Genomic DNA, 72,089 nt, shown 5'->3' with positions numbered 1-72,089 from the left:
ACCTGTGTGTAACACTTTGTAGGAATATGAAATGGCATAATCACATAGGTTCAGTTGTGGGTAAAGCAGGTTGTAGACCTTGCCCTAGACTATTGCTACAGTGTGTGGGACTTGTACCAGATAAGACTAGCAGGAGACATTGAATGTATACAAAGAAAGGCAGCATGGTCACAGGTTTGCTTAATCCATGGGAGAGTGTCACAGAGATACTGAAGGAACTGAAATGGCAGACTGTTGAAGACAGGTGTAAACTATCCCAAGAAAGTGTATTAGCAAAGTTTCAAGAACTGTCTTTAAATGATTACTCTAGGGATATACCACAACCCCCCCCCCCCCCCCCCCCCCACATATTGCTCTCACAGGGGTCGTGAAGATAAGATTAGGATGATTACTGCTCACACAGAGGCATTCAGACAAATTCAGACAATCATTCTTCCACGCTCCATACATGAATGAAACAGCAAGAAACCCTGATAACTGGTACAATGGGACTTACCCTGTACCATGCACCTCCTGGTGGATTGCAGATTACAAACGTAGATGTGAACTGACAGTCTCTTACATGTGCATGAGGGAAACATCTAATCACCTTTATTTTACCAAGACAAAAATTATGATTTACTAAAGTTTCAAACCTTGACAGGAAATAATGGATTAGGCTGTCCATAAATTATAAACTAACATTATTGTGATGATGGAAAGTCTCATATAAAGACGTGAAACAAATACTAACAAAGAGATAGAGGGGCTGGCCAGAACAGCCAATAGATACACAAAACATAACAGAAAATTTACGTATCGTAGCTTTTGGAACTTTGTTCCTTCATCAGGGAGGAGAGAGGGGAAAGAAGGGGAAGAAGAGAAAGTGGATTCAGTTACTCACAACCCAGGTTATGAAGCAACAGGGTAGAGGTAAACAGGGAGGGTAGCAAAGATGGAGGCATGGGTGTATACTCTACAGTATGTCAACATGTTGCCTTGACCTGTTTGATCACCAGGTCTGGCTCCAATTCAGTGCACACGGGACATCATCGAACAACTCCAGTGTCTCCCAAAAACAGCATTAACCATCCCTGTTTCGATGACAATGTGAAACAGGCATGGAACTTCATCCCACAAACTCATATCCAGCACAATGCATGCATGTTTGCATGCTTACATTTGGGCAGTTACACTGGATTTCAATGTATTAGTGTATCACATTTGCAATGGTGTATCTCGCACTTATATTATCCTGTGATCTTGCAACATTAATCACTTAAATAAGTTACTTAGACATATATGTTCCTGAAATTTCATTACTCTACGTTAATTACTTTTTGGTGTTGCAAATTTTTTTTTTTGCAGTGTACATGATGACTACAATAATACATTATAATGTTTCTCCAGTGGTTTCAACATTAACTTTTTAACAGAAAAGATTTTGCTTACAGTTCATTTTTTAGTTAACATTTCTAAACTTTTTAACAATCCATATTAAAGCTAGCAATAGTAACTATATTAATAATTGCTGCTGTAAACAGTTACACATATGGACATCAGTTTTGAATAATGGGTTTTGAGTGTAAATAATGTTTTATGTAAGTGTTTGTATTGATACTTAAAATTAAATGTCATGTAATGAATGTGCAGATACTCATATAAAAAGTTTTGTTGGATCAAGTTATTTACGAACGCGATGTACTGTGTTCTTCCATTAGAGAATGAGACTGTATTGTTTATCGGTTTCATTACAAAATGCTAATAAGCTTTTAGTTAGAAAACCTTCTATAACTAGAATTATTAATATGAGAAAAATAGGAACAGTGAAAGAATGGAAGATCAGTTGCAGAAACAAGAGTAGCTCTGAGTTGCAAGAGTGGTTGCTTTTCCCACACATGTAATTAACTGGCATTATCGCCACTATTAACTTACCATGGTTTCACATCTCATCTGTTCATTGTTCCCCATGTCCTGCCCTTCTGTTCCCCCTTCCTATTAGATCATATATGCCTCTGTTACTGTAATCGGTATGTAAACAATAATTATCACATGACCTTTTTTTGTTACAGGTTGTAATATTTGACATTGCAGCTTTTGAAAATGGAGCAGGATGTTGTGCCCTCTCTCCTATTGGAGTGTTTCTCTGTGATCAGAATTGGAGGCAGACAATTCACTTGAACGTCTCGACGCGCAGGTCACCGAAGTGGCGTCAAATCGAAAGACCTGCACCAGGCGAACGGTCTACCCGACGGGAGGCCCTAGCCACACGACATTTCCATTTTTACTTGAACGTCCATTGCTGTTGTTGATGTCTTTGAATCATGTTGGTTCTTTGTGATTAATAAAAAAATTATACAATCCAATGGTTTCTTCGCCTTGTCTTTAAAAATTCCAGACCTATTGTGCAAACACATATTTTGAGAGTTATACATCTGAGCCTTTTTGTGGAAAGTGCGTTTCACACATACTTTCAAGATAAATTGAATAATGACCCCCAATTTGTGTGTTGGGGAAGATAATTTGATACAGCTAAATGCATATACGGGTACACACATTTGCTCACGCCTGAGACAAAGTGAGAGTGATTCAAAGGAAGAATTCACTACTTTTTACCTACTATCTGAATAACTCGTACTTTCGTCAGAAATGTCACACTGCAAAGTTGATTAGGTAAAGGGACAAAAATGAGAGTAAAATATAATTTGAATATCAGAAAAAATAACCACTTAGTTTCCAGAATGAGATTTTCACTCACCACTTAGTGTTTGTGTAATACTTTACGGCAAGCGTAAAATTAATTTTTAAACATTGGGAAATCTGGGATGGAATAACAATAATATGAAATAGGATAGCTTTCTGCTCCCCACCTAGAGAAGACACTGAGTGGCAGACTGGCACATTGAAGGAAGATTTTTAGATATTAGAAAGTATGGGACAGCCCTCATCAAGCAGGTGTGGTGGTGTGAGGCTGGGGTGGGAGCAGGTAAAGGACAGGTGAGACAGAGAGACTAGCAAAGGTTTACATAACGGGGTTTACAGGAGTGAAGAATATGCCGCAGCTAAAGTTTCTAGGTTTCGTTCCTGTGGCCCCACACCTCAATGCCCTCCCCTGCTCCCATTCCAATCTCACACACTGTTACTGTCCCCCTAGTACACTTCTCTCTGTCTGTCCACCTCCACACTCCCAACCAGCAGAGACTCCCTATGCTGAGGTGGGCTCTGTCCATTAGATTACACTCGTAAGATAAAAATAAACATTATGCAGCATGAAAGAATTATCTGTGTGGGATGGAAATATGTAGATGTGATGTACGTGCACAGACAAAAAAAAAAAAATAAAATAAAAATTACAATGTCAGAAAAATTGATTGATTAATTCAAGATAAAGAGCTTCACAAATTGAGCAAGTTGGTTCACCTCTGACTCTTGAGCAAGCTTGGCATTGATAGATTTGTTGGATGTCCTACTGAGGGACATCAAGCCAAATTCTATCCAAGTGGCGCATTGTATTGTCTAAATCATGAGCTGGTTGGGTGGCCCTGCCCATAATGCCCCAGACATACTCAGTTGGGGAGAGATCCCGTGACCTTGCTGGCAAAGATAAGGTGTGGCAAGTATGAAGACGAATTGTGTGTGGGCAGGCATTATCTTGCTGAAATGTAAGCAAATGATGGCTTGTCATGAAGAGAAACAAAATGGGGTTTATAATATCGTCAACAGATGTCTGTGTTGTAATGGTGACACAGATGACAACCAAAGGGGTCCTGTTATGAAAAGAAATGGCACAGTAGACCATCAGTCCTCGTTTGGCTGTATGGCAGCCAGCAGCCAGGTTGGTATCGCACTGCTATCTGGTGTGCCCCCAGGCACGTCCCTGGTCTGGAATTGCATTGACTGGAATATAATTGGCTTCAGTGATGAATCCCACTATGAACTGAGCCCCAATGATCAGCACAGATGTGTCTGAAGACGCCCCAGACGGTGGGATGCCACCGTGAATGTCACATCCCATATGGTCCAACTACCAGGACTGATGATCTGGGGTGCGATTTCTTTTCCTAACAGATCCCTTTTGGTCAACAGACGACTATGCTGTAGGGGTGACATGGATGCCCCCCCCCTACAGCATAGTCGTCTGTTGACAATACTGTACATCCTATTTTGTTTCCCTTCTTGGCAAGCCATACATTGCTTACATTTCAGCAAGATAATGCCTGTCCGCACACAGCTTGTCCTCATGCTTGCCAAACCCTAGCTTGGCCAGCAAAGTTGCTGGATCTCTCCCCAATTGAGAATGTAAGGAGCATTATGGGCAGGGCCATTAGACCACCTCGGGATTTTGACTATCTACCGTGACATTTGAATAGAATTTGGCATGATGTCCCTCTGTTGGACATCCAACAACTCTATCAGCCAGAGCCAAGCTTGTATAAGGGCCAGAGGTGGACCATCTCATCCAATTTGTGATGCTCTTTCTCTTGAATAAATCATCCAGTTTTTTCTGAAACTGTAATTATTTTTCTGTCTTCACATGTATGTCACATTTACTGATTTCAGCCCTATTTGGTATTTGGATAATTCCTTCAGTACCTAAGTGTTTTTTTTGTTTTTGTGTTTTGAGTATATAGTATCTGACAGTTTTTTTTTTCAGTATGCTTGTCTGCTGCCCATTGCCTGCTCTAACTGGTTAGTAGCAATCTGTCCTATTTCATATTGTTGGAATTAACTTTTGACACTCAATATTTATGATGCAAGCAAACTGTTATTGCCACTTGACATGATGGTGAATGGTACTCTGTTAGCCATTGGCACAAATGGATTGACATGATAAAACAAGGGTCCACAGCTTTTACAAACTTTTTGGATGTGATAAATACAGCTTACTGCTGTCAATACTTTTCTTAATTACAATATTGATCGTTTGTTATTTTCAAGCATACATGTCAGGTGCCACGACACCTTTGAATTACTGCAAATGGACAAAGATGACCAGACTCATTTCTCTTCAGTAGAAACAACTATTGACAAGAGAAGAAACTTGATGTCATTCAAATCTACTTTTTCATTGGTAGAGATCTTTCACTCATGGGATTAGCAGCAGAGATTAAAAAGAAGCAGCAGCAAACAGATCCAAGGCATCCATTGTTTGGAACTCATGTTCTTCCATCACAACTCCTTATAATAGTATCAGCTCTGGAGAACTAAGTCCCGATTCATTTTCTTGTAACAAAATAGACTGCCATTACCTTGCAGTTAAAAATGGGAAGCTTTACATGAATGTCCTACATGCAGTTTTTTTATACTTGTGCTCTTTGAGTTCCTGTCCTAGAATACATTAAAATATTAAAAAATGTGTAAATTAATCTTTGGAACAATCCAAAGCTTTCAATGGAAACCAGGAAAGACTTAGAAACATTATCATTAAAAAAAAAATCAAGGAAAGGTAATGTAAGGAACAATCAGGAAAAGTCCGCTGTACCCTTCCTGTTGTGTACTGTTATTGTTATTCTTAATTTTTTAAAATTTGATAATGGCCATTAAAGACCACGCAGAATAGCAATTGCACATTACTAGAAGCTGGCTTTGCATTCTTCCTCCAACAGCCCGTTGTATTTGCTCAGCGTAGAAGCCTTTAAAGTTGTAACTCTGGTCGGTCTGAGACGCCGCCTAGATTTAATCCAGCCTGTCAAAGATCCCTTTGTCATTCCCCTGAACTATGTCAGAAACTTTAGGGTTCTTTCCAAGAGTATTAAAAATCTGTTTTGTCAACCTGACCTTCAAACTTTCGTCTTCCTGACTCGACAGGTGCAGGCAGTATTTCTCGATTTCTGAACAGCTTTTGACTTAGTGCCAGATTGATGCTTATTATCAAAATTGCTACTGTGAGGGTTATCGGGTGAAATATGTCACTGGAATTGAGGATATTTTGGTAGGAATGACTTACATGTTATCTTGGCTGGGGAGTCATCATCTGATGTAGAAGTAACCTCAGATGTGTCATAGAGAGGTATGTTGTGACCATTGCTGTTCATGTTCATGTACATTAATGACTTTGCAGACAATATTAATAGTAAAGCACTCTTTTCACAAATAGTGCATTTATCTAGAATAAAGTGCAGTCTGAAAGAAATTGTACAAACATTCGTCAGATCTTGATAATTTCAAACTTTCTTTTAAATGTTCAGACATGTAAAATCGTGCATTTTGCAAAGTGAAGAAAACGCAGTGTGGTATGACTACAGTATCAGGGTGTCTTGCTTGGATTAAGTCTATTCGTACAATTACCTGGGTGAAGCACTTTGTAGGGATATGAAATGAACAGTCATATGGGCCTACTCAGGGGTAAGGCAGGCGAAAGAGTGAGATTTTTTTTTGTAGAATACCATAGAAATGCAGTCATTCTACAAATCGTTTGTATGATCCATCCTAGAATGTTGCTCAAATGTGTGGGACCTGTATCAAAATGGATTAATGGGGAATTGAACGCATGCAGAGAAGGGCAGATCAAATGGTCACAGGTTTGTTTGACCCAAGGGAGAGTGTCACAGAGATGCTGAAATAACTGAATTGGCAGACGCTTCAGGATAAGATGTACACTATCCTAAGAAAGTATGCTTACCAAAAGACGACTCTAGGAATAAGCTACAACCTTGTAAGGATGTGCTCATTGATGCTATGGAGACACTGTTCTGTGTTTTATTTTAATGACAATTATTGTCAGTTTCTTCTTGTTTTGTTTATAAGAAAGGAATGAGGACATCATTAGATCTTTTGAAGAGTACACTACATAAATCACAAAATGTTATTTCTGTATTAGCAAAAAATTGGACTACACTGTATGATAGAGATGAAAAAGAAACCGTGATTAAATTCTTTCTGTGTTAGTTTCCTGAACCTGCTGATCTTTGAGAGAGAGAGAGAGAGAGAGTGAGAGAGAGAGAGAGTGAGAGAGAGAGAGAGAGAGAGAGAGAGAGAGAGAGAGAGAGAGAGAGAGGGGGGGGGGGGGTGGGATTTAATTGTATCTCCCCATGCAGCCGTAGCATTTTGGCATGTCGTACATTGGTCAGATCATCAGTAGCTTGGAGGACTCGTATGTAGGGCATAAGCAACACACACACACACACACACACACACTTAATAATAGTCAAGAAAATTTGCAACCGCAAAATATTGCCTTGGTACAGGTCATAGAATCTAATATACAACACAGATATTTCAATATGCATATCCAGTTACTGGAATAGTGTTATTAAGAAAGCTGTTGAGAGACAGAAGTTTTTGCTTAAATTCTTATAATTTACACCAGATGATGTACAAAATAAACTCCAAATTACTGTCACATGATAGTGCACGAAGCACACATTCATTTTCTAATTACAACAATCATACCCCAAACTATAAAAATTAAAATATTGAAGACCAGCATCTAAGTTTAGCTGCTACAAAATTATGTCACAGGTAACAATTATTTAATTCACTTCTTAAACATAACAATTTAATTTAAAAAAGACAACAAATAACATTTTAAGTACAATATTCAAGTTTAGGTGCTGCAAAGATGCATAACAATCATCTATGTTTCAACATTCTTATAAAAAATACAACATAAAAAGGAAGACCTGATTGTAGATCATGGGTGGGCTATGTAAAATAAATGACAAAAATCAGCAGCTGTAAAAGGCAGATTTTTTTCCAAGTACAACCAATTCCTCCATTTTGCAACAGCATAAATGAATGCAGCTCTTTTTCCCCAAATTTGCTGCTTCAGATTATTAGTGTCATAATGAAGTCTTTTAAGAATTAGAGGCACAAACAGATTAATAAATACAAACAAAAGCAGGAATATTCAATTTGCTCAAGGCTACCAAATGAAGGAAGAAAGGGGGCTAGGGAGGAGAAAAAAGATCACATAACAAAGAAATAAACTGCTGATTGTTTGCATCATTCCTAGACTCAAAACCCTAAGCAAAAGAAACAGTGATGATAGCATTGATTTAAAATGATGTCAGAAAAGACGGCAGCTAATTCTAGGTGATCCTCCATAAAGCCATGGTCTCACGTTGTCAAACCCCTGCAGGATTGTTTGAGGGACAATGATTTGACATTGATTGTTAAGTCAAAAAGGCAATGCATCTTTGACTGAAGAAACAATCAAAAATATATTCTTTTAATGGAATATTTACATTGCAGTGTACTGATCTGAGAAACATACTGAAAAGAAACATGACTATGTTGAGAAATTTTCATTTTGTATTTTCTTATATTTGTAACCGCAGTACATGAAAAAAGTGACACTCGACATTTGAGTTAACTGAAAGATGAAAGATTAGGGTTTCATGCCCTGCCGATCCTTGTCCCCAAACGGGGACAGCCCGCAAACAGAATTTTACCAACCAGCTTGGACTGAAAACATAACACACAAGAATCGTGCCCGTGAGTGTAGATGACACTCGGAATATCACGCAACACGGATACCCGAGGATGGTGTCTGTCAGAGCAGATTGCAGATGAAGCACGAAGGCAGAGGGAACAAATTACAGACCTGCTCCATCTGACGGTCAGTCTCAAGTAGCACTTTGTAAAAGCAACAACTAATGTCACCGAAATATGCGAGGAAGACAATGATGTCCGACTGTGCAAAGGACAACTCAGGAATTTCAGCAAACTTCTGGAAAAACCTGAAGAATTAAATTGACAGAAACCTGTTCTGGATTGGTAACTTACAAAATAAAACATTTTCAATCTCTGGACAAGTCACACACAAGAAAGATAATAGGCCTTTAAAAAAGAGGATACCATACAGTGTAAAGCTGAAACATGTAAATTGGTCTGGCCAATATGCTCTACACCTGAGCAAAAATGTCAATGAAGTGGTGCACCTTTTAGGAACTGTTAAAAAAGTGTCATTTTACATCAATAAACACAGCAATGACAACCTGATCGTAGGAGAAAAGAGCTGATACACACTATTTATTTAAGAATGAACACTTCACCTCAACTTTTCACAGCACGGGACCATCAAAAATTGAAACAATAGAGCAACACAGAGGACACTACCACACAGCTGGGGGAGGGCACAGAGAGAGAGAGAGAGTTTAATGACCTACTTACTCACTTTTTACTGGCAACAAGATAAGAGTGCAGGTGGTGTCATATCAAAATTGTAGAGAACATGCACGAGAAAAAGTTTTTAACAATAGCAAATTAACGTACTTGCTAGTGCTTATTTTTTGTTTTAAATATCTCTCTCAAACTGATCAGGTATTGGAAAAAGAAAGATAAATATTTTGAATTAAGACTTAAAACAGGATGGAAACGGGTACCATACTGGCCTGTATATAAGATACACCATTTCTACAAAAAATCTCCCATAAAAACTGGGACTTTTATGAATCATAGAAACCTCAACTGTAGTGCTTTTTCTTAAGTTTGAAATGAAACAAAAATATCACTACAGTTTGTAAATCAATTGTTGTGTATGAGGTAGCAATGCAAACATTCTCTTTGTTGCTATCCCATTTAGGTAGTGACTACAGAGGGATCCAGAGAAGTGTAGACATTTTCTGATTGTTATTACCTTTGGAACAAAGTGTTATATGGCTGCAATTTTGAGTGGTAGCATAAACCACTGTTTTCCCAACAGATCTTGTCGTGTGGGTTTCCAGCAGATGACAATGCAGCACTGAATGAAATACAACTATTGTTTGAGCAATGCAAGGATGTACTGAAACAACAATTTATTGTATTTGGTATAAATTTTAAGCAGACAATACTGTTTAAAATGTGCACAAGGAAAGGTCCTCCGAACAAGAACATCAACCTCCAGGTTCCAGCACTGCTGTATTGCAACATTTTTCTAGATCATCTCAAAAATCTATGAAGCAGGATCTATGGGGAAGTGGGGTAAGCTGATCAAGTGCATGATAAATTCTGAAGACTGCAAAGTGGAAAGTGTACATTCCAAGATTATTTCACACTATGAATGAGGACAACCCGAATCGAAGGATGGAGCACTACGAGTGGTCTGAAGGCATGCTTCACGAAGATGATGGTTTGCAGGGAAGGTTATCTGGCCTAATGAGGCACAATTCAACCTGAATGGTAATGTAAACTGTCATAGCTGCATGTATTGGGCTGCTGAAAATCCTCATGTTCACATGGACAAACATGTTACTTCACATGGTGTTAATGTGTGGTGCAGTCCGTCATAGTATTGTTTCTCTGACCCATTCTTCTTTGAAGGTACATAACTGGTGAGGTGTATCATATGCTGCAAACATTGATTTTATTAGCCATCCAAGAGGTGTTTGGAAACAAAAGATTTTTACCTACAAGACTATACTCCGCCTCACCACCACAGAGATATCAGATTCTACTTAGATGAAAATCTACGTGGGTGACGGATAAGTCGAAGAGGAGCTGTCAAGTGCCCACCAAGGTCACGGGACCTTACAATTCTCGACTTCTACCAATGGGGGACCTCGACAAACAAAGTTTACCAACGGAACCCAGCTACACTGAATGAGATATGAGAAACCATCAAGACATTCTGTGCAGCTACCACACTGGCAACACTGACAGCTGTACTTCAGTCAACAATTCAGCAACATTGATGTTGCTTGGCTGCTAACAGGTGTCACTTTGAACACACAAAATGATCTTTCTCCCATGCAAGAATTTTGACACTATGCCATTTTGTTCCATCAATATTGACTATCAAAGAGAGTCTACATTTTTCTGGACCCCTCTGTATTACCATTCTCACAGTTTCACTATTTTAGACAATGGGACAGGCACAGTTTTTCTCTAACTAAAGAATATAATTTATTCTTCACCAATGAAGCACAACATTGAGAGAAAATTTTGGAATTCCGTACAGTTACGTTGCAAATTTCAAACTCACAGTTATTCATCTAACAGATGTGCTTTTTAAAGGTACGGTTCAAGAAATGCTGCACATGCAATGCCCGGGATTGTAGCGACGGCACTGTACTTTGGGAGGAGAGTGACAAAAATACTGACAGTGACAAAACAATGAATGTTAGTGAAGTTAAGAGTGTCTTACATGAAAACTGCAACTGAAAGCTTTGTTTTGGTGTGTAATTTATCTACAGTGTACTACAAAAAAAAGTGGTTAAGGGTAAATTACATTTTGAAAAGCTTTTGTAAATGGGCAACTTGACAAATTATTTTTAATTAAGTTTCTCTCTTTTTCGAAATTAAAGGTGCAACTTATATTCAGGCCAATTCGATGTGTGTATAATTTATGATAACTACGAACAGACTTTGAAATTTGCCTACGTCACACCAGGTATACTTAACTTATTTCACTGACCCACACAGATGCTCATGTCCGGTGGAAGTCTCCTCTAGTTCCCCCACTTTTGGTCAGAAGCATTATTTCAGATATCACAATGTCATGACTCACAGCTTTGCACATATCGTACACTGTTAAGGCAGACACCGATACAGCAGTGAGAGCTTCCATCTCCACGCCTGTCTGCCCTCTACACTTTGCTGTGCCAGTTATAATCACACAGTTGAGAGCAGAGTCCAGTTCAATGTCCACAGCCACAGAGGAGAAAGATATATTATGACACAGAGGGATAAAACTGGACGTCTGCTTGGACCCCACAATTCCCGCCAGGCGAGCAACGCTAAGTACGTCACCTTTCTTCAGGCCATTTTCTCGTACGAGTTTCATCAGTTCGGGTCCCACAAAAACCTTTGCTCATGCTGTAGCAGTCCGTTCTGTCACCAGCTTCGAACCCATGTCGACCATTTTCGCCCTGCCGGTCCGGTCAACATGAGTCAGACTTCCAGACTGTGCTCCCAAACTGCAGAAACGGCAAGAGAAGACAGAGGCCTGTGCTCTGTGTGTTTGTCTTGTTAGGAGCCCTGCATTGCACATAATGCTTGGGGTACAGGGAAGCAAAAGAAACTGTTTTCTAGATTCAGTCACTACACTCAAATTATGTGACAACAACTGAGACATCTGTGTATCCAACACAAACAGGGGCGAAATGTTGGTGTCTGAGAAGAAGTACTTTTGAAAATCTTGTTTCTGAAGGTTTAACAACTTCCAACTCTGTGCCTTCATGACATCACTACAGCCATCAAGTTCAGTGCCACCTGGAACAAAAATACAAGCTGTAACAAAGAACTCTTCATAATCTGAAAATAGGTTAACTACAAAAGAATTTTTAAGCATTTGTGTTGAAACACCCCCGATTAATTCCTTTACTGGATTTTGGGTAATTTACCGAAGCCACCAAACAGTTAATTATTATGATATATGACCGTGTGCTTAATGGATGAAAGGCTATTGGTTGTTCTGCAAATGCGGCTGTTCTGAGACAGAATAGCTAATGATTGAAAGTTTGTCTATTATTAAGTATCACAAAGGTTGCGATGTACAACTGATATATATTTCCTACTAACACACAAATTCTGAGGCAGTTGTTACCTTTGCCTTACACGTCTAATTGCGGTTATCTCTTTTTACTGATTGCTGATTTTCAGTACTTTGTCACACGCAATGCTGATGGTTAACATTCACAACAATCCTCACTGCAATCCATGGTTGTTGCTGGCCGACGCGGTTGACGTGAAACACGTAATTCGGCACTTGTCACTTTCTGTTTCTTATCACTCGCGAATCGGCATTAGTGAGAGTCAACCCCACGACGATCAGGGGGACGTGCTCACTCGTCATACTCCAGTGAATTTTACCGTTTACAACTCACTCGACCACCATTCTTGGCCGTCTTTCCCACTCTACTTCTCACTCGACACTCTACCATACTACTGCGCACTCAGCACTAGTCTCACTGCCTACTGCAGCGCTCGACAATCGACTCCTGTCCGCTATCGACCTGGGCATCAGATACTAGCATCTATGTTTGTGGGATCACGGATCCCTTACAGTGTTCAAGACAAGTTCTTTGAACCTTAATGATCTGTGATGATTCTTTTCTTTCCTAAGCTAAGGTCGAAAATCTGTTTTGTCTGCAGAAGTGTGCAATATGAATATTACATAAAGTTGATAGGAACATCTCACATAAATCTCCTCAGTGGCTGTAGATTTCACAATCTTGCAGGAGTGGATACAAGTGGAGGTCATAGCAATGATGATAACTACCAAACACTTCCCAAACAACATATTATACTGGGGTGCCCTTAAGAAGGCAGCAGTGTGGTGCATTCTGTGCAGAAAGAGATGGGGAATGTTTTATGGTGCTGTCTGTGTGTTCTCTCTCTCTCTCTCTCTCTCTCTCTCTCTTTCTCTCTGTCCCACAACTCACATTTCAGCCACTTCCAACCCTCGTATCTGGCACAGGCCACTGTGTCTGCTTCTGACTCTGCCTAGTAGAATTTATGCGGTCGGAAAGCTATCGCTGTTGCTTTCTAATGTAATACTTGTCATGTTTCCTTTATGCCAGCCATTGTGAACACTAATGGCTAAGTAACCTCACCATACCTAAATGCCTTGTATCGTACACGCACTGCAAAATGCACACTACAGACAGATGTGGCAGAATGACACGATGTCTTTATATTTTTTACTTCACCAATTTCCAAATGCACACATAACTTTTGGAGAAGGAGGTAGCGTGGAAACAGAAGTGTGTCAAAAATGCCAAGTTCTTCCAGCAATGAGAAGCTACATGTAATAAAGGACACTTTTCAGTTGCTCGTGCTAGGGTCTGCCCACAAGGACATGCTTTTGGTCTGATTGACAACATTCCAGCTGGGTAAAGCTGCACACCACTGGGTTGAACATACCAGCTGTCAACAACAGATCCGATACAACAACAACAGAAAGAATGACTTCCTGAACACAGTTGGAAATCACTGATAGAAACAGTATTCCCCTCATTCACATGTGTTTGCAGACCTCTGTTCAGTCATAATGTTTATTGAAATAATGATGGTGAGCACACACTTTGACAGAGTTCAACTTGGTTGTTACGTGATTGTTCAGCTTTTTCCTTCTTTCCTCCTCCCTTTTCTCTTCCCAAAATCTTTTCATTCTTTGACTGTGTTCTTGTTTCCTTTGATATGTACATATTTTCTCTGTTTTCTTCCTTTCCTTTACTTCAAGTTTTATGTTCATAATTTTGTTTCTGAATTTGTCTCTTTCATTCATCATTTCCATTCTGATTCCTGCTTGTTTGTAGCCTTCTTCTATTTCTTGAAACCAACTGGTTTTTTTGATTAAGGCATTTACTACATCCTAAATCCCTTTGTGAATCTGTCGCTATTCATTGTGTGTATGTGTCCACAGAATGTTAGTCGGTGTTTTCTGATTGTGACTGAGTCTGCCTCTGTGTTCATATAATTCTCTGGTTGATCTCTTCATTCATGTACCATCTCTGTGCACTGCTCCTAAAAATTTTCTGAGGATTTTGCATTGTATTCTTTCTGCTTTGTGGTGCCTGGTCCTCAGATTGTGGTCATTTCTGATGCGAAGAGTGCTTCTGATACTATAACTGTATTGTAGTGCATGTGTTTGCCTTGTACTGAAATGTTTCTTTTATTATAGTGTGTCCATGTCAGTTTGTACACTTTCTGAAGTTCTTTTGTTTGTTCTATGTTTTCTTCCTTCTTTGATCCACCTATTTGTATTGTTACTATTATATTGAATAATTTAATATATTTTTGTGTGTTTATTATTGTTATTAAAATTGTAGATGTCTGTCGTATGCTAACAGCGAGGTTGCTAGCGAGTTGCATTTTTGAGGGAAGCTGGGCGAGGGAGGGTGGAAACAATAACAAATCGTCACTCCCCCCGTAGCAAGACTGCAGCACAAGAGGCAGGAGTGCCATCTGTTCCCTTCGACGTTTCTGTCTTGCTTTGCCACCTATCAGTAAGTGATGAACCAGCTAAATCTGGACTTTGCTGCCACAAATCAAGAAGCAATGGCTCGGAGACAGCATGAGCTCATTGTCCAACTGACGGGTGGAAGCAACACAACAGCAACAGCAACACCAACACCAACACCAGTCACACCACCAGTGAATATACTAGAGAGGCCCTCAATATCACCGCAGTAGTCCTCGAGCTGGAAGTGTGAGCTCCGTGGAACAAAGATGGACCTTGGAAGCTGGTGGGTCCAAAATGCAATCAGCAGCAACATACACGAACAACTGAGCCTACTGACTCACACGGCAAATGCAGCGTGCTTTTACCAACACCAGTTCCGAGCATCGGTAATATGAGGGACCATACAAACAATTCTGCAGCACCTCAACTACACAACACTACCCCAGCCGCTACGCAGAACACTACACCGACTGGCTTCCCACTGGTCAAAGTACACAATTACACTTGCCTTGGCAAGCTAAACAATACATTTGTAGAATCCCACGAACGCTGACTGCAAATTTGTATGTCCGTCTGGTTATTTGACCTGTTGTGCTGCCATTCGCAAACAGCATTCCTGGAGGTGTTTTCCTACAGGATAATCTTGCTCACGTACTGCTGTTGTAAGCCAACATGCTATAGTGTGTCAACATATTGCCTTGGCTTGCTCGATAACCAGCTCTACCTCCAATCGAGCACATATTGGACATCATCTGATGACAGCTTCAACGCATCCACAAACATCATTAACTGTCCTTATATTGGCCAACAAAGTGCAACAGGCATGGAACTCCATTCCACAAACTGACACATGACACGTGTACTACAGCGTACCAGAATTTACATTTACATTTGCTGTGGCTTATCTCACACTTACATTGATCCCTGATCCTGCAACATTAATCACTTTACATATGTTGTCTCAACAAATATATTCCTGGTATTTCATTACTCTACATTAATTATTTTTTGGTGTTGCAAATTTTTCCGTCAGTGTACCTGGCCTTTCTTTAACCATCCCTGGTGCAATGCAGAATTTTCTTCCCAGTAGCGAGAAAATGCTGTTATTCCAATTTTGAAATCAGATAAATTGCCTCTTCAAACGGACAGCTGTCGTCCAGATTGTTTACTCAGTGTCCTGCAAGTTACTTGAACATATGGTTAGTCGAAGGCTGTATTGTGTCCTTGAATCCCCGGGTCTTTTGGCTTCGATCCAGTGTGCTTTTCGCCAAGGGCGCTCTACTGAAGATAATTTAGTCCACTTGAAGTGTGTTATCTGAACAGCTTTTGCTCAGCATCAGTTCCTTGTTGCAGTTTTCATTGATCTGCATATATATCTTATGATACCACATGGTGCCATAACGTCCTTGCCACCTTAAAGGAGTGGGGCCTCCATGGTCCACTCATGATTTTTATCCAGAACTTTCTTCCATGTCACACTTTTTGGGTACAGGTTGGTGCCTCCTGTAGCATCCCCCCCTGCAGGAGACGGGGCTTGCACAAGGTTCTGTTTTGAGTGCCGCTCTCTTTTATGTGGCTATCAATGATCTGGCGGCAGCTGCATGACATATGGTGTCCCCATCTTTTTTGTTCATTCACGACGGCTATTGCTGGAGGCAGAATGCAGGGAGCAATACACTAAGCACAATCCTGCGCTTTCACTCATAGCATCCATTTTTTGGCTGCCATGACCTACGTTATGCATTTCTGCCATTGTGTTTTTTAGGACCGGTCTTTTATGCCTAGTTGACATGGCTTCCCCGTCTTTGTCAACTAAAGCAGACATGTAGGTCGCACCTGAATGCTCTTCTATGCCTCAGCGGTGTGGTCCACTCTACTTTGATATGGCTGTATGCAGCATTGGTGCAGTCACACCTAGATTACAGGAATCTCTCATATGACTTTTTATCAGCTACGACATTACGCCTGGATTCGATACACTATTGTGGGGTAAGACTGGTAACAGGTGCCTTTGGACTAGGCAGCAGTTCCACTATTGTGGGTTCTGCACCATCAAAAATTGATGGCAGCTGCTCGCCCATAGTACCCTAACTGTCATCTCCTCTTTCCAGATACGATATTTACCTCCGAAAATGGCAACACAGGTCTGGGGTTACGATCACCAAGTTTGAGCCTTGGTCCAGCACACAGTTTTAATCTGCCAGGAAGTTTCATATCAGTGCACGCTATGCTGCAGAGTGAAAGTCTCATTCTAGAAAACTCTTTAACTGTAATTCTCTTTACATATTGGCTATTTTCTTCTTATATGGGGGACATGGTCTCATCTGAGAAGTGAAAGCAAGCCTGTAAAAGAAAGGGGGGTGGGGGCAGTTCTCAATTCTTGAGCAGTGACACTTTTTTTTTTTTTTTTTTTTAAAAAAAAGAAAGATCCTTTGTAATTTGGGTGAGTTTATGTTCAATCCTTGCACCCAATTTACTCTTTCATCTACCTACTTTTTTTCTCGTCTAGCAGAACGATATTTATGACCGTTGCTTAATACCTGTTTGTATCACTTACACTGCTGGTATTTATGAATTCTTTAGCATTTGACTCTGGAAAGACCATTTTTCTTTGTAGTGAGGTCTTGCCAACAGCAAATTTTCTGGATGGAAAGTTGCCAATCTGCTCATATACTTTAAAATTTAAAAGTAAATCTAGCAATGCTAGAATGTATACAAAATACTGATATACCCATTATCAAGTTGTTGTTTAAAGATTCGCGACTTTTAAAACTTACGTAGATTATCTTTTTCATGATAGAACTTTACATAAGAAGTTATTAAGAACATTGTGAATATCACATGATGAACAATGGAATGACTAAAGCAGTGTTATCAACCCTCATTCATTGACACATGTAATAAATTCATCGAGGCAGTGAAGTCCAGAGCTGTTGTAAAAATTTCTGAAATTAAAAGTATATATTACCTAATGAAGGTAGTATTTTGGGGTGAAAGAGCACAATAACTATTATTTTTGGAATGTAATAATTCACTATGGCTTCATTTTAATTCTAATAAGTTTCACACTGTAATGAAACATTGTCTAAATGCCTCTCTCTCTCTCTCTCTCTCTCTCTCTCTCTCTCTCTCTCTCATTTGTTATAACTTACCGCTGTTATTTTGTATTTGTATTGCAGTCATTACATTAAAATTGGCTATATTGATTCTGCAATTTATACTATTATGTTATTGCTAAGAATTGATTTAAAGAATAAACGTATATATTTATTTGTAAGATTTTGTAAATTTATACCACTGGAACTCTTTCAAAATATTTGATTGCGTAATACTGCCAATAAATACAATGACTTTCTTTCTTCTGTTTATGATTGTAATAGATGTTGGACACGTTGATTCCAAGTATGTTATACAGAAACGCAGTGATTTTTTACAAAAGGCAAAACTATGTGTTCGAAGAATTGTGGAGAGGAGGGTACGTGATGTGTTTTAAGTAGGTTATAAAGAGTGACTATAACAACAAAAACAATATATTATTGATAAAATTATTTAATTGAATAGATAAAAAATCTACTCACCAAGTGGCAGCAGAACATACACATAAAAGACTGTTATGATTGGCAAGCTTTCGGAGCCAGTGGCTCCTCCAGACAGAAGCATTGAAGGGGAAGAAAGAAGGGTAAAGGAAAAGGCCTGGAGAGTTCCAGGAAAAGGTGTAGATTTTGGGAAAGTCACCCAGAACTGCGGATCAGGCGAAAAATAGAAATGACACATGTCATATACCAGCTATTATGTAAACACTGTTCAGCTTTCTACATCTGCATGACTACCACCAAATTATTAGTTACGATAAATGGGCATAGGCATAGTGTATATACTGGAAACTCACAATATCCTGTTGCAGGGCATGCTCTACAACATGGCATACGTGACCTCGACACTTGTTTCACCACACATGCCACCTGGATTCTTCCGCCATACACCAGTTTCTCAGAACTCCGCAGGTGGGAACTAGCACTACAACGTGTCCTTGGTTCTCACCACCCACCTCGCTTTAATTTACGTTAATTTCTGCTGTCTCAGCCTTTCTTCACTGTAATTACTCTTTGCTTCACTCCGTTTTAGCTTTCTACATCTTTCATTGTCTTTCCCGTCTATTTTCACTACCCCCTCCCGCAGCTGTTGTATACAATACGCTTAGCTTCTCACTCTTATTAACTCATGTACAGTTTTAGTAGTAATCTCTGTCTTGCATATTACCCTGTCTTCCACCTTTAAGCTCTCAGGTTTCCGAATCTTGCCCGATGCAGTCCCCAACAATTAGTCTTTCCTTCTCATCCTGTACGGTAAGTCACCCATGACCCACGGTTCTGGGTAACTTTCCCAAAATCTACCCCTTTTCTTAGACCTCTCCAGTCCTTTTCCTTCACCCTTCTTGCTTCCCCTGCAACCCTTTAGCCTGAAGAAGGAGTCACTGGCTCCAAACGCTTGCCTATCACAACAGTCTTTTATGTGTGTGTTCTGCCACTGCTTGGCGAGTAGATTTTTTATCTATCCAATTAAATAATTTTATAAAGAGTCTCTGTGTGTCATGTTTTTATTGGTATACAACTTGTTATAAACAAAACTTATTTTTACCATTTAATATGTTTCCAGATATTTACCAGTGGGAAAGATGAAATTGGGTTGATTGTACTTGGTTCTGACAAGACACAGACTGTACTTGATTACCCAAATGCGAGTGTGGAATTTCCTCTTGCACTGCCTACATGGCAGATGATATCCTTTGTGGAGAAATCTTTACATGAAAGAGAAATAAAAACAGATTGGATAGATGGTGTTGTTGTTGGCATGCAAGTCTTGAAAGATGAGCTAGAGTAAGTATTTAAAGCTGTCTGTTTCATGACATTCCTGGAACATGTTCCAGAATGTGTGTTACACAAATCACAGCGACATAGTTGTGACTTTATAAATTTGAATCAATATGTTTTTGTAATGAAAAGGAAACAGAAGGCACAATACCTGCAGAAATAGGAAATTTTTTTGTGTGATTTTACTGTATGAATGTTTTTTACAGTTTTTCAGCTCAATAATTAAGGAGGTATTGATACAAGGCTTTGCCAAAAATCAATTTGTCACCTACAATTCCAGCCCTGTCACTGGCATTCCCTATCCCCACAACATGACTGGGCCACCATGAAAGCAGCCACATCATTGTCAAATTCACTGAAACTACTGCATAGCAATTTACTTGAGTATGGCTGCTGTTGTGGTCTTCAGTTTGGTTTAAGCACTGCGTCAATACCTTCTCTTCATAGCACTCGGAGGTCGCGATCTGCGACTGTTTTTACAAATGGCAAGAGAACTTTTCCTCTAGTTGCTTGTTTTTCAGTGAAAGATGCAAATATTTTAGAATGTAGTGCCTTATGTATATCTGTTGGAATAGCCACAAGGTCTGAAAGTTATTTTCAAATGATTGAGCTCTTCTACAGAGTATTGAAATTCACAGATTCTTCCAACCTGGTCCACCAATGTCTTACATACTCCTCTTCCTCCATGGATTGTTTCCAGCATTTGGAGATGAAACATTAGGCACCAAAACGTGCCTTATAACCAAAATCTAATGAACATATAATTAAATTAACCAAAGATGTAATGTTGCACTCTCAGGTAAGACTGATCTTGAATGCAAAGCCTAAGTGGAAATTAAATGTACGCTGCAACATTCATCACACTTTTTGTTATTGAAATTATTCACAGTGCCATAGGGAGAACTGAGTTTATGTGTTTTGTAGAGTCAGATACACGCTGTGGCGCAGGGTGCTGTCCGTTATTCTCCTGACTATGATGTGCAGGAATGGTAGTCTTCCTTCTTCTTTGGTCTCCATAGTGAATTTGATTTTGTGGCGTGTGGAGTTCAGATGTACAAAGAAGTCAAGAAGTTTGTCTCTTCCATGAGGCCAGATGACAAGTGTGTTATCCACATAACAGAAGAAGAAGAAGAAGAAGAAGAAGAAGAAGAAGAAGGATTTCCATTTGGATGACATCAGGGCCTCTTCCTCGAAGTGCACCGTAAATATATCCACAATCTCTGGTCAGAGTGGGCTGCCTATTGTGACTCCATCTGTTTGCGGGAGGGGGGTGTGCCACGAGTCAGTGAAGTGGGAAAGCTGACCAAGTAATATGTGTGACGTGTCATACCTCGACCGATATTGAGAACAGAATAAAAAATTCAGAGGCATTACTTTTCAGCACTCCCATGCATATTCTGTATGCAAGATAAGCTTATGGAGCAGGTTTCTCATTCAGAAATTCTATTTCGGTGTTGATTGTTTACACGAAGACCGTGTTAAGCATAATGGAAGAAGGAGAAATGTTTATCAGCATTCCAGATTTGGCAGTGGCAGGCTCATGGTCTGCTGAGACTCTGGTTTATTGTTTCACTATATTGCTGCTTGCATTGCTCAGAATCTCATTTTGTGCGAACATAGAATTGGTAGGTTCAGGAGGGCCATGCTAAATGCCTTGCAGGGCCTCAGTAGTGCCACCCAACTAGCACCTGAGAGGGCAGACAAGTGTTTGCTCATGCGTATGTGATCCTGCAGTGAAGTTGTGTACATTTAGTCAGGAAGTGGGCTTGTATACAGTGAGACAAGTATCCACACAGACAATGTGATGGCATCTGGAGCAGCACAGACTGTCAACCCCTTAATGCAGCTCTAGAGAGAGGTGAACTGACAGCGGTGCAACTAACAACAATGCCAGACACAGGAATGGCACTGTGTCATTGTACCAGATGAGTCTCGGTTCTGTAACATCGTCACAATTGATGTACTTGTGTGTGGAGGCTCTGATGCCAACAGACCTGGCCAGATTGTACCTGTCATTCCCATGCGGGTCCAGCATGTGATGTGATGGTATGGGGTGCAACTGGATACATGTCACAACCTGTGGTTCACATAGCCAGTAATTTGGACAGCAGCCATTGCATTTGTGTTTTGTTAAGGCCTATCGCTGTGCCGTATTTTCAAGGGCTCCATGATGTTATCTTTTAACAAGATAATGCAAGACTACACATCACCTGAGCTGTACTGAGCTACCTCGATACAGAGAGTGTTCCACTGTTGCCATATCCAGCATTTTCTTCAAATCTGTCACCTGTGGAGAACATCTGTTCACAGGATGCCAAGAGATGGGTATGCCACCAGTCGCCAGCCACCAGTCGCCAACCACTACAGTTGATGAACTCTGACATATGACATACAGTTGAGTAGCATGAATTAATGTACCCATGGCTGTAATCCAACCTCGATTTGATATCCAATGTGATGAGAGCTGTTCTGCTGTTCCAGTTTCAATACTGAAATTCATATATTATTTTTATGCTATCCTTACCAGATTGGACTGTGGTGTCATACAGCATAAAATACCTTACAACATGTTGAATCAGTGATGAGAAGTGTAGAACAGCCAGCAGGGGAAAGATGTTGGCAATGAGACAGCTTTTATGTAGAACAGCAGTACAGTGTTTTACAGTGCATAATGCTTCCTCAGATTGAGAACAAAATGTGCGGTTTGCTGTCATCCATTTTCACAAACATAGCCTTGAAAAATAATGTTGACATTACTGTGCATTTCACTCTGAGGCATATTGCACTCTGAGAATGTTCATCGAATTCAGTTACTTTGTATTATATTTCAGTAACAGTGACATAATAGCAAATTGGACTGTATGAGTTTTTATGGATTTTTTTTCCAGAGACACACTACCATTTCTTCAGATTTATTTAATTTGGGTATAAATCCTTTCCAGCATATATGCTGTACACAAAATGTTGAACATAAAATATAGCTATCTGCTGATTTAACATCTTGCTGAGTATACCAGTACAATGTTTTGTTGTAACAAATAGTTCAATGTATTTTACACACTTATAAACTTATTTATACAGTTATAGTAATTTATACCATTACATTAATGTTGTACCTTAATGTTCTGGAAGACGATATTATAAGGAACCTCATACTTTTCCTGGATGATAGAGTTGTCTATAATGAATTATTGCCTGAAAAAGATCTGTACAAATTTGAGTCAGATCATGGTCCAAAGATGGGCAACTGAGTTTAAGTTTTCAGAAATGTAAATTGGAGCACATCACAAAACAAATAAAAGACAGAATTGTATGACTACATTATCAAATAATCACAGTTTTAATTGGTCAACTCATACAAATATCTGGATGAAATGAAATGGTGACATAGACTCACTTGTAGGCAAAGCAGAATGCAGACTTCAATTCGTTGGTAAGATACTGGAAAATGCAATCAGTCAATAGAGGACATTGCTTACAGAATACTTGTGTGGCCCATTCTAGAATATTGCTTAAGTATGACCCATAACAAATAAGGCTAATGACAGACATTGAATGTATACAAAATAGTGTAGCATGATTGATCATAGATTTATTTGATGCATGGGAGAGCATCAAGAAGCTACTAAAAATTGGAAATGCCAGACAAGTGAAGATAGACGCCAAATATATGACAAAACCCAACTTATGAAATTTAGGGATTATACAATAACCGCATATGTATCACTCCTATAGGGACCATGAAGGCAAGATTAATTACAGCATGCACAGAACCATTTAAAGAATCATTCTTCCCACACTCCACATGAGCACTGAATGGGGAAAAACCATAATGTGTGGTACAACAATGTACTTTGTCGGACAAACCCACAGTGGTTTATACAGTGTGCATGGAGACATGGAATCAGTTGACAGTAGTGGTAATGGTTCATATTGATTCCCATTTCTCTGTTTCAGTAGGTGATCTTATGCCTCTAATTATTTTTTCATTGCTATCTTAACTTGCATTCTTCAATTCAGTTTATTAACCCTTCTTATCTCTTTGTATTAGGGCAAATGTACAGTTAACTTTTAAGGAATTTGTATTTTCAATTTATCAACTGGAGTTTTGTTTCATATGCAGCAGAAATGTTACAAATTATTTGTTTCAGTTTTGCTGTTTCACAGGTGCCCTGAAAAAAATAAAAGATCGCGAAAGTGTCTTAATGACAACCGATGGCCTCATATTGACAAGACAGCTGGTTGCCTTGCAGAGGGCAGGGCTTGACGGTCTGAACATCTGCTTAGACACCCTGCAGTCCCAATGCTACAACCAGATCACGAGGAGGAAAGGCTGGGAGCGTGCCATGGCTGGCATAGATCTAGCCTTGCAACTTGAATACGACCCTGTGAAGGTATTACTAGTGCAGCTGTCATCGCATGCAGACTTTCATAAGCAAGAGATATAAATCTGTTGTTAAGAATATCAATACAAGAATCACCATTTTAAAGCAGTACGCCCTCACCCTCGACTCCATCCCCGCTCCCACCCTCACCCCTGTCTCCACACTGCAGCTGAAAGTGAAGGAAGGTATATTAAGACAGAAGAAGTAAATTTTAGCTGAAGATGCTAACAGTTTCGTAGTTTATACAACATAAAAAAGTATGCCTTGCAAGTTTACCTATTAAATATCTTATATTTTCCTCCCAAGAGAGTCTTATGAGACTCAAGATCTTTACAGTTTCTCTTTTTTTCTTTTGTGTCTTTAGTTTAAAATAAGTTTCCTCTATTGTGGTGTTGTTTTGAAAAAAATACTCAATTGTTTGGAAAAATTATTCTTAATTCTGTAGTCACACTTTTGTTGTGTCTAAGTACTACTGGTTTCAGTAGCGAGTACCAGCATCAGTTCATCTTATTATCAAAAATTTCTTTGCAAAATAAAAGCTGACCACTGTGGCCGAGCGGTTCTAGGCACTTCAGTCTGGAACCATGCTGCTGCTACGGTCGCAGGTTCGAATCCTGCCTCAGGCAGGGATGTCCTTAGGTTAGTTAGGTTTAAGTACTTCTAAGTCTGGGGGACTGATGACCTCAGATGTTAAGTCCCATAGTGCTTAGAGCCATTTGAACCATTTTGCAAAATAAAAAGCTTCTGTACAACTGCAAACTAGACATACCATTTTCAGGGTGCAGTTCACATCTATTGAAAGCACAACAGTGACCTTTACTTTTAGTAGATAAGACACCTACTGGGGTAAGTGACTTGATGAATGCACACAAGAAGTTGTCATTTATTCCATATGTAGCTGCCATGCAGAATCATATTTTGTATTAGTTTGTCCTTACTCTTCCAAAAGGTTAAACCTTGTCTCTGCAGCCACAGCTTCCTCTCTTCAGCAGTTGTTTTCATCTCCATGTGTGAAGAAAATCCCATTCATTGATCATATTGTTTAAGTAGGATGTTCTCAGTCATCCCCTTGTTTTCTTACCTGTGATCTTGCCTTCAGAAATGTTTTTTAAAAGATTACCATCTCCAGTTAAGTGTCCAGTGTATTTTGCTTTGCTCTGGCCTATAACTTTCAGTGGTTCCTTCTTCTCTCCTATTTCCTTTAATTTTTCTGTCAATGCAGCTAGTTCTTGTACTTCTCCTCCAGAACCACATTTCAGCAGGTTTGAGGTGAGCTTCCTTTGGCTTTTCTAATGTACAGATTTTGCATCTGTGTGTCAGAACACTCCACACAAAGGTCTTTACAAATATTTTCTTAATGTGGGAGCTGATATGTTTATTCAGTTGCAGCTTCTTCTTATTTTGGAAGGAACTCTTCACCTGTGCTATTCTTTTCTTGAATGCCTTGAAATATTGATTGTTTTCTTGCAAAATGCTACTGAGATAGTGAATTTCAGTTCCTTTCTTGAGTTGCTCATTGCCTGTTCTTGCGTCAGTCCTGCCTCCACCTCCTTTCTTGTCTGTAGCCATAAATTTTGTCTTCTTTGTATTCATTTTTAGCTTTAGTTTTACCATTTCTTGATTTAAGGCCTGAAACATTTTATTTAGTTCCTACTCTGATTTACTATTGTGATGTCGTCAGTCTGCAGTGTATATGCATGCAATTAAGTCTCCATATCGACATCATGCTCCAAAAACCACCTAACTGTGTGTGACAGGGGGTACGTCTCATGCCACCAACTGACCCCCTCTGCCTTGTTCCACTTGTGAACAGTGTTTGGGAAGAATGACTGTCAGTACCCTTCTGTATTATCTCTAACTTCTCAAATTTTCTTCTCGTGATCATTTCGTGAATTGTATATGAGAGAAACTATTATGTTGTCAGACTCTTCTCAGAAACTACTCTCTCGAAACATGGGTAGTAAATCTTTCCGTGATGCACAACTGCTCTCTTATGGCATCTACCACTGGAGTTGCTGAGCATCTCTGTAATGATCTCACAGTGACTAAATGAGTCTGTGACAAAACACTCCGCACTTCATTGGATCTTCTTTCTCTCTTCTGTCAGTCGTACAGGGTAAGGACACAGGGGTAATTTACATTCACTTAAGATTCTTCCTGTGGATGTTAGTCTGGCATCTGCTTTTCTATTGCTGTTTTGTGTGATCATTCCGCTTTAAGGTTGCTCTGAATAGTTACTTCTAGATATTTTGTGGTAGATTCTGTTTCCAGCAATTTGTCATTAATAGTGTAGTTGTACAGTATTGGATTTCTTTTCCTGTGTGTGTGTGTGTGTGTGTGTGTGTGTGTGTGTGTGTGTGTGTGTGTGTGTGTGATATGTTACATTTATTTATGTGCAGGGTCAACTGCCAGAGCCTGCATCATTCACCAATCCTTTGCAGGTCATTGTGCAAATTGATACTGTCTTCTGTTGTTGACACTTTCTTATGGACAAGTGTAATACCTGTGAACAATATTAAGGAGCCTCTGACACTTTCTACTGGATCATTTATATACATTGTAAATGTAATGGCCCTATCACATTTCCTTGGAGTATTCCAGAAATTACCTTTTGATTCTTGTCATCTTTTCTTTGTTGTTGTTATTACTTCCTTGATGAACATATTAAGGAAGTAAGGTGATAGAAGGCACCCGTCTCTCACTGCCCTTCTGGTTTTCCTTCTTTCATATCCGGTTCAGTACTCTGACTTTTGTATATACTCAAAATTAATCATCTGTCCTTCCAGTTTGGACATTACTTTAAGGAATGATGATATAATGGTAATCTGTTTATTAAACAATATTTTAATGATACACTATGCTTTCTGATCATATAGTGGCTAGATGATGGAATTTGATACTGAAATTAGTAATCATTAGACAAAATAAAAGTGAAGCTATAATAAAAGAAAGTAATATTTTGGATCATGTCAGTCGTTGTTCCAAACAACTGCACGTCAGGAATAGGTTCAAATGGCTCTGAGCACTATGCGACTTAACTTCTGAGGTCATCAGTCGCCTAGAACTTAGAACTAATTAAACCTAACTAACCTAAGGACATCACACACATCCATGCCCGAGGCAGGATTCGAACCTGCGAACGTAGCGGTCACTCGGTTCCAGACTGTAGCGCCTAGAACCGCACGGCCACTCCGGCTGCCTAGGAATAGGTACTAAATTATTTGTCCGCTGATGACCTCACAGCTTAGAACACTAAAAAACAAATGTTAATTGTTTGTTATGTGCCCTGGTAGAGTGTACAACTGTTTACAGCTCACGATTGGTTGTTGGAGCTTGGGCGTTACTCACATAGTGTATTTGGTGCACAGTGCAGAAAAAGGCAGTGTCCAGAAAAGTAAACAAATGTAAAGGCAAAAGCTTCATGACAGGATGTTGTGTCACCATACTTGGAAGACAATTATAGCCAAAGACAGAAATTTAAAAGAAACTGGCTCATTTGAGCTGTGGAGACCTAGTCGAGGATTCTCAGTAGATAATTGTTAGCACAGTAGAATTTATAAAGAGACAATGTCAGTTCATGTGAGGGAAGGTTGATTGGTAAGTACCTATCAGCTTTCTCATAAAACTCACAATTTGAAGAATACACATCAAGGAAAAGGTAGAAGTCCAACAGTGTCAAATCTAGACAATAATATCGATCATCCAACAGTTTTGCAAAATCCCCAGTTGTACTTACTTTACTTACTTACTTACTAACTTACTCAGATTTGCTGTGTACCATACAAGGAACTGGTTTCACAGAGTTCACTCGATCAGCTGCCAAGTTCTCACCTTCCTCCAAGTTTGTGTCCATGCATTGAAGATTCATTGCAAAAGTTCCAGGTGTTAAAAGGTCTTCCTGTACATCTGTATCTGTCCATTGATTTCCACAACAGTGTTGATTTTGGGATTCTTCCACCTTACATGTGTAGAACATAACCTGCAATCTTCAGTCTTCTTTCAACAATAATTTTGTGCAGGCTGTGTAGACCTCGTATTCTCAGCACTACATCGTTTGTAACTTGGTCGGGTTAACATCTTCAGAATTCATCTCTAGCATTGTTGGTGAAAAATATGGAGACTGTGTGCTGATTTTACTGACATTTTCCAAGTCTCACAAATATAAACAATAAAGGAGTACAGGCAAAGCTTTGTTGACATATTACAGACCTAATTGCCATATGGACTGATTTTCCAGTTCTGCTGGTGATTTCTGCATCTGTGACCTCATTATTACATATAAAGCTACCGAGATATGGCAATCTGTCAACATCTTGTAGTATCTTCTATTGCACTGTAATCGGGGAAGAGACGAGTAATTTCCACTTACTTTGCACATTCTGTTTGCCTTATCTCTATTAATTTTCAGCCGTACACAATAGGGCATTTAATGAGAAAGCAGATAAAAATTAACTTGATGCCTTCCAAGGTGACGGTCTCTACTAAGTCTCTACTCCTTCAAGTCTGACTATGTAAGTGTAGACCAGAGATGGTTTAAATTCAGAGAAATAGTATCGACATCAATTAAGAGATATATACCAAATAAATTGAATGGATACCAAATAAATTAAAAGGGTGGTGCACAAAATATGTCAAAACTCAGCTGCAGAAGCAATGAAAAAAAGCATGTCAAAATTTAAAAGAATGCAAAATCTCCAAGATTAGCGATGTTTTACTGAAGCTCGAAACTTAGGGTGGGTTTCAGTGGAAGATGTGTTTAATAATTCCCATAGTGAAACTTCGTTTTGAAATCTGGAAGAAAATCCAAAGAGGTTCTGGTTGAATGTATAGTTCACCAATGGCAAGACACAACCAATACCTTCACTGCGCAATAGCTGTGGTAATGTTACTGATGACAGTGCTACTAAAGTAGAGTTACTAAACACGGATTTCTGAAATTTCTTCACCAAAGACAACAAAGTAAATATTGCAGTATTCAAATCAAGAACAACTGCAACTGTGAGTAACTTAGTAGTAGCTCTCCTCAGTGTCATAAACCATTTATGTTTCTTTCAGAGAATGTTGATACAATAGCTCCATTAGAAATCATATATAGCCGCTCATTTGATAAAGATCCATACCTAGAGACTGAAAAGTTGCTCAGGTCACACCAATGCTCAAGAAAGAAAAGAGGAGTAATCTACTAAATAACAGACTCATATCACTAATGTTGTTTTGCATTAGGATTTTGGAACATATATTGTGTTTGAATATTTTGAATTATCTCAAAGGTAATGATTCATTGATAAATAGCTAAGATAGATTCAGAAATATCGACCTTTTAAAACACAGCTAGCTCTTTAGTCACACAAAGTAATAAGTGCTGTCGACTGGGGATCTCAAATTGATTCCATATTTGTAGATTTCCAGAAGACTTTTTGAAACAGTTCCTCACAAGCATTTTCTAATCATATTGTGTGCCTATGGAGTATTGTCTGAGTTGTACAACTGGATGTGTGGTTTCCTGTCAGAAAGGTCACAGTTCATAGCAATTGATGGAAAATCGTCAAGTAAAACAGAAGTGATATCTGACATTCCTCAAGGAAGTGTTATAGACCACCTGCTGTTGCCGATCTACATTAACAATTTAAGAGAGAATCTGAGCAGTCCTCTTAGATGATGCTATCATTTACAGTCTCGCAAATCATTTACTGTCTTGTAAAGTGATCAGATGATCAAAATGAACTGCAAAATGATTTAGGCTACCTATCCATATGATGCAAAAAGTGGTAACTGACCTTAAATAATAAAAATTTTTATGTCATCTGCACGAGTAGTAAAAGGCATCTACTAAATTTTGTTTACATGATAATTCACACAGATCTAAAGGCTGTGAAGTCTACTGAATACTTAGGAATTACATTTACAAATAACTTAAATTGGAATGCTCACATAGATAATGCGGTGGCAAAGCAAACAAAAGACTGTGATTTAATAGTAAAACATTTAGAAGATTAGGATTACTAAAGAGACTATCTACAACTATACTTGTCTGTCCTCTTTTGGAGTATTCTGCATGGTGTGGGATCCTTACCAGATTGGACTGACAGAGGACATCATTTAAAAGTTCAAAGAAAGGCAGCTCATTTTGTATTATTGGGAAACAGGAAAGTGCATGCCACAGATATCACATGTGAATTGGGGTGGCAGTCATTAAAGGAAAAGCATTTTGCTGGAGCAGGTTCTTAAAATTTCAATCATCAACTTTCTCCTCCGAATGTGAAAATATTTTGTTAGAGCCCTCTTACATAGGGAGAAATGATCATTGTAATGAAATAAGAGAAATCAGAGCTTGTACGGAAATATTGAAGTGTTTGTTTTTCCTCAAATGCTGTAGGGGAGTGGAATGGTAGATAAATAGGTTGAGGGTGGTTCTCTGAACCCTCTGCCAGCATTCAATTGTGAATTACAGACTAGTCATGCAGATATAGATAATGTAGATAGGCTTTCAATATTGTGCACCTATTCTCTAATTTTATACATTGCTCAAATACTTTCGTGGCGCTTTGGAGTGACCCCTTTAAAATAAAAATTTACCAGTCTTCTTAATATGTATTTTGGTAATGAGGTTGATAAGAAGTTACAACAATACTTTCTTATTACTCCCCAGTTTTGGGTTTTATTAATGAACAAAATCGCCACAGTGTTCCACAACAATTACGGGTTGAAGTTTCCTGCTGATGGAACCAATATGATTTTCTGTGTTTCTGAGCATACAGGTTGTGTACGCTGTTTGGAGTCTGGTGTATGCTGAATCAAATGTTTTTATTGTTGTGATCTTCCATCTGAAGATTGGTTTCATGGAGTTGCCCATGCTAGCCTATCCTGTGTGACCCTCTTCACCTCTGCGTAACTACTACAGCGTACAATAACTTGAACTTGCTTACTGCAGTCAGTTTTTGGTCTCCTACAGTTGTTACCCCCATTATATTCACAGATGACCACATATTGTGGAAATTGCATATTGTAATGTAGGATGCAATAATAACGTACGGAAAGTTTCTGTTGAAAATTACGAATTATTTAGGAATAAAGCAGATGGCTCACCAAAAGGCAGAAGCACTGTCTCATTGATAGGCACACGAACAAAAGGTTTGTAGAATGAGATTTTCACTGTGCAGTGGAGTGTGCACTGATATGAAACTTCGTGGCAGATTAAAAGTGTGTGCCGGACTAAGAGTCAAACTTGGGACCTTTGCCTTTTGTGGGCAAGTGCTCTACCATCTTAGCTATCCATGCATGACTCACGACCCGTACTCACAGCTTTACTTCCACCAGTACCTCGTCTTCTACCTTCCAAGCTAAAAGGTACGTTGCTTGGCGAGCTTCCAGAATGCACTTTCTTTTTCTAGCTGTAGGGAAAACATGCGCGCGCGTGCACACACACACACACACACACACACACACACACACACACACACACACACACTCACTCACTCACATGCACATGCATGTCTCCTTATGCTGTGGTCGCTCAACTGCCAGCTCTTTACTGGCCCATGGTGAGTGTTCTGGAGTGAGGTAGGGCTTTAGAGTGGGGTAGGATGGGGTGGGTTGAGGCAATGTGAGGGATGGAGAGAGATGGGAGGGGTTTGGAGGGCAGCATTTAGTGGCTCGTGGGAGAGTGGGGAGCCATCTGTGGGTTAGCTAGGGGTGCAGGTAGAGGGGTCAGGCGACAGACAGCTGGGCACTCATATAGACTAGGGTGTGACATGAGATAACAGCACACAACTAGCTGATTGGGAAGGGGGGAGAGGGGGGGGGGGGAGGGGGGGCAGGGGCGTGTGTGTGTGTGGGGGGGGGGGGGAGGGGGCTGGTAGTTAACTTGGATTTAGGCCAGGAAGCAAAGGATGTGCTGTAAGTATGGCTACGAAAGTTGAGTATTCTTAAATAAGATCAGCTGGTGGCAATGTATTGGAAAGTAACTGGCACACAAAGTGCAATTTTGGCTCCTTTTTCTTTGTGAATTTTAAATAGTCTGCAGAGCAAATTGAATTAGGAGGATCAGGCATTTGTGTGGGTCTAGGAAAGTAAATTGTAGAGCCAGATAAAAGGCGCGCAAGACAGGAGGGGTACTACTGCTCATCACTGCTGTATCGTGCTACTAGTACATGTCAGTGTGAGTGCACAGAGAGTGGTGTTGCCGTACATGCGTCTTTAAATTGGTCACCCACTGATCATTGCAGGCTGGCTGCTGGATTCTGTCTCTGGGAGCCAAGCGTGTGGCGCGGTCGCTGCCATGCCATCTGCTGGTGACTCGCACATATATTAGTGTGGAACAGTGCTGACTGATTCTCTGTGTGATTCTAGTTTGTAATGTGCACATCAGTGTTCTGTGTCTTGTTGAGTCCTTAGAGGCATATTGTTCGGAGGTTATTATTAAAGCCATATTTGTGCGACTTGGATCACACTTCAGTATTACTTGGTTATTACATCACCACAAACATATGGACCGGGAATGTACATGCTTTGACAGTTTGCTACGTCTCTCTCTTCTAGGACTGACATGGTAGCTGCCTTGCATTTCTTAATGACTCTGACCTTGTCAACCACAAACCGAATCTTAGTACAGTCATGATTTCCCTGAAGAGATTACATGACAGCAGAGACTTGTAAAATTGTGTTACCCATTTCTCTAGCCAGTGAAGATTCATTCTGTACCTTCAGATACAGTGTCATGTAGGAGTAGAACAGCAAGAAATACGTAGCTCCTCTAACCGTAATGACAGTTTATCACCTCCCAACACTACATGTGCCAATGTTTCAGTGCATTTTTGAATATGTTTGTTAACAGATTCATCAACACAACAAAAATTTACGATCTCAGTAGCATCTTATTTCTTAACTCATACTTTACTATTCACCAGAATCTTCATCGCTGCTCTTTGATTCGTCAGAGCTCCCTGCCGTACTTTGTTTTATTTCATAGTCAGAATTAGGTGAAATACCACCTACCGTATTTACTCAAATCTAAGCTGCACTCAAACCTGAAAAATGAGACTCAAAATAAAGGAAGGAAAAAAAAAATTCCCGAATCTAAGCCGCACCTGAAATTTGAGACTCGAAGTTCAAGGGGAGAGAAAAGTTTTAGGCTGCACCTCCAAATCGAAACAAAGTCGGTCCATTGTAATATGAGACACAATTTAGGTCGAATGAATGACGATACAGCTACAGTAGTTTGGTTCGAGTCGTAAGCTTAGCACTTAAGCTTTACCAGGTAGCCTTTGCTATGCGTCAGGCCCTTCGTCCGTATTTATACTGGTACCCTTCCTTTTTCACGTGCTTCATCTGGTTTGAATCAATTGCTTATTTTGCTTTGATCTGATAAGTGCCGTTTTCCTTGTTATAGGCGTTTATGTCACTCTAAGCTGAAAATACATTACTGTACTGTGTCATGCATTGTTTGTCGCATTCTGATAGTGCGTGTTTGCGGCCTGTCGTCACTCGCGGCATGGCTTGCTTTTATGCACGCTACCACCGCCTACAATTAAAAAAAAAAAAAAAAAAAAAAGAGAGAGAAATCATCTCATTAGCGAAACAATGGCAAGAGACTATTTGTTGTTACTTACACTGCTGCTTTCTTTGATAATGATCAACAAGAACCAAATAATAGACTGCGTATGATAGAACATGTTCTGAACGAGAGTTAGGCGAAAATTTATCTCCGTTTGAAAATCTTTGCGGCCGCTTCTTTAGTACATCAAATTCTGCACAGAAATTAGAGTCATCTTAGATTTAAAAATCTAGTCAGTTGCCGTGCTTCAGTTCTGACTGTATCACTATTAGGCATAAGAATAATACGAATATAAACATGACACCATACGTATATTCTTCCACATTTGCTGTTGTCTCACTCTAGTTTCGTAGTTTATTAGGCAGACAGGATTTAAATAAGATAGCAGCAAACACGAAAGAATACGTGGCAACATGTTTATATTCGTATTACTCTTATGATGAAGAGAATACTGCATGTGATTCACATTTCATCAGGTTCCTATAAGCAACCATCTCTTCTCACAGGTAGGAAAAAATTCAGAACGTAGAGTTGGCCATATTGACAAACATCTGAAACAGTCTTGCCAGTCGGATTTTCGTAATACATTGAAGTTCTGCTACATTCGAAGATGAACAATACGGAATTTATATTTACTTCGTTGGATAATGTGTGAAAATCGTCTTCCACCTTTTTTTTTTAATTTATTTACTGACGCAGAGGTTTTGGCGCAAGTATTTATCTTTGTGCCTACGAAGCATGCCTGTGTTGCGCTACATATATTCGACGGCAAAAGTTAGTTGTGGCAGCACCTACCGACATTTTTCAGAACTTCCACTTGCTTTGCACTCGATTCTAAGCCGCAGGCGGTTTTTTGGATTACAAAAACCAGAAAAAATGGTGCTTACATTTGAGTAAATACGGTACATCCTCTCCTTTGGATTCAACTTCTTAAGTATTATCTTTCAAGTCAACACCTGCTAATCTGTGAGACCGAAATGATGAGCCATACTACTCTATTTCACTGTGCCTGTTTGTTTCATTTGTATAACATTTTATTCCATCATAGATGCTGCACTTACAGTTTCATATATGCATTGCAGCAGCAGACACAATAAAAGTAGCAATCAGCAGTGCTTAGTTTGTGAATGGGTAAAAAATATGCCGTTGTCCCAGTTCCACATATCCCCAAAATTTGATTCTGCCAAATTCTGTACTCTCTGAAATCGAATGTTTAATCCAAAGATGAAAGTGAACAAGTTTGATGCAGTATTGCTAATATTGTTTATTACTCATCTTGCTGGATGAAGTGCATACTGTGTCCTTTCTGAAAGGTTTGCAGAAGTAATGCACATACCAGTTTTCTAAAAACTTACATTGAGATTGTGCTCTCCTTCCTCTTGTACAAATTAGTAGAGCCCTTCGGATTACTCCACAATATGCCTCTTGGCAAGGTGGTAACGACAGTATTATGAAAAGGATAGATTGGCACTCACTGTATAGTGTAGATGTTGTGTTGCAGGCAGGGGAAAAAAAAAAAAAATACACCACCCATTAAACACGTAAGCTTTTGGTGCAAACCTCCCCCCCCCCCCCCCTTCCCACACACACACGCACACACACACACACACACACACACACACACACACACACACACACACACACACACACACACATGCGCGCAAATGCAGATCACACATACATGACCACGGTCTCTGGCTGCTAGGGCCAGACTGGGAGCAACTGCGCATCATGGGAGAAACAACAGTCATATGTGTGTGTGTGTGTGTGTGTGTGTGTGTGTGTGTGTGTGTGTGTGTGTATGTGTGTTTTGTCCACTTACGAAGAAGACTTTCTGATCGAATGCTTACGTGTTTAGTAGTCTTTTTGTTGTGCTTGTCTGTGACCTAACATTTCCTGTGTACAGTGAATAGCAATGGATCTTTTTTATAATATGGTCATTATTCCAGCCTAGATTTTCTATTGTTTGTTTCCTTTTAAGACCTTATAGAGACAGTTACTGACAATTTCTTTTTTCTTATTGGAGAAAAGTAAAACCATATGGGGGCAGACGTAGATTGTGAATGAATATGGAATAGAGTATTTTTATTCTCCCTGTATGCAGTGTCAATAACGTCACCTCACACACTTCATTTCTGGCAGCACCTCCTCCTCAACACATGACTGTCCCCCACCACCTCACCATAGTCTTCAAGTTACATCCTATAGCACTTCTGGGTGGACAAATAGATGAAGGATGTAGTTTAAAACAGTATAACTAAACTTAAAAGCCGAACTGCCCTTTTATAGAGCCTGCCATCATTATTTAAACATACTAAACAACATCAAAACAGTCAAAAGAAATTGTTTTTCAAAAGAGCAGAAAATTGTAGTGAAATTCATGAAAGGATTGTTTTAAATTGTTATATCTTAAATCTGTCAGCATTTCCCAAGATTTTCTGGCTTAATTAAGACTAGGTCATGCCACCACAGTGGTCAAACAGTGGACTTGCCTTCGAGGGGACCCGAGTCCCACCGGGCCACCAAAATTTGGGTTTTCCTTGATTTCCCTAAATGATTTAAGACAAATTCTGGGATGGTTCCTTTGAAAAAGATGACATTCAGCTGAGGAAGCTACACAGTGCTGGTGGAAGCACGAGTATTTCAGAGCACACCATCCATTGCACATTGTTAAACATAGGGCTCTGCTGCAGACAACCCCTGTATGTTCCCATGTTGACAACACAGTTGAATTACAATTTCTGTGGCTCAGGAGCATTGAGATTGGGCAGTGAATCAATAGAAATGTGTCATCTGGTTGAATCATTCGAGTTTCGCATTACACCTGCGTGACGGTTTTGTGCACATACACTGTCAACAGAGTGAATTGGTGCTTGAAAGGTGCACTTTGCTACAGACTTAGGCCAGTGGGAGCAATATTATGCTATGGAGGACATTCACCTGGTCTTCTATGGGTCCTGTGGTAGTAACTGAAGGCTCCATAACAGCTTTGTTCTGTGTGAACATTATTGTGCACTGTCCGCACCCTGTCCCTAATGAAGGTGACATGTTTCAACAATATGACTTTCAGTGTCACGAGGCCAGAATCAAATTCACCCCTTCTGAATCTGATGGAATACATCTGCAATGCTATCAGATACCAGTTCTGCACCCAGAAACCACTGATCTGCAATTTATGGGAATTACATGACCTGTGCTTAGACATGCGGTGCTGCATAATGCTGGGAACATACCTCACATAATGCTGGGAACATACCTGAAATTTGTTGAACTTGTCCCACACAAAATCACTGCTGTATTGTGTTCCAACAGTGGACAAACACATTATCAAACATGAGGTCATAGTGTTTTGTCTCATCAGTTTATATATTCAATGCTTGAATGAAAGGTGTGCTCTTTTCCTTTTTTCTGCCATTGCGTGTATGTGTAAAGCAGGATGTTCTACCATTTGGGCTTGTTTATATGATGGCTGTCAGTATTACCACCTGCACAGATACTAAATGCTCCTTTTGTGAAGACCTTTTATCTTGAGAACACTTTTAACTTTGTTTCACAAATGGCAGCACAGTTTCAAGAAAGCTTCTTAATTTCATGTAATAGTTAAAATAATACCTTCAGCAAAAGATGTGTGCATTGGAGTGGGGAAAAAGATTGAAGATGTATGTAGTTTAATTTTCATAAATTGTTAAGAAGGTTAACAGCTTGGCATGCTAAGATAAATTCAGACATTCTCTAAAAAGAGAGAAAAAGATTAATTTAACAGAATCAGTGAGGTATACAAATATAACAACAGACTTGTAGAACCATTATTTTGTAGGTTAGATTAGATTAGATTCAGCTTTTGTTCCAAGACCCAAAACATGAGACGATTCTCATGGGTGAGTAACATGCCAGAAAGTATAACATAAAAAATATAAAACATTTGAATACCCTGATCATTTGTCAGGAGATTGTCAAACTAGGTGAATACAATACAAACTGGAACAGCTAATATTTTCAGAATTGATACGCTGTCAGACTGAAACATTGTTATGCACTATTAATAAATTTATCAAACAAAAAGTACATAATCTTGACTGTTATGGCAAAGTGCTCTCAGAACTGAAATCTAACAGACATTCTTATTTAAGCTGGCCTAACAGCCACTGTTAAGATATTCATCTATCGAGTAGGATGAGTTATCTATCAAAAAGTCTTTCAAACTCTGTTTAAACCATGCTTTATCTGATACCAAGTTTTTAATGGTGTCTTTCTTCCACAGATAAATTGTGTTGTAATGCGAAGTTTTAATGAAGATGAAGTGTGCAGTTTTGTGGAGTTAACAAAAGAGAAAAATGTTGATGTAAGATTTATCGAGTACATGCCTTTCAGCGGCAACAAATGGAATGATTGGAAGATGGTCTCATTTTGTGAAATGCTCCAAATAATTAGAAAGCAGTGGCCTAATTTTGATCCTCTTCCCAATGGGCCCAATGATACCTCAAAGGTACGTGCAGTATTACGTATGAACATACATTGAAAATAATTTAATGTTTATGACTTACTACCAATCACAAGAATACTTCACATCTGCTGGTGGTATGAGAGATAGACTGGTTTAGTTACATATTTCTCATCCCATTCAGTAAGTCTGTCCTGGCCTGGGTTTCTCTGCAGCTTTTCTGCAACTCTCCCCATTTCCTAAACCTTGACAATCCTTTTCTTTCTTCCCTTTTCCTTCCCCTTATTGTTTCTGCCAGAAGAAGAAGCCACTGGCTCCGAAAGCTTACACATTTCCATAACTTTAAGGGGAGTTAGAAGGGGAAAACATTCTTTTTCACTTTTTCGGGTTTTTATCTGATTATAAAATTTGCCATTTTCCAAATAAAATGATATGTATATTACTTATAAACTTGTGTGAGAAGTATTTCATTTTATTTTCTAAAATATAATATACACCAGTTGAAAATGTTAAAATTTTTACATGCATTACTTCAAGACCTAATAAAATCGGTAATTTTTTATATACAGGGTAGTCCATTGATCGTGACCGGGCCAAATATCTCACGAAATAAGTGTCAAACGAAAAAACTACAAAGAACGAAATTTGTCTAGCTCGAAGGGGGAAACCAGCTGGCGCAATGGTTGGCCTGCTATAAGGCGCTGCCATAGCTCAAACTGATATCAACTGTGTTTTTTAAAATAGGAACCCCATTTTTTATTACATATTCGTGTAATACATAAAGAAATATGAATGTTTTAGTTGGACCACTTTTTTCAGTTTGTGATAGATGGCACTGTAATAGTCACAAACATATGTCTCATAATTTTAGACGAACAGTTGGTAACAGGTAGGTTTTTTAAATTAAAATACAGAACCTAGGTACATTTGAACATTTTATTTCGGTTGTTCCAATGTGATACATGTACCTTTGTGAACTTATCATTTGTGAGAATGCATGCTGTTATGGCGTGATTACCTGTGAATACCACATTAATGCAATAAATGCTCAAAATGATGTCTGTCAACCTCAATGCCTTTGGCAATACGTGTAATGACATTCCTCTCAACAGTGAGTAGTTTGCCTTCCGTAATGTTCGCACATGCATTGATAATGTACTGACACATGTTGTCAGGCATTGTCGGTGGATCACGATAGCAAATATCCTTCAACTTTCCCCACAGAAAGAAATCCGGGGACGTCAGATCCGGTGAACGTGCGGGCCATGGTATGGTGCTTTGACGACCAATCCACCTGTCATGAAATGTGCTATTCAATACTGCTTCAACCGCACGCAAACTATGTGCCGGACATCCATTATGTTGGAAGTACATCGCCATTCTGTCATGCAGTGAAACATCTTGTAGTAACATTGGTAGAACATTACGCAGGAAATCTGCATACATTGCACCATTTAGATTGCCATGGATAAAATGGGGGCCAATTAACCTTCCTCCCTTAATGCCACACCATACATTAACTTGCCAAGGTCGCTGCTGTTCCACTTGTCGCTGCCATCGTAGATTTTCCGTTGTCCAATAGTGCATATTATGGCGGTTTAGGTTACCGCTGTTGGTGAATGATGCTTCATCGCTAAATAGAACACATGCAAAAAATCTTTCATCGTCTCGTAATTTCTCTTGTGCCCAGTGGCAGAACTGTTCATGACATTCAAAGTCATTGGCATGCAATTCCTGGTGCATTGAAATATGGTACGGGTGCAATCAATGTTGATGTAGCATTCTCAACACCGACGTTTTTGAGATTCCCAATTCTCGCGCAATTTGTCTGCTACTGATGTGTGGATTAGCTGCCCCAGCAGCTGAAACACCTACTAGGGCATCATCATTTGTTGCAGGTCATGGTTGATGTTTCACATGTGACTGGACACTTCCTGTTTCCTTAAATAATGTAACTATCCGGCGAATGGTCCCGACACTTCAATGATGTTGTCCAGGATACCGAGCAGCATACATAGCACACGCCCCTTGGGCATTTTGATCACAATAGCCATACATCAACACGATACCGACCTTTTCCGCAATTGGTAAACGGTCCATTTTAACACGGGTAATGTATCACGAAGCAAATACCGTCCGCACTGGCGGAAAGTTATGTGATACTACATACTTATATGTTTGTGACTATTACAGCAGCTGGCCGAAGTGGCCGAGCGGTGCTAGGCGCTACAGTCTGGAAACGCACGACCGCTACGGTCGCAGGTTCGAATCCTGCCTTGGGCATGGATGTGTGTAATGTCCTTAGGTTAGTTGGGTTTAAGTAGTTTTAAGTTCTAGGGGACTGATGACCTCAGAAGTTAAGTCCCATAGTGCTCAGAGCCATTTGAACCATTTTTGACTATTACAGCTTCATCTATCCCAAAGTGAAAAAGGGGTCCAGCTAAAACATTCACATTTCTTTACGTACTACATGAATATGTAATAAAAAATGGGGGCTCCTATTTTTAAAAAATGCAGTTGATATGAGTTTGACCTATGGCAGTGCCATTTAGCAGGCCAACCATAGCGCCATCTGGTTTCTCCCTTCAAGCTAGACGAATTTCGTTCTTTGTAGTTTTTTCATTTCATGCTTATTTCGTGAGATATTTGGCCCGGTCACTATCAATGGACTACCCTGTAGAAAGCTGTGGATTGCTGTGTTATAAAGGTTAAATTATGTGTTTGCATTGGTAGCACTGTCAAAAATAGTATCGTATCTTTTCATAGTATAAACATGCTTTGTATATCAAAGTGCTAACGTTTTTCCGAGGAGAAGTGATGAATAGACTGGTAAATCTCTCAAAAAGTATGACTCCAAAATGAAGTGTTTTTAAGAAATGTGGGTTTCATGGTAATAAATTTTTGAATAAAGAGAAACATTGTGTTCAGCATGTGGTGTGTGAAGTTGCAGACAATGAAATACTGGCAAACTCATGAGTATCTAGCGAAACACCCATTAGTGCTTCGAAGATTAAAATAAAACATAGTGATAACACAGTTATCTCAAAACAAAACTCATGTAAACGGTAGGTTAGGTTATATTCTGATACATTTACACATCCTAACAGGGGTGTTATGTGAATGTGTGTGCTGTATGTATGTGGAGGGCCAGTTAGTTTACATGAAGACATTGAGGTATCAAATGGACTAGCCAGGAAACTTACCATTAATTCTGCCATTTGTAAATACACTCATTCATTTTGGAATTCTGATAAGTGTAAAGATAATTATTTTGACGTAAATGTTAGGTGGTTTTATGGATTGAGAGCTATTGGCAAAGGACACACTGCAGCAGAAACAATGTGTGTCGTGATGTATATGCCACGCCCACTTTGTAAAATGGACAAGTATGCAGGATTTATTGGAGCTGCTGTGAAATCCACTGCATGTGAGTCAATTAAGGGTGCTACAAATGAAGCTGCTGAAATAAACGATGGTATGATTGTCATATCAGTAGCTTTTGGGGCACTTGGTAGAAGCGCAGCTGCAGTTCTAAGAATTCTGTTGCTACAGTGACCAGTGTTGATACTGGAAAGCTAATAGATTTCCAGATTTTAACCAAACATTGTTATAAGTATAAATCAGGGAATGAAGAAGGGCATATCTGTGACAGAAATTATGAAGGACAACTAGTCGTACGGAGGCCTGTGCAGCTGTTGAAATTTATAATCGATCTGTAAACTAAAGGGGAGTGTGTTACACTAAGTTCTTAGGTTATGCAGACTCAAATGCATATAACAGTGTAGTAGCCACTCAGCCTTATGGTGAGAAGCTTATCACAGAACTGGAATGTGTTGCTCATGTCCAGAAGAGGATGGATACCAGATTGAGGAAGTTGAAACAAAGTTTGAGAGACAAGAAACTTTCAGGTGGTAAGACCATAAGAAGCAGGCTGACAGACAACATGATTGATGAACTACAACAGTATTATGAGATTGCCATTAGAAATAATACTGAGGATTTGTTGAAAATGAAGCAGGCAGTATGGGCTACCTTCTTCCAGAGACTGTCAGCTGATGATAAACCAGTACACCATCTTTGCCCTCCTAGATCTGGTTCATGGTGCAATTACCGCAATGCCCAGTACTCAAACAGGTCATACAGCCATAAACATTCTATCCCAGCAGCAGTTGTGGATATCATAAAACCTGTTTACAGAGACCTGGCAATCCTGAATTATTGAAGAAGTGTCTGCATTGTCAGACTCAAAATCCCAGTGAGTCGTTCAATAATCTTATTGTGTCAGTGTCGTTGTAACTGCCATCTGCGTCACGTCTGCTGTGCAGCGAGCTATGCTAATTGAAGTATTAACTCTATTTTTCTTACTTGTCACTTCCTTTTCCGTGTGTTTTTGCTTTTAGGAAGCTTTAATTGTCGGGTGCTAGTAATAGTGTTCCATAGATTTCGTGTTTGTTTTGAATACAGTCAGAGAGAGTCCGTTTAGTCAGCCATAGTGCCAGTAGTGCTAGTGTTTGTTTTCAATACAGTCCAGAGACAGGTAGTGCTATTTTCATTGTTTTCTACAGGAAGTGTCTAGTAACCACAGTTTAGTCAACTATCAGCCGCCTTTAGTGAATTAGCAGTCTAGTTATAAGTTGATTAACTCTCTACAGTAAATTGATTTCTTATGATGGATAGGATGTGTGACTGCTGTGTACGGACACAGGAGGAGCTGGCCACTGTTCGCAAACAGCTGAATGTGTTGAAGCCGCGGTTAGCCATCTTCAGGCTGCTGCCTCAGAGTGTAGCGGCAGTGGGGAGTCTGGTGCTTTGCATGGTACACACCAGGTGTTACATTACATGCTTCACCCACTGACCCTGCTGTCAAGACATCTTTGCGGCTACCGGGCACGGTTGGGCCACCCTCTTCCCAAGGGGAGTGGCGGGTTCAGCGGCATTCGCGGCGCATGAGGCGGAGGGTCAGTGTGGAGGCTGGCCGTGTGGCATCGCCCGTTCTGCCTGTGAGTGGACATGTGGCCACTCCTTCAGCAAGGTCCGAGGAGGCACATGGGGGGAGGGGTATATTAGTTATTGGGAGCTCCAACGTTAGGCGGGTGATGGAGCCCCTTAGGGAAATAGCGGAAAGGTCGGGGAAGAAGGTCAGTGTTCACTCTGTCTGCTTGCCGGGGGTCTCATCCGAGATGTGGAGGAGGCCGTGCTGGCAGTGATAGAGAGCACTGGGTGCACCCGACTGCAAATTGTTGCTCATGTCGGCACCAATGACTCCTGCCGTCTGGGTTCAGAGGTCATCCTCAGTTCGTACAGGCAGTTAGCGGAGTTGGTGTAGGCGGAAAGCCTCGCGGGGTGGAATCTGAGCTAGCTACTTGTTGTATCGTTCCCAGAACCGATAGTGGTCCTCTGGTTTGGAGCCGAGTGGAAGGCTTAAACCAGGGGCTCAGACGATTCTGCGGAGATCTGGGGTGCAAATTTCTTGACCTCCGCTATCGGGTGCAGAAATGTAGGGTCCCCCTGAATAGGTCACGCGTGCACTACATGCAGGAAGCGGCTACAAGGGTAGCGGAGTATGTGTGGAGTGCACATGTGGGTTTTTTAAGTTAGAGAACTCCCTCCCTAGGCCCGACAAGACACCTCCTGAGATGCGGCAAGGTAGGAGTAGACAAAATGCAGCAGGGAATAACAATATTAATGTGCTAATAGTAAACTGCAGGAGCGTCTATAGAAAGGTCCCAGAACTGCTCTCATTAATAAACGGTCACAATGCCCACATAGTACTAGGGACAGAAAGTAGGCTGAAACCAGATGTAAACAGTAATGAAATTCTAAACTCAGATTGGAATGTATACCGCAGAGACAGGCTGGACAGTGAAGGGGGAGGCATGTTTAATGCGATAAGAAGTGCAATAGTATCGAAGGAAATTGATGGAGATCCGAAATGTGAAATAATTTGGGTGAAGGTCATGGTTAAAGCAGGCTCAGACGTGGTAATTGGATGTCTCTATAGGCCCCCTGGCTCAGCAGCTGTTGTGGCTGAGCACCTGAAGGATAATTTGGAAAATATTTCGAGTAGATCTGCCCACCATGTTATAGTTCTGGGTGGAGATTTTAATTTGCCGGATATAGACTGGGAGACTCAAACTTTCATAATGGGTGGCAGGGACAAAGAATCCAGTGAAATTTTTTAAGAGCTTTATCTGATAACTACCTTGAGCAGTTAAACAGAGAACTGACTCGTGGCGATAACATATTAGACCTTCTAGTGACAAACAGACCCGAACTATTTGAAACAATTAACGCAGAACAGGGAATCAGCGATCATAAAGCGGTTACTGCAGCGATGATTTCAGCCGTAAATAGAAATATTAAAAAAAGGTACGAAGATTTTTCTGGTTAGCAAAAGTGACAAAAATCAGATATCAGAGTACCTAATGCCTCAACACAAAAGTTTTGTTTTAAGTACAGATAGTGTTGAGGATCAGTGGACAAAGTTCAAAACCATCGTACAATATGCGTTAGATGAGTATGTGCCAAGCAAGATCGTAAGAGATGGAAAAGAGCCAGCTTGGTACAACAACCGAGTTAGAAAACTGCTGCGGAAGCAAAGGGAACTTCACAGCAAACATAAACGTAGCCAACACCTTGCAGACAAACAAAAATTACGTGAAGTGAAATGTAATGTGAGGAGGGCCATGCGAGAGGCGTTAAATGAATTCGAAAGTAAAGTTCTATGTACTGACTTGGCAGAAAATCCTAAGAAATTTTGCTCTTATGTCAAAGCGGTAGGTGGATCAAAACAAAATGTCCAGACACTCTGTGACCAAAAAGGTACTGAAACAGAGGATGATGGACTGAAGGCTGAAATACTAAATGTCTTTTTCCAAAGCTGTTTCACAGAGGAAGATTGCACTGTAGTTCCTTCTCTAGATTGTCGCACAGATGACAAAATGGTAGATATTGAAATAGATGACAGAGGGATAGAGAAACAATTAAAATCACTCAAAAGAGGGAAGGCCGCTGACCTGATGGGATACCAGTTCAATTTTACACAGAGTATGCGAAGGAACTTACACCCCTTCTTGCAGCAGTGTACCGTAGGTCTCTACAAGAGCGTAGCATTCCAAAGAATTGGAAAAGGGCGCAGGTCATCCCCGTTTTCAAGAAGGGACGTCGAACAGATGTGCAGAACTATAGACCTATATCTCTAATGTCGATCAGTTGTAGAATTTCAGAACATGTATTATGTTCGAGTATTATGATTTTTCTGTAAACTAGAAATCTACTCTGTAGGAATCAGCATGGGTTTCGAAAAAGACGATCGTGTGAAACCCAGCTCGCACTATTCGTCCACGAGACTCAGAGGGCCATAGACACGGGTTCCCAGGTAGATGCTGTGTTTCTTGACTTCCGCAAGGTGTTCGATACAGTTCCCCGCAATCATTTAATGAACAAAGTAAGAGCATATGGGCTATCAGACCAATTATGTGATTGGATTGAAGAGTTGCTAGATAACAGAACGCAGCCTGTCATTCTCAATGGAGAGAAGTCTTCCAAAGTAAGAGTGATTTCAGGTGTGCTGCAGGGGAGTGTTGTAGGACCGTTGCTATTCACAATACACATAAATGACCTTGTGAATGACATCAGAAGTTCACTGAGGCTTTTTGCAGATGATGCTGTGGTATATCGAGAGGTTGCAACAATGGAAAATTGCACTGAAATGCAGGATGATCTGCAGCGAATTGATGCATGGTGCAGGGAATGGCAATCGAATCTCAATGTAGACAAGTGTAATGTGCTGCGAATACATAGAAAGAAAGATCCCATATCATTTAGCTACAATATAGCAGGTCAGCAATTGGAAGCAGTTAATTCCATAAATTATCTGGGAGTATGCATTAGGAGTGATTTAAAATGGAATGATCATATAAAGTTGATCATCGGTAAATCAGATGCCAGACTGAGATTCATTGGAAGAATCCTAAGGAAATGCAATCCAAAAACAAAGGAATTAGGTTACAGTACACTTGTTCCCCCAATGTTTGAATACTGCTCAGCAGTGTGGGATCTGTACCAGATAGGGTTGATAGAAGAGATAGAGAAGATCCAACAGAGAGCAGCATGCTTCGTTATAGGATCATTTAGTAATCATGAAAGCATTACGGAGATGTTAGATAAACTCCAGTGGAAGACTCTGCGGGAGAGACGCTCAGTAGCTCGGTATGGGCTTTTGTTGAAGTTTCGAGAACATACCTTCACTGAGGAGTCAAGCAGTATATTTCTCCCTCCTACGTATATCTCACGAAGAGACCATGAGGATAAAATGAGAGAGATTAGAGCCCGCACAGAGGCATACCGACAATCCTTCTTTCCACGAACAATACGAGACTGGAATAGAAGGGAGAACCAATAGAGGTACTCAAGGTAGCCTACACCATCAGGTGGCTTGAGGAGTATGGATGTAGATGTAGATGTAGACCAAAAAATGTTTTTCTTGTAATGAAGACACTAAAGTGGGGGTCAGTCATGCTGTTATTGCTTTTAATGATGGCAACATTGGTAGAGTGAAAGTGCTACAACATATGGGAATTAATTCTGGAGCAAACTGCATCAGAGAATTTGAAGGGATGGACAAGGTTTGCACTGGTAAAGCAGAGTATGCAGCACAGTTGGCCACTACGGAGTCCAGAAAGAAGAAAACAAAAAAAACTTAAAAAAGATCAAGAGGATGATATACAGTATGGTGCAGGGTGCTTCTGAGTGACTAAAAATAAAATGTTAAGCATATATTGAGTTACAGTCTATTGAAACTTTAAAAACTCTTCCTGAAAATTTACATTTTCTCTTGCATTTTTCCCTAAATCTCCGAAACTACGGCAAGTAGCAAATTCAAATTTTCAGGGAGTAATGACATATGTATCCTGAGTCTTCTGAACTAAAAGAAAAACATAATGTTATGTATAAATAAAATTATTTAGAATAACATACAAAAAGGTACACAAAATTTTAACTGTGTAATTAAAAAATTGTATTTCCAAAAGCAGTGGCTGAAATGCAATTATTGTAAGACTCAGAACATATAGTTTAATGTCCTGTAAAAGTTTCTTGTCAATGGCTACAGTTGTTCCTGAAGTACGGGAAAGTTAAGTCACTAAATGTAACATTGTCAGGATAGGGCGTTCAAACTCCCCTTAATGCACATTTTCTCCTTCCTCCACTTGGTGAGCAACACATTTATAGTATTTTCACAACAGCAGTACCTATTTTCTTACAATTTCTTTTTGCAGGCATACCATGTCCCGGGCTTCAAGGGACGTGTGGGATTTATTACCTCAATGAGTGAACACTTCTGTGGCACGTGCAACCGTTTACCGATAACAGCTGATGGCAATTTGAAGGTGTGTCTCTTTGGGAATTCAGAGATATCTCTCAGGTGAGTGATGAAACATAGAATAATCATGTCCAAGTGAAAATTCATGCGAGGAAACCATAAAATTACTAGAAGACTGACAGACTGATCAGTATTTTACCTTCAGGAGGTGAAATTCCAAAACTTCTTATAGACACATTTGTTCCTCTTGTCCTCACATTAGTTGTGGAGTCCGAGTGACCTTCCAGACCTTCAGAAACTTATCCCTCTTTCCTCTCTCATGAAGGAACTGATAGTTCCAAATGCTGAGTATAGAATAATACTTTCAAGCTGTTTGCCATGCACATTAGGTATGTGGTTGGTATATGGAAGAGATAAACTGCAGTTAAATCCAGCAGGTATGAAATGAGTAATCTTTTCTTGAAGTTTTCAGCTTGCACCCTCCTCCCTCCCAGACATACAAACCAGATACCTCTAGCTAAATAATTTGTGAGTATATATAATTTGCCTCTGTCAACATCATGTTACACTAACCTATTTGTTAGATTAAATTAAAGGAAAGTAATCAGAACTGGAAATTATGTAAAGACATTTTTAGCTATGTCCCTATGTTGTATTAAAGTTAACACAGTATTTCTGTCCGTGTGATGGTAACTATGATTCGCCAGCCACCGTTGCCGAGCGGTTCTAGGCGCTTCAGTCCAGAACTGCGCGACTGCTACGGTCGCAGGTTTGAATCCTGCCTTGGCTCAGATGTTAAGTCCCATAGTGCCCAGAGCCATTTGAACTGTGATTCATGATTATCAGAGTCTATATGTTCCAAATAAAAATTGGAACTTCATGTGTATAAATGTACAAATTATTAGACAATGGGACCAACAACTGACACTTTTAAATTGATGACTAGACTAAGAGATTAATAATAGGAAAAAAACTGCAAGATACTTGGCGATAAGTTTGTTTCAGGACAAGGTAAGGGGGGTGAGGGGTGGGAAAATCAGCTCTCTCTTTGTGAGCATACCAGAAATCCTTTATCAACCGAAGGTAAAATAAGATATAAAAATACAGGGTCAAACAATTAATTTAAGTATCTTAAAAACCAAATGACTAATAAAACTGGAAGCTAAGAAAAGTAAGTTCGTAGTAAGTAGGGTGAAACACAGGGGGCTGCAACATATTGCCATTGTTGTTTGACTTGTCTATCAAAGAAAAAAGAAATGGATCAAAAGAAAATAAAAGTGAGAATGGAAATGTATCAGAAGCAAATAGGAATAAGCAAGGAACATATTCTTTAATAAAAAAAAAAAAAGTGACATGTGAGGCAGATGTTCCTACAATTTTATGTTCAAAGCACAGCAGTCTGTGAAAGCAAAATATTTATGACATTGAAAAAAGAAAATCAATGAGTGAAAAGTGTGTGTAGGTGAATTGTGGTGAAAGACTGGATATTGGAACTTCTGTTAGGCTGCCCAGTATTAGTTAACTTGGTAGTAAAGGAGCAAGTTTGCAAGGGCAGATAACTGTTTGGCTACGTAAAATAGAGTGGGAGTATGGAAAAGCTAGTCCAAGATAGGATGAAAAAGATAACAGCAACTTAAAAAATGAATTGATAAGTTACCATGAACCCCATTCCAATCTAGTGAATCCAGTGGTTGACAATATCTTGTGACATTCGCCTATAAGGCTCAAACAATAATTGCTAAATAAAATTACAAAATGTTGACAAGACTGTATCTAAGCTGTCACTCTCTTTTGAAACAAGGGTGTTTAAACCAAGAAACACGCAGGAAAGCAGGGACAACTCGCACACTAGAGGAGGATGGGAAGTATCATTGAAGGAGTGAGCATAAACCGTGTGGAATATGTGTGGTACAAGTAATAGTAAAAAAAAAAAAAAAAAAAAAAAAAAAAAAAAAAAAAAAAAAAAAAAAAAAAAAAAAAAAAAAAAAACGAAGAAGAGGAAGAGGAAAAGTCTTGATCTGGAAACAAGGGAATAAAAATTTGCCATGTGAAGAGACAATACGATACTGTGCTGATGAGTGTGTACAAGTGGTGATATACAATATACATAGATAAAGGAACTCTGCATTGGGCCCAGAAGACCACGCAATGCTCTTCGAGAGATGTCCTCTACTATAAATCTATGGAGAGTTAGGGGGTCAGTATACAACTCTCCAGGCTGTTATCAACTTCCAGAAGTTGAAGACACTACTTCTCACTTGAGTATCTCCTCAGCTGGAACTACAAGCAGAGTGTACCCTATTCCAGTCTGTCCACCGAGCAGAATTTCCCGGCTCTACAAGGAATTGAACCTGATCGCTTTCTATGGCACGCCTGTGGCATACTGACTGTGTGGCTGTGGCAAGAGTCATAATATACACTTGTGAACAATTGAGTTATAGCTATTCTGTTTATTGGGGAGAGAGTATGTATATAGCCACTGTGAATGAAACAGTTTAGTGTATCATAACTGTAATGTATTCAGACCTCGTACTTGTTGTGTGAGAGCGCAGTGTCTTAGACACTTGTAGTGTTTGTCTTAGCATGTACTAACCGGTGTGCCTTACTTTCTAGTATTTTTAATTGTATATCATTACTGGTGCCTCTGGCACTTTTGTGTTGCAATAGCAATAGCTTGCAATAGCAAACATTGAGTCAACCATGGTTTTTGGATTAGAAGTAGAGGTCAGCTGGGTTGACATTTGGAATAGAGTGATGGGAAGTGGACAATAAGCAGTTATATCGAAGGGTGCATTATTTGATATGTTAAGGTTAATTACAAAATGTGAATTGGAGAATTTTTCACGTTGAGCAGAAGTAACTTTACAGGACCAGGTGTCAAATTACACATGATCAGTGTGAATCCCTATAGTCATCATGAACACTGGCACACAGAATAATTTATAGGTAGCCTTGCTGTATATAAAAAATCAGATTTGTGCTGAACTGTCATGAACAAACTGTCACTTCTCTGGAATAAATAGACTCTGATTTGTTAATTACATCTGTGTAAATGAAAAATATAGGAAAACATAGATTGCTGCTTACTGCAAAGGAGACATGTTACATTGTAGACAGGCACAATTAAAAAGGCACTTACACAAAGCTTTCGGCCACAGCCTTCATCAGCAAAAGAGATACAGAGAAACACACACATTCATACACACAGGCAAGCACATGTCACACACATATGACTGCCAACTCCAGCAGCTTGCCCCTAGCTGCTGGACTTGGCAGTTTTTTTTCTCTGTGTGTGTGCAGGGAAAGATAGATCACTATTTACCATAAAGAAAACAAAGTTGCACCAGGCACAACACACAAGCAATCATTACGTATCCTGTTTCAGACCTCACGCCCTCCTTTTTTAACTTAGCGTGTGCCTTTCGGCTTCCTCTCATTGTGTCTAGGCTGTCTTGTCTAGACACAACAATTTTTGGCGACAAGTCAACGGAAAGGGTCTTGTTCTTTCAAATTGCTTACATTTACTTGTGTCATGGCTTCGCCAGATGTACTGTCCGAATTTTATCACTTGCAGAATCAGCAGACGCAGGCGTTATTGGATGCCCTTGGACGGCTCGTCCAGGGTCAACGTGAACTGCACAACGATGCGGCAGCCACCGCTCTACTACTACCGCAGCCACAACTCGCAGTTGCACCGACTTTTAGGCCGTTTGACCCAGCTAAGGAAACATGGACGGAGTGGTCACGCCAGTTTGGATTTCATCTCGCCGCCTACAGAATTCAAGGTAACGAGCGGCAGCCTCATTTATTGGCATGTGTAGGGGTGCAAACGTACCGTGTGATAGTGAAATTATTTCCCCAATGCGACGTAGCAACTCTGTCCTACGAAGAACTTTTGTCTGCTTTAGATGCCTATTTCAAGGAAACAGTTAATGTAGTTGCAAAAAGGTATACGTTCTTTCGTACAAAACGTACGGCCGGTCAAACTAATAGGGAGTGGGTTGCAACATTGCAAGGCCTACAAGGGATTGTGCTTTTGAGTGTGAATGTGGACTCCCTTATTCAGATACAATGGTCCGTGATGCAATTGCACAGAACGTTTCTGATGTTCGTATATGGGAACAGATTTTGAAACTAGTTAATCCCTCCCTTCAGCAAGTGATAGACATATTAGATAGACAAGACACACTTCACTTTGCTCAGGAATCATTTGCAACTTCGCCAGCCGTGTGTAACATTAACCAGCCCGCCGGGCGCGCTGCACGGCCCGGTAAACTGCCCTCGCGCACGTCCACGCAGCTGCCACTACGCTCTAAACCAGGTGTGCCGCGACAGCATACAACTGCAGTAAAATCATGCCCGCGGTGTGCTACTAGACATTCGCGTGAAAATTGCCCGTCACGCCAAGCTATTTGCTTTTTCTGTAATAAGAAAGGACATGTTCAAAGTGTTTGCCAGAAAAAGCTCAGATCAGACAATCACAACCATTCCAGGCCTTTTGCTTCGCGCCGGAATCGAACCAAGGACACTCAGGCTCGTGGACCTTCGCCCATGGACATTCATGTAGTGAATTCCACCCCGTCCAGTGCCACTTTCTCAAACAGTGACAGTGTTCGTCCCACACAAAGTGTGCGTCGTCGTCGCCGGAAATCACGTCAATTAGCAAGTGATGCTGTACCTGTATCAGTTCAAATTGCACGAGACAGTTGCTCTTGTCGTCAGCAGGACAATAAACTTTTTGTAGATTTGGATTTTAATGGAATGGTCATACCATTCCAGCTCAATACCGGAGCTGCAGTTTCGTTGCTCAATCACGACACGTACAAACAACTGGGCAAACCTCCGTTGCGTGCCGCAAATGTTAAGTTAAATAGTTATTCAGGTCAGAATATCCCCTGTGTTAGGACAGTGCAGCCTTCTTGCAACATACAAGGGACAAACAAAAATTGTCTCATTTTACGTTCTTCGTTCTTCTACTGCAGTGAACTTGTTTGGTTTCGATTTATTTCAGTTGTTTAACATGTCTATAGTAAATCAGGTCCTATCAGTGAATCAGACTGTGCCTTCAGACAGTGTTTCTCGTCTGTGTGAAGAATTTGCAGACATTTTTGCGCCGGGCTTAGGTTGCGCTAAAAACTATGAAGCACATTTGGAACTGAAAGTCAACGGGCAACCGAAATTTTTCAGAGCGTGCAATGTTCCTCACGCATTGCATGATGAGGTTGCAAGAACATTACACAATTTAGAATCACAAGGTGTAATTGAACGTGTGCAGGCTTCTCTCTGGGCCTCACCATTAGTAATTTTGCCCAAACCTTCCGGAAAACTGAGACTTTGTGTGGACTTCAAGGCCACTGTGAATCCACAACTAGTGTTTGCAACTTTTCCATTACCCCGCCTGGAAGATCTTTTTGACAAACTGTGCCCGGGTAAATATTTTTCAAAGTTGGACGTCACAGATGCGTACTTCCAAATACCAGTGGACGAAGAATCCCAGCGCGTCTTGGTGGTTAACACGCATCTTGGTTTGTACCGATTCAAAAGACTGCCATTCGGGTGTGCATCCGCCCCTGCATTGTTTCAGCAATATTTACAAACTGTTTGTGCATCAGTCCCAACTGCTGCGAACTATCTGGACGATATTGTGATCTCCGGAAAGACAGCAGACGAGCATTTAGCACACCTACGAACATTATTTCAGGTATTGCGACAAAATGGTCTTCGCTTGCGGAAGGACAAATGTGTGTTTTTTGCTCGTGACTTACCATACCTGGGACATGTCATCAATGCCCAAGGCATACATCCGAGTCCAGAGCACCTCCGTGCCATACAAGACTTGCCTTTGCCGCAGAATTTGAAGCAGCTACAGAGTGTGTTGGGTAAAATTAACTATTATCATCGCTTTCTGCGCAATGCCTCTTCCATTTCAGCTACGATTCATAGCTTACGCCGTAAGGGTGTTCCGTTCGTCTGGACGACGGAATGCGAACGCGCCTTTCGCCAGTTGAAATCGGCGTTGCTTTCTAATACTTGCCTTACGCCATTCAATCCCCAGAAACCCCTTTTGTTGATGGTAGATGCATCGGATTTCGGGATCGGTGCTGTGCTTGCGCACAAAGATGGGTCGCATGATCGCCCTATTGCCTTTGCATCCAAATTGCTCTCGTCTGCGCAAAGAAATTATTCACAGATAGAGAAAGAAGCTTTGGCTCTCGTGTTTGGTGTTACTAAGTTCCATGATTTCTTGTATGGTCGTCACTTTACCATCATCACAGACCACAAACCTTTGATGTCGCTTTTTCATCCGAACAAGCCTGTACCTCCGCGTACAGCGCAGAAATTCATTCGCTGGTCTATTTTCCTCTCGCAGTACCGCTACGATATCTTGTATCGGTCCACTGCTAAGCACGGAAACTCCGATGCGTTGTCCCGTTTGCCTGTTGCTGAGGATAGAGCATTCGATTCTTCTGAACTTGCTTGCATGTTCATTGATTCGGAAACCGATGACGTGGTCGACTCGTTTCCGATTGATTTTCGTCGTGTAGCTACAGCCACAGCTGCTGACCCGGTCCTTGCTACCGTTTTGCATTTTGTTGCTACGCAATGGCCTTTGTCAAAGTCTCGGATCGAGGATCCGTTGGTTTGCTGATTTTTTGCTCACAAGGAGAGACTTTTTGTTCGACGCGGTGTTTTGTTGTTGCGTTCTGATAATGATCAGTCCAGAATCGTGGTCCCACGTTCGTTACAGTCCTCTGTTTTACGGCTTCTTCACCGAGGACATTGGGGTATAGTGCAAACGAAACAACTTCCTCGTCAGCACTGTACTTGGTTCGGAATCGATGCTGCAGATTACGAATATGTGTTCTTCTTGCGTGGCGTGTGCCAAAGAACAATCCGCACTGCCGCGGAAAGTCTTTGCATGGCCAAGAGCCACTTCCCCTTGGCAACGCTTGCACATCGATTTTGCTGGTCCATTCTGGTATGCTCGGTGGTTTGTTCTGGTAGATGCCTTCAGTAATTTTCCTTTTGTTGTCCGGATGTCTTCCACGACATCAACTGCCACCATCCAAGGGTTGTCTGCATCTTTTGCATTGAAGGTCTTCCGCAGACTATTGTTTACGACAATGGCTCACAATTCATGTCCGCAGAATTTCAGTCATTCTGCCAGGCCAATGGTATTCAACATCTGACATCCGCGCCGTTTTCGCCTCAGTCAAACGGTGCCGCTGAACGATTGGTCCGGACTTTCAAGTCACAGATGTTGAAGTTGAAAGAGTCGCATTCTCGGGAGGACGCGTTGTTGCTCATTTTGTCTTTGTATCGCTCTCAGCCCCGAGATGGTCGCTCGCCAGCTGAGTTGCTCCACAGTCGTCCTCATCGAACCTTGATGTCTTTGCTGCACCCGCCGCATCAGGTTCCTGTGCAGCGGCAGACTTCTGCTTTTGCTCCAGGCGACGTTGTATTTTATCGCAACTATCGAGGTTCACGGCGTTGGCTCGCAGTGCACATTCTTTGCTGCCTCGGCCGCGTGATGTATTTGGTTTTGGGGGCCTCTGGTGAGGTGCGTCGGCATCTCAATCAGCTGCACCTCTGTCGTCGCACGGGTTCTGCCGCTCCCCGTCTGCTTTCAGCGACGGTGCCATCCGGTCAGCACCCTGGGGACCCATCTACTGGCTCGCCTCATCCCCAGGTGTTACCAACGATGCCTTCCATTTTGCCCCATGGTGACGCGCCGCTGCCGCCTCCGCCGCCTGTCCAGCTGGTGCCGCCTGCAGTGGACGCTTCGCTGCAGCCACCAAGCGCCTCCCTGGGTCACACGCCGCCGATCGCTTCCCGTGACCAGCTGTCCTCCGCCATGGAACTTTTGCCCGCTACGGACCACATGGAGTCTTCGCGCGTCGGGTACCCCGACGCAATGGAGGTCGACCCTTCGGCCCCTCCTGTCTCTTTACGGGCACATACACCGCATGTTGACGTGCACCCTGGACTAGGTTTTCAGGTGTTTCCTAGCTCCCCTTGGACCGAATGGCCGCGTGCGGGTGGCACAGCCTCGCCTGTTATTAGGCTCCCCACCTCATCGCATACGTCAACATGGGGTTCTCCCCACGGCGGGCGGAAGCCTTATAACACGACCATTCGCCGATTTGCAGGGGAGGAATGTGGTGTCACCACCAGACACCACACTTGCTAGGTGGTAGCTTTAAATTGGCCAGGGTCCATTAGTACATGTCGGACCCGCGTGTCGCCACTGTGTGATTGCAGACCGAGCGCCACCACAAGGCAGGTCTCGAGATACGGACTAGCACTCACCCCAGTTGTACGGACGACTTTGCCAGCGACTACATGGACGAAGCATTGCTCATTAGCCGAGCTGATAGTTAGAATAGCCTTCAGCTAAGTCAATGGCTACGACCTAGCAAGGCGCCATTAGTAACATTGCATGTATATAAAGAGTCTCACTTGTATCACCACAATCTCCAGATGTACCAAAAGGATGGATTAAAGTTAAGTATTCCAGAAGCTACGTACTTTTCTTTATAGCATTCATTACGTATCCTGTTTCAGACCCCACGCCCTCCTTTTTTAACTTAGAGCATGCCTTTCGGCTTCCTCTCATTGTGTCTAGGCTGTCTTGTCTAGACACAACATGAAGCATGCAGGAAGGTCGTCTGTCTGATGATTTGCGGTACATATTGCCAAGGTGGCAGGGAGCAAAATAAGGAGTGATCAAAAAACTTCCATTTTAAGGCTGCATAGTTCAGATCAGATCAGTATGCCACACACACACACACACACACACACACACACACACATATATCCATCCACACATATACCCTGCTTGTGTCTGTATATGTGCGGATGGATATATGTGTGTGTGTGTGCGAGTGTATACCTGTCCTTTTTCCCCCCTAAGGTAAGTCTTTCCACTCCCAGGATTGGAATGACTCCTTACCCTCTCCCTTAAAACCCACATCCTTTCGTCTTTCCCTCTCCTTCCCTCTTTGCTGATGAAGCAACTGTGGGTTGCGAAAGCTTGAATTTTGTGTGTGTGTTTGTTTGTGTGTCTATCAACATACCAATGCTTTCGTTTGGTAAGTTACATCATCTTTGTTTTTAGATATATTTTTCCCATTTGGAATGTTTCCCTGTATTATATTATATATCAGTGCTTTCCTCTCCCACAACTATCCTGCAGACCTTGTCCACAAACAGATCTCCCAAGCAATACATTCCTCCCCACCCAACAACAATGGTACTACCCCCAGACCACACAGAAGCATCCCCCTTGTCACCCAATATTATCCTGGCCTCGAATACATCAACTAATTACTCCGCCAGGGATATGACTTTCTCAAGTCAAGCCCTGAAATGAGATCATCCCTTGACAATATTCTCCCCACACCACCCAGAGTTGCCTTTTGCCAACCCCCTAACCTCCGTATCATCCTTGTCAAACCCTACAATATTCCCAGACCACCTTCTCTACCCAGTGGTTCCTACCCCTGTAACCGACCCCGATGCAAAACCTGAATCCACTTTCCCTTCTTCCCCTTTTTTCCCCTCTCTCCTCCCTGATGAAGGAACGAAGTTCCGAAAGCTAGGATACGTCAATTTTCTGTTCTGTTTTGTGTATGTATCGGCTGTACTGAGCTGAGGTAAGTACTGGCCAGGCCCTCTATCTCTTTGTTAGTATTTGTTTCATATATATAAACACACACATACACACACACACACACACACACACACACACACACACAGACAGACAGGGTGATGCGTATTAACATTTAAAAACCTCCAAAGCACTGTAGATGACCCTGAGACAAGTAATTTAATACAAGACACATGGGATCACAAATGTTGGATACGATACAAATGTTGGGAAATGTGTCAAAAGTGAATGATAAATGTCACCAGATGATGTACCTTGTCATGCTTGCAGTGGTAGAGCCTCTCGGTCTGTCACACTTGATCATCCCAACCCAAGTCAAGTATTCATATCATTGTGGCTACGGACACACATGTGCGACTTTAGTGATGGCGTTCAGGATTTGAGTCTTGCATCTGGCAGGCAGTATTTTTTCATTGTGTTTAACAATTATGTATTTATATTGAAGTTTATTATTTTATTTACCGATCTTGCAGTTTCCTTGATTTCTTGCAAAGTACAGTACAAATCAAAACCTACCGTATTGCATAAAAAGTAGATGAGTATAAACTTCAGAATAGCATCATTGCCATTAAATGACCTATGTTTTCTTTACTAACTAATGTCTGTAAACAAAAAGAGGACAGAAGCAAAAAACACAAAATCAGAACTGCTTTTGCTTGATTACAGCAGGGACAGTAATTTCGTAACATCTACATTTACAACAGATCATATTTACAAAATGTTTTCGAAATTTGCTCTGTTTGCTCAAATGAAAGTATTGCACTGCTCAGTCATTCCTTTACACTCAACCCCGACTGCTGCACATGCTGTGGGGTATGTCATCTGGTTATGTCATATGTTCAGTGTTTCTCGCCAATTTTTGGGGTATTTTGAAATGTACAAAAAGGCAAATGCAGAAAATTATCACATTTGGCTGCACATTACCTGCATCACAGAAAAATAATGTATACGAATCTTCTCAGATTTTCCACTGAATAACTTTGTGCAAGCCTCACAATATTTCAGCAACACAACTGTTCGTCATCTTCAGGTAGTGGTGGGTCCTGTCATCACTGCTGCAAGATGTGACTGGTGATATTTGCACAGCAGAACTGAAATTTGTCAGGCTAGAAGCAGGAGTACGAAGGCACTCCCAGTTGGATGGAAATGCCATTCATAGTAGCCTTCTGCTTATGTGTTGTGGGCAATGACTGCACTTCTGGACACTCGTGTGGTTAAACGCTGAATTAACTCTCTGCAAGGTGCTGCATCAGGTCATACATCGGAGGATCTGGTTTCTACTGTTTTAATTTCATGGCAGTCAGTGCTGGATTCTGGGCAGTGCTTAGTCAAAATTCCATATTCCTGTTGGTAAGATTGCCCACCATATGGATACATGCCTCATTCTTAAAAACACAATCCTAGAGTGATGATCCTGAGAATAAAATTTCAGTCCTCTTGGGAAACATGTGGTGCCCTGTATTCAGGCAGTGCTCTGCTACCACTAATTTACTGGGTGGCATTTTTGTCAGCACTGTTGAACACAGTGTTCTTGCACAATGTGAGGTGTCTGCCCTATATAAGATTTCCCATAATGGCATCAGATCTTATATATGATCTGTGTTTTCTAAGGTCAAGATTGTCTTTAACTGAACACAAACAATTCCTTAGTTTTGCTGGTAGACAAAAAACACACTTGATTCTGTTTCTCTTAGTGATTCTTTCTATTTTTGAAAACATGCCACTGAAATATGGTAGGAAAGCCATTTGCAGTGCTTGTCTAAGTAACTTCATTTACATCCCTACACTGAACTTGCTTTGCTCAGAACACATTGCAAATCTGTTTACAAGAATAAACATTCTGCTGGAACACTGTTCTTAGGTGTTACAGTTCACCAGGCAGACTGTCGGTATCTGAGATCACGTGTGCTCTATGTGCCAGGGAGTGTAAGACACCACCACATTGTGCAGGGTGACGGCAACTTTTGGACCGCAAATATAACTCTGCGTGTATCAGTTTGCAGTAGAGACTAAGCCCCAGTGTTCTGTCAGCTTTTCTTCTAACCGTGACATCCAGGAATGGTAAGCTGCTATCTTTTTGTACTTCCACAGTGAACTGAATATTTAGATGGACCGAGTGCAAATGCTGCAGGAACATAGGTAGTGTCTGTATTATGTGGGCCACACCACAAATGTCTCTTCAGCATTCTGCCAGAAGGAGGAATGTTGGATATTTACTAAGGGAAATAGAGGATCTCCCATGGGAACACTGTCCACTTGATTAAAGTAGTTGGTGTTACATAAGAAATAGGATGAGGTATGCACATTTTTAAACAGCACCACAATTTCTTTCTCAAACTTGCTGCTAATAACCTCTAATGAGGGCTGCAGGGCACTTTTGTAAGTAATGATATAACATTTGAGCTAACTAAAAGATCTGAAAGTTCTAGTTTAAGCATTTTCAGGTATTCTATGAAATCCTCTGAATTCTAAATATGATGGTCATAGTCATCCACATGATAAATTTCAAAGCTGTCATGTGGAAATTGCCAGTTCCATCTTGCAGCAGTGATGGTGGAAATCACCATCACCTGAAGATGCCAAAACGTTGTGTCACTGAAATATTGAGGGAGGGACTTGCATAATGTTATCTGGTGGGGAACCCAAAGTGGTTTTGCAACAGATCTATCAGGCAAGCCTGAAAAGTCACATATACTCCAAGCAGTAAGTACCTATTGTAAAATGGTCACATTAGTGAGCTTCGCAATTAATTAACAGTTTATCAATAAATTTGGCTTCATTTTGCAAGAAATTGTGCTGTGTTCCACTACTCCCTCTTCAACAAAACTAATGTCAGTTTCTGCTCCACCTCTTCAGCCCGAGATCCTATGTATACTCTTGAGCATTTGTGTAAGATACCTGTTTATTTATAAAAATAAAAGTAACTTCTATCATGACTTTCCCATTTTTGTCCAGTGGGTTTGTTATCCTGCTGTTGCCTACTGCAGACTACAAGATTACTGTTGAAGATTTCTGCAAAGTTTTTCTTCCTTTTTAGTGTACCAACATTTCACTGTGTGGTGTTGGCCTGGTACTGTTTAACGGGTGTTTTAACTGTTGTTTCAGAGATGCAATACGAAGCAAATGCAGTGAGGATGACTTGCTTGCCATGATTGGGGCAGCAGGGAGGAGAAAGAAGAAACAACATGCAGGTAAGATACATTACAGCAAATGTAACTCTATAGATAGAAAGAAAATTTCTGCTTAACAAGTCATAGCAAACATAAGAGCAAAACAGAACGAAAAACAACAGTGATAGAACCTGAGTTTTTTGTGTAAAATTGGATTTAATTTTTTATTTAGTATTCATTCTGATTAATGCCCATTGGTCAACAGTACATTTCAGCCCTAGAATTTGGTTCTGCAAGGTCCACCAGATAACCATATATGGCTGTTGTAACTCCTTTATTGGACTTCAGAAGTTTTCCAGCAACAAATCTTTTTTTTTTCTTTCTTTCTTTTTTTTTTCTTTTTTTAAAAATAGCTAAAATGCAGAAAACATCATAAAGGAAACACTCACAGAAAAGCGTCAGTGTCCTTGAAACAATGGAAACTCCAGTAGGAATATCAACAATGTTGGAAAAGACAGATTACTACTTACTGATGAAGGCTGTGGCTGAAAGCTTTGTGTAAGTTTCTTTTAATTCTGCCCATCTGCAGCCTAAGGTATCTTCTTTATGGTAAGTAACAGTCTGTCTTTTCCTTCATTATTCATTAGTGTTCTTTGTTTTTATTGCTGTTTAGCAAGCATCGTGTGGTACATAAGGGATGTGAATAGCGTCAGATGTTGAATCATCACTCTGGAGGATATGAAGGTGCTGCATATTGGTGTGAGACAGCATTATCTGATGAGAGTTTGAAAGAAACCTCATTGTGGATGTCCATTTGGTCGCCTGGTTAAACCTTGCAACATCTGTATTTTTGGAGTATTTGGATCTGACAGTGGCCTGATGTTGGAAAGTAAGGGCATACTCATCATCAATCTTCCAGTTGACTACATCAGACCGCTACAAGGGAGCATCACTGTGTAGTGTACTGAGTACATTGTAATCTGTTCATGTCTGTGACTGCCATCTGAGAACAAGTACAGTAAACTCTCGTGCAGCTACACTTTTGGCTAGCTAGATTGACGCTTGACAAGTTTCAATTTGCATGCACCTGGAGCCAAGCATTTGCTAGTGTTTTTTGGCAATCTACTGCTAATCAGTGCACTGGTGCGTGTCAAAAGTCCAAGTATCATCAATTCGTGCGTGTGTTGGTTGAAGCTCTAGTGTGTTTCTTATTCGTATGCCACTGCCATCTATTGGAACTCCTTGGAAGTACAGTACATACAGTATTGTTCTATGCAGCGCAACGTAGCCCTGTCGAAACCGACAATTAGAGTGCGCCGCCTAACACTTTCCACTTGTTGTCGGTACACCAAAGCTGAGTGTTTAACAGTGAACGTACAACACCCTGTTGTGTTGCCACGTGGGCTTGGGTAGAACAGAGGAAATGGCATAGATGTATCGAATGCTTTCATTTGATGGCTGCCACAGCCTGGTTTCAAAAATCAAAAGTTTGTCTAGTGCATCTCGAGTGTTGTCAAGTTTTGCATCTGTGTGTTTCTGATTTGAGGTTTTGTGCTCCCACTATGTGCCTTAAAGTGTCCAGAGATAAAAGGGGCCAAAAACCATAAAGGACTCAGTCGAGTGTCTGTAAAAAGAACACTGAACGTGACTACGGGCACAAAACATAAAACGAATGTGATCTTGTTGGAAAAAGAGCTTCACACTTTGCAGAGAATTGATGCTGGTGAGCCACCCACAAAAGTTGCTGCAGAGTAGGAGTACAATTACTGATCGGAAGACAAATCGATCAGGAATTGAAAAATTTTGTTCCATCCAAGCATTGGGCAGCGCAGTGAAATCTTGAAAAACAATGAGAAAAGGTGCACATCCTCAGTTAGAAGAGGCATTATTTTTGTGGCACGAATAAATAAGAGCCAAAGATGTGTCAGTTTCACGTCCTCTACTTTGTCAAAATGAGCTGATGAGCTGATTGAAGGAAAGAAGCAAGAATTCCTCGGAAGTAATGGCCGGCAGGATTGTTTCAAGAAGCGGCATGGCATTCATGAAATTGCCATCAGTGCCAAATCATTATCTGGGGATGAAGCTGCTACGCTGATTTTAAGAAGAAACTGCACACAATCATTGACAAAGGAGGTTATACTGGCAATCAACTTTACAAATGTGATGAGACTGAGTTGAATTACAAAATGCTGCCAACGAAAACCCTTGCCTCTAAAGAAGAAGAAATGGCTTCCGGGTACAAAAAAATCAAAGAAAGATTTACTGTCCTCACTTGTAGTAATGCCACTGGCAATCATAAACTGTGTCTTACTTTAATTGGCAAATCCAAAACACCAAGAGCATTTAGACACCAACCAACCAGCTTTGCCACTGAGGTACACGAATCAGTCTTAAGGCATGTATGAACAGTGCCATCTTCAGAGAGTGGTTCCAGGCAGAGTTTGTTCCAGCTGTAGTAAATTACATGGAAGGAAAAGGACTTCCTTGAAAAGTGCTACTTCTTGTGGATAATGCTCCTTATCACCCAGGTGATCTGCAAGATGGGGATATCAAAGTTGTATTTCTCCCACAAAATGTCACATCTCTATGTCAACCGATGGACCAAGGTATTCTTGAGGCGATAGAAAAACATTACAGACGCAAGATGCTGGAATACTTAATAGGTGTGATTGATGCTGCAGATGATTTTGTGGAAGCTCTTAAAAAAATCGATGTTTTAAGTGTCATTCATTGATTGCTGAAGCTTGGAATCTAATTCCTCCAGTTCCTCTTGTTAGGTCTTGGAAAAAACTCTTAGATCGTAAGGCAACCTAAGTGGTGGGAAGGAGGAGGCAACACCGAAACTCAAGCTGACATAATTTTGGTGAATTTACTGGAGAAGCTGGTTGTAAAGACACACACTTCGAAGACATTGAAGAGTGGATGGAAAATGGCATTTTTTCATGTGACTGAGGATGAAATCGTCCAAATTGTGACCGATCATAAAGCGTTAGAAGACTATGTTTCTGATGATGAATCAGAGAAAAATATTCCTCACACATTCTGTTACGAAGTGATCCAAACTGCCCTGGAGTACATCAGCCAACAGGAGGAGACTATTTATCCTGAAATAGTTTGATTTCAATGTTGGAGATGTATTGTTGCAGCAATAGTTTCTCAAGCAAAAAAACAAAAAAAAAATACATTCGTGACTTCGTTACCAAAAAATAAACTCTAATGAAGCATCCTAGAACTTCTATGTCCATAACTTAAAAGGTTTCTTTTTTTTAATTTTCTTGAAAGTTCCTCTAGACAGACTTTTCGTTCCTTTGAGTAATCTCTAGATTTGTTTCACAATTTTGTTCAGTAGTTTATTTTTTATTCAAAAGAGCAGGTAATAAAATTAAAACTCCTGTTTTTTCCTGCTGCCAAATAAGGGAGATTTTTTTCTGTAAGAATGCAAAATAAACGAGCTTTGTTATACAGCATTTAAAAACTTTGAGTTTTCAATCATAGTTTGGTGCCTTTTTAACATGTCAACACAATTTTTTCAGTAAAAAAGTGCAGGGTTATTTGCAACCGTATCAGAAACGTTTTACATACCCTACGCACGTTTTACGATCGTATTTCGCAATATTGACACAATTTGTAGTGTTCACATGTGAAAACAGGGGGACTTTGATTTATCTGAAATTTTCGCTATCGGAACCGGCCACCGTCCTGATCATTTCAGATAAACAGGAGTTCACTGTAATAGACTCCTTGCAACATGCTGTGTCATACAGCTAGGAGCAGCCAGACTATGGCATTGCCATCCTGCACATAGGCTGCCATTAACACTCAAGCAAATGACTGCATGCGAAGTGGTGCCATGATCGAGAAGTATGGACTGCTAATGAATGGTGTCACATTATGTTCACTAATGAGTCCCAGTCCTGCACTGCTCCAAATGACTATCGTGGAGAAGTTTGACAGTGACCTGGGGAGATTGGGAGAGGTCCCATTCTTCCACATTTTTGGGGGGGGGGGGGTCACAAAGGAGTCCCATGGTGTGGGGAGCCATTGGGTATGACTTCAAGTCACGGCTTGTAATGGCCGAGGGAACTCTGATGGTACAGCAGTGTGTAATAGTATTGTGGTGCTATTTTTCAACAGGCCAGTGCTTGTCCACATGTAGTATGTGTCTCTTTAAATTGTCTGTGTGATGTTGATATACTCCTGTGGCCAGCAAAATCCCCATATCTGTCCCCGATAGAACATTATGGGACCAACATGGATGTCAACTCCGTCCCACTGCCTGTATCCATGATTGCAATGTCCAGTTACAACAGTTGTGGATCACCTTTCTCAGGAGGGTATGCAGCAGCTTTACGACATCCTCCCGCACTGTCCAGGCCAGACAGGGTGCATTGCTGTATTGATAAGTGGGCTCAAACTGATAAGTTCTGTGTAAATTTGACTCTGTTTTGTTATCACTGAAATAACATCACATATCCTCTAAATTCGCTATGTTTCAATTTGTTTTCTCCCCACCTTCTGAGTGTCTCACTTTTTTTCAAGCAGTGTAATTTAAGACAGACATAAGAATATGAAAATGGGATGGCATATCACATTGCTATTCAACTATGCCCCTAAGAAAATGGTAAGGTAATGGAGAAGAGCAGGTGCACTATTACACTGACTAGAACGTAAACTTAAAGATAGAATTATATTGTGTAACCTATACCGATGACATAATACTAATTGACAAAAACATTACTGATGTGCTAAAGCAATTTGAAATATTAAGGGAGCAAGCTAGGAAAATTGGACTACTAATTTCACCTGGAGAAAAAATTCTTGGCTGATACCAAAATGGCACTAGTTGAACTTATATAGGCAACAACATAGTATTTGGTGTTAAAGAGTTTAAATAATTAGGTGAAAAAGACCACTGAACATCATAATGAAAAGAAGGCCATAGAATACAGACTTCAGAAAATACAAACTGTCTCTCAGTTAACTAAAAGTATTTTTCCTGGAACTTTAAAATCTAACATTGTACAACAGTGATCAAATTAGAATTTCTTTATGCATGAGAGAGACTCTTTGTCCAACACAAGACATGAAAACAGCAAACTGAATTAGAAGAATGTAAAATTGTAGTAAAAATCTTAGGCCCAAGAATAAAAGATGGAACACATCACACAGAACCCAGCGTGAAATCTCCATCAAATTCCTAAAAACTCTTGTTACAATGTGTCTCCAAAGAATCCAACTTGTGGGACATACAGAAAGAATGTGTCCAAACAGGAAGCTCATTGGATTCCCACATACTTGAAAAATAAGATCCAACTGATGAAAACAAACAGGAAGAGACCTTAAGAAATTGGAATCACTACATTTACAGTATTCTGATGTAGTGATGAGTCACACAGAGTGCAGTTTCACAGTAGCTTGATCCATGCTTGTACTTGTGTATGTAGTATATGCAAGTGTGTACAGCGTCTATTCTGGTGTACTCACAATATGCTAATTTAGTGGCCGAGCAGTAAACCGGATCCCTACTCAGTTCCAGTGTGCTGTGCTAATTATTCTTCTTCACTTGACATTTATGCTTGGAGCTGCAAGAGAGGTCATTTTGCAGATAGTGCCACAAAAACAACAAATTCTCAGATATCAGTTTAACTTACACGCTTCAACATCATAGACAACATTTCACATTAATATGTTGCAGAACACTAGATTAGTGTTAAAATTGCCAGAGTAAACATTGTTCTCCATGTGACAGATTGTCACCCGACGTCCAAAATCGATAAATTTTATATCTCTGCACAGAGAAGCAGCTGGTTGGTCATTGTCATGTGTGGTGCTAATCAATGGGTCGAGCTCGTTGCTGGCACAGCGCCACCACAGAGTAAGTGGCCCCTCATCCCAGCAGGTGGCGATGTTTTAACACCCGTATAGCTCCCCAGACTTACCACGTCTGTGGATAACTCCGTCTCTGCACAGAACTTCCCACATTTCCCACACAGTGGGCCATAGTGTCTTTTACACACAATAAATCTTCAAACTTATTTCATTGGCTAAGTTAAATTTCGAGTGTGACATGCTATTTAGTAAAAAATAGCAAACGGTAGACATGGATGTTATTGTGACTCTTTCCTAAGGCAACATTTGTGTATTACACTTGTAGAAGTGCACTGCAAAATAAAACAGTAGACCATAAGTTCAAACAATGGAAACTCCAGGTTGGAATATCAGCAGTGTAGGAAAAGATAGAGTGCTAATTACCATAAAGATGGCACGTTAAAATGCAGACAGGCACAGTTAAGACACTTACACATAAGCTTTTGGCCACAACCTTCATCAGAAAAAGAAATAGAAATACACACCATTCATTCACACAAGCAAGCACACCTCACACACACATGACCGCCAACTCCGACAGCTCAGAGCAGAATGCTAGTCTGTAAGTTTGCTACACAATAAAATAATTATTCTGAGCTACAAGAAAAATGGATTCAAAGAACTAAACTGCTTGAAGAAAAAAAAGGGAAGCTCCCTGAAGCAACGTAGTTTCACGAGTGTGCATACCAGTGGTAAATTATGAGAGTCGCAACTCTCTGAAATGGATACAAAGGCCACCAGATTGCATTAGCTTTGTTTGTGTCTTGGATTGTTACCATGAATGGTAGGAGCTATAAGAGATGTGAAGAGTGTAAGATGTTGAGTGATCCCTGTGAAGGACACAGATGCCCTGTACTTCTGTGAGTCAGCATTATCAGCATGTAACAAAATTTGAAGGGGCCTAATTGTGTGTCTCCATTTGCCAGGCTGATTGAATTATGCAATATGCAGATTTGTGAGACATTCAGATGTGGTAGTGGCCCCATGTTGGACTGCTTGGGAACGTAAGGGCAGCGTGCTTGTCAGCAAGCTTCCAGTTGACCGTGTCTGACGAGCCCATGGGAGAATCGCTGTAATGTACACTGAGCACATTGTAACCCTTTCACACCTGCACCTGTCATGTGATCAGCAGTGAGTCACATTCTGCAAGACCCGCGATTGCAGTTGTCAGTCAGTATGACAACGACATAGGGAGAGGGCGTGTGGGGCAGCATCGGATATGACTTCAGGTCACTCTGACAGCACAGCAGTATGTCATGAACATCCTACATCCTCATTTGCTACCTCCATGTCCAACGGAGTTACAAGAGACAGAGCAGTGAAAACATATCCAGTTGTTGACTCACAAAATGGTTTTGAGCTGTGACGCATATAGTCTTAAGTGAATCATTCATACAAAAAGAAAAGAAGAAGAAGCTAAAGTCAGAATGTGAAAAAATTGGAGAATGGAATAGATATTTGAAGACTTCACACTTGAAACTCCCAGTTTTCCTATTGTGAAAGTGCCTTTGTGACCATATGCATTTCACTGACGATAAACTTTTTTTTTCCCCCTGGGTCTTGGCTCCATATTTTTTCATCCAGTTGAGTCAGAATACTTGCATAGTATTTGTGAGGTATTGTTTCAGTCTTGCAAGCTAATCTAAAATACAAATCCCTTTTGCATCCTAGAAAACAATGACCACTCTTTCTCTCTGATGAAGTCACCTTGGCTATTTTTGTGCAACTGCTGTTTCATTTCGGTCATCTCTCATCCACGGGAACAGATTGGTGCATAGAATCAGTTGTGTGTCAGATTGTCCCAAATTGTTTTTCACATTAGGTTGTAGTGAGGCTTCAACAGATATGCCACTCACTTTCTGGTACAGCCACGGCATCAACTGTTTTGCACATCTTTTTAATTACTGATCTTGCAATATCACACTGTGTTCTTTCTCAGCATTTTCATATTTGATTGTAATTCTAGGAAATTGTTCATGAGTCATCTTACAGACATATGCCACATATGAATTCAGCCACCCATTCCTTAACTGTTGACTATGAAGGAACTCCCCTCATGAACCATGGACCTTACCGTTGGTGGGGAGGCTTGCGTGCCTCAGCGATACAGATGGCCGTACCGTAGGTGCAACCACAATGGAGGGGTATCCGTTGAGAGGCCAGACAAACATGTGGTTCCTGAAGAGGGGCAGCAGCCTTTTCAGTAGTTGCAGGGGCAACAGTCTGGATGATTGACTGATCTGGCTTTGTAACATTAACCAAAATGGCCTTGCTGTGCTGGTACTGCGAACGGCTGAAAGCAAGGGGAAACTACAGCCATAATTTTTCCCGAGGACATGCAGCTCTACAACTAGACTAGAAGAAGAGATCGGTTGGTAGGACATGTTTTGAGGCATCAAGGCATCACAAATTTAGCATTGGAAGGCAGCATGGAGGGTGAAAATCGTAGAGGGAGACCAAGAGATGAATACACTAAGCAGATTTAGAAGGATGTAGGTTGCAGGAGGTACTGGGAGATGAAGAAGCTTGCACAGGATAGAGTAGCATGGAGAGCTGCATCAAACCAGTCTCAGGACTGAAGACCACAACAACAACAACATGAATGAACTGACTCCTAATAAGTAAGATGATGCCTGTAGAAAAGTACAGCAAAACAGTAATCTCAAAAAAGGACAGGGTAGACAGCACATTCTGTAGGACATATTAAAAATGATTGGTAAAAGAGACTTGGCGTGTTAAATGCAGCTTTTGATTACATGATAATTGAATTGGATAGATAAACAATCTACTCGCTAAGTGGCGGCAGAACACACACATAAAAGAAGATTATAATTAGGCGAGCTTTCAGAGCCAGTAGCTCATTCTTCAGGCAGAAGGGTTGAAGTGGAAGGAAGAGGGGTGAAGGATAGGTCTAGGAAAAAGGTTAGCTTTTGAGAAAGTTACCCAGAACTGCAGATCAGGGGAGACTTTCCAGATGGGATGTGATTCCACATCTACATACATACTCCACTAGCCACCATATGGTGCATGGCTGAAGGTACCCTGTCTCACTACAATAGTCTGAATAAAATTGCTTGATAGTTGACATCAATCACTTGCTGCAACAATGTTGCCATATTGGCTACCAGCTACCGTTTGGTTACAGGTGACAACAAACAAGCGGCTCACTTCACAAATTATGTTAAATGTTTAACACAGAGCAATTTTTCTAGTGGCTGGTGCAAGGTATGTCAGAAATGTTGGATACTCTGTTGACTATTGATTTAAAGTGACCAGTGACTGAACTGGGGCAGACAACGCGTTTTGTATCCCTGACTGTAAACTTGTGTCCTAACCCAGCTGAGAAAATTGTGGTCAACAGTCTGCAGCAGTACTAATATCATTATCGCTTTGTTCATGGCGATTAAAGCTAACCCTTAAGGGTAAACTCAAGACAACAAAAACTCAATTTCAGGGCTGAAAGCAAATTGAAATTTCTCCGTGTCATTTGTTACCTGTAACTATCCTTAAACTAGCTGCACATGCTGCCATGTTTGAAACCAGTGAACAGTCCGTGTGGACCCTTAGTCGTGGATTATAGATGACTGAGACAGATTCCAAATGAAGAAATAATGACAAGATGAAAAATAAGACCAAATAGAACAGTCAAAACAATGATGAAAAATGATGCAGCGAAGTATTAAAAATAAAAAAAATACATTTAAACCAATTAATTGAATGAAAATAATAATCACACTCATTTGGTTAGATTTAGAATTAAAAATTTTGCTACATTGATGAGATTCAAACCTACGACATGCTACACATTAGATTAATCTGCCAACCATTGTGCTATGCCACAGCACTGCATGAAGTATTTATATATGTGAATGTAGTGACCCAGTTCCAACTATGAATTGCAACCTTAAAAATTTCAGTTTCACGCAGTATAGTGAAAAGCTTATCTAATGTAAGATGATCTCTGTGAATATGATAACTATAAGTATGATACTGAATTACACCTTGTGCTGATTTATTCAGTAGTGTTTGGTTAGTGCTATGAATGAAATATGTGTCTTTCATTAGCATTGTTAATGTGTGTTGTTTTTGGTGTAGTTATCATGTGTCATGAAATACATAATAAAAGTGTCGGGCTCATAATTCGGGATACAAATACATCAAGAAAGAATGCTGTACCAGGAATTGGAAGTGACTGGACAATTTTGGTGGAGTTTGGCAACAGCAGACAGTTCAAGTGTGACGCTGACAACTCTTATTGGCGTTTGAAGTGCCAACTATCAAGTAATTTTAATTCGACTGTAGTCAGTTCCTTTCCCGTTCCATCTGCCAATCGAGTGGGGAAAAAGTGAATGTCTATATGCCTCTCTATGAGTCCTAATTTGTCATCTCTTATCTTCGTGGTCCCTATGCGTAATGTATGTTGGTGCAAGCAGAATTGTTCTGCAGTCAGCACAGTGTTCCTCAAAATCCCTCCAGGGATTCCCATTTGAGTTCCAGAAACATCTCCATAATACTTGTGTGTTGTTGTTTCAACCTACTGTTAACAAATCTAGTATCCTGCCTCTGAAATACCTCAATGTCTGCTTTAATTTGACCCCTTGTGGATCCCAGACACTCAAACTGTACTCAAGAAGAGATCACACTAGCACCCTATATGTGATGTCCATCACAGCTGAGCCACACTAGTAAAATCCACCCAACAAACGAAAGATGATTATTCACCTTCCCTACCATGACCCTCACAAGTTTGTTCCATTTCATATCACATTGCAAAGTTATGTCCAGATATTGAAACAATATGACTTCTTCATTCATGACACTACTAATGCAGGATTCTGGCATTATGGATTTGTTTTTCCAACTCATTTGCAGTAACTTATACTTTTCTACATTTAGGGTTAGCTGTCATTTATTGCACCAACTGGGAACTTTGTCCAAGTCATCTTTTATCCTCCTAAATCACTCAACAATGACACCTTCCATACACCACATCATCATCAGCAAACAACCATAGATTACTGTCCACTTTGTCCATCAGATCAGTTATGCACATAGAAAATATGAGTAATAGCGCTCCTAGCACACATCCCTGGAACGATCCTAATGATACCCTAGTCACTGATGGACACTCACCATCGGGATAATGTAGTGGGTTCTATTACTTCAGAAGTCTTTGAGCCACTCACATGTCTGGGAACCTATTCCATGTGCTTGTACCTTTGTTAAAAGTCTGCAGTGAGGCACTATGTCAAATGCTTCTCGGAAATCAAGAAATATGGAATCTGGGTTTGTGAATTTTGTGATGGCAAAGTTAGAGGAGCAATGCATCTGCATTAAATTTTGCGTGAAACTCAAGAAAACCTTTACAGAGACACACCAAATGATGCAGGGAGCCTATAGCGATGAGTGCTTAAGCCATACTCGATGTTACGTATTATTCACACGTTTTAAAAATGGCTTTACAAAAGTCAAAAATAATCCTTGTTCAGGACGCTCTTAGATGTCCCCTGATGTTGCTTGTGTCAGGAACGTCAAAGAAATTGTGTGTGGCAGTCGAAGATACACTGTCTGAGAGATTGTAGTAGAATGTAACATTTCAATTGGATCATGTTATGAAATGACACAGCATCTTGGAATGCATTGTGTTGCCGCCAAGTTCATTCCACGGCTCATGAGTCAAGACCAAAAAAACTTTTGGATCTCACAAATGAGAATGAGATGTTCCTTGCGAGAATAGTATGACCCCTGCAGACTTCTTTTTATTTCCAAAGTTGAAAAGGATGAAGTTTTGCAATGGTAGATGAGATAAAAGAAAATTCGCAGACGGCACTTTATGCGACCCAGCAAGAGGTGTGTCAAGACTGCTCCTGGAAGTGGAAATGATATTGGGAGCAGTGTATCAATTGTGGAGGAGAGTATTTCGAAGGAGACAATCCATAGTAATTAAAAGATAAGCATAGAAAATTTTGTGGACAAAGTTTTGGAATTTTTTGAACAGACGTCGTATGACAAAAGGGCATGCTGAGTTGCCCATGAGCGATGCTTTGTACTGATTTGTGG

The sequence above is a fragment of the Schistocerca americana genome, unplaced genomic scaffold (genome assembly GCF_021461395.2).
Source record: "Schistocerca americana isolate TAMUIC-IGC-003095 unplaced genomic scaffold, iqSchAmer2.1 HiC_scaffold_17, whole genome shotgun sequence".
Taxonomy (NCBI): domain Eukaryota; kingdom Metazoa; phylum Arthropoda; class Insecta; order Orthoptera; family Acrididae; genus Schistocerca; species Schistocerca americana.
This window is presented reverse-complemented; position numbering follows the sequence as displayed.